Source organism: Martes martes (assembly GCF_963455335.1).
Source record: "Martes martes genome assembly, chromosome: 9".
Lineage (NCBI taxonomy): Eukaryota > Metazoa > Chordata > Mammalia > Carnivora > Mustelidae > Martes > Martes martes.
The window spans coordinates 78,800,499-78,872,587 of NC_137896.1; the positions used below are offsets into that span (position 1 = coordinate 78,800,499).

Genomic DNA, 72,089 nt, shown 5'->3' on the forward strand with positions numbered 1-72,089 from the left:
AAAAATAAAATTCTACCTAATAGTGGAGACACAATATCCCAAACTAATTGTTTCTACAAGCAATTATTTTTTTTAAAGCCATCAATTCATTTTGTGCTGATTTTATGAAATGGAGATAAAATTGGAACTAACTCATATAAAAATAATATCCTTTAATATTAGCCATAACAACAGCTTGATATTAATGAGAAAGTTGTGCAACATGAGGAGGGAGAGGAGAAGAGATAAAAACAACAGAAAGTCTATTCCTACATAAACCTCCAATTTTAATAATCATTGGTATCCACTCCTTCTGTAAATCTTCTCAGAAAGCAGCAGACAAGAATTACAGGTAGTCCCAGCATGAAGCTAATGAGCTCAACACAAACAATACCACTAGATGTGATAAGGGATTCTGCCTTGGGGTATTATTGTCAGACTTTCATACTGAAGACCAAACTTGGGGCCATACCTTAACCTAAAGGGACTGGGCCTGAAGAAGATGCTTTCGTTTGCTCAACATTAAGCCCCTTTCCCCACCTCTTCAGAGTGTCTCCAGGTTGTTCTTTGAAAGAAAAGACCAGGAAAGCTGAGAAAGAAAAAACAGTTCATACATTCATCTCTCCTCACAGAGAAGCAATAATTTTTATAGCACTGTACAGTAGTTTCTAAATGGTCCCCTTTTCCATGTTAATGTGAGTCTTTAGTTTAAATAGGCAGATTCATAAAATGATAATAGTCATAAAATCATGAAATATGCCTATAGTAGCAGAAATAGAAGAAACTAGTGCTTAGAATATGTCTAAATAAAATCCTAGTCACTATTCAGGGTTTGAGGGACCACAGGTCACAGAATCACTAAATTTTTAAAAATTCTTAACAAGTATAACATACATACAGCGAAAACATAAATTCTAAGTGTACAGATTGATGAATAATAAATAAATTCTAAGTGTATAGATTGATGAATAATAAAAAGTGACCACACCTATGTAATCAACAATCAGTTTAAGGTAGTAGTAATACATGAAAAACTAGTTCTTGGTACAGATAGTTCAGAATAGTGGTTAATGGTGGAAGTTGTTATCTGAGTGAAGGATATGCCTGCTGGAGTATTGAAAGCATTCTATATCTCGAGCTAGGTGATAGTTATCACCATGTAAAATTTATGTTGTATGTTTACGATTCATGCATTTTCTCTAAGTTATAATTCAATAAAAAGTAAAAAATGTTAAGGATTGGTTTTGCCTATTTTTGAACAGTATGTAAATAAAAACTATACTGTGTGTGTTCTTTTGTATCTTGCTCAAAATTATGTTTGTGTGGAAATTCATCCAGGTGGTTGAATACGGTTACCATTCATTCATTTTTGTCAATAGTGTTCAATTGTACAAATATGCCACAGTTCATCCATTCTACTTTTCAGATGTATCCAGTTAGTGGCTAAGATGAATACTATTTCTGTACATGTCTTTTGGTTTGTTTTTGAACACATTCCTGCAGGGCATATATTTAGGAATAACATTGCTGGATCTCAGGCATGTATATTCAATTGGATCTGCTGTGGAAGAGTTTTCTGGCATAGTCATCCAACTTACATCCCCACCCCCTCAATGTATGAGAGTTCCCACTAGCCCCACACCCTTGCCAGTAGTTGATATTGTCAGTGTCTGTAATGTTAGTCATTCTGGTAGAAATGTACAGTGCATTTTATTGTTTTCATTTGAATTTTATTGATTGCTAGTGAGTTTCATGTATTAGTAGTCATTTTGTGAAACCTGTTCAAACATTTATCCCTTTTTAAAGTAGCTGATCTGTATTTTGTCTTACTGATCTGAACGATTTTCTTTAACTTTTTTAGGTGAAGTCTACACCCAGCTTGGGGCTCAAACTCATGGCCTGAGATCAAGAGTCATATGTTCTATTGACCAAGCCAGCCAGGTGTCTCTGAAACAGTTCTCTATATATTCTGGATATAAATCCTTTGGCTTGCCTTTTCATCTTCCTAATGGTATCTTTAGTGAACAGATGTTATTAGTATGAATTTGGTCCATCTTATCAATCTTTTCTTTCATGGTTAGTGCACTTTTTGTGTCCTATTTAAGAAATCTTTTTCAGGAGAGAGTCCGAGATGGTGGAGGAGTAGAAGTCCTCAGTTTTGTCTGGTCCCAGGAATTCAGCTAGATAGCTATCAAATTATGCTGAACACCTGTGTGCTCAACAGAGATCTAAGAGAAGAGTTGTTGCAATTCTACAAATAGAAATGTGACCACTTTCTGCAAGGCAGGAGATGTGGAGAAGTGAATCCAAGGCAATATATGGGAAGATAAACCATGGGGGAGGGGAGAGAACCTCTGTAAGCCAGCTACTGGAAAGTGATACAGCAGCAGAGTGCAAAATCAGAACTTTTAGAAGTCTGCTCTGGGGGCGCTTGGGTGGCTCAGTGGGTTAAAGCCTCTGCCTTCGGCTCAGGTCAAGATCCCAGGGTCCTGGGATCGAGCCCCACATCCATCATCCATCGGGCTCTCTGCTCAGCAGGGAGCCTGCTTCCTCCTCTCTCTCTGCCTGCCTCTCAGCCTACTTGTGATCTCTGTCCGTCAAATGAATTAAAAAAAAGAAGAGGAAGAAGAAGAAGAAGAAGAAGAAGAAGAAGAAGAAGAAGAAGAAGAAGAAGTCTGCTCCAGTGAAGGATGTCCCTGTCTGAAAGGCACTCAGGGTGAAGCAGGATGGAACCCTCACTGGGACAGTGTGGTCTCAGGATCCTCAGAGTCACAGAAAGAATGGGGCAGGGGTGGGGTGCCTGGGTGTGGCAGAGTTCCGAGGCATGGGAAACCAGCTGCAAATAGCTCGGGAGAGGGCTCTCATCTCGGTGTTCTCATAAACTGCAAACCAAAGCACAGTCAGGCAACCTATCTTTGAGCAAGTGCCCAACAAGCGGCAGAACTGCCTCCAGACCCCCCTTTCCTCCCCACAAGGAACAGCACAAATGCACACTACAGAAGTCTGCAAGGTTTGGAGACCAAAGCAGTGTCGAGTGCTTGAGATAGAAACACTCAGTAACAGGCCAGGTGAGCACGGAGCGAAGCCAGAGACAGGAGAGAGGAGTGATGGACTGCTTTTCCCTGAGGGGGCATTGAGGAGTGGAGTCCCAAGTTCTCAGCTCCTCCAGGGCAAGAGACTGGGAGGCCGCCATTTTCATTCTAGTCCTCTAAAGCTGTGCAGAAGCACCTTCAGGGAACAAAAGCAACAGAAAGCAAACTCAGCAGATTACTTAGCCTGGCCCCTGGCAAGGGCAGTGCAATTCCACCTGGGGCAAATACACTTGAGAATCAATGCAACAAGCACCTCCCCCAGAAGATCAGTTAGAACATCCAGCCAAGACCAAGTTTACTGATCAATGAGAAATGCAAAACTCCAGCGTTAGGAGAAAAGAGTATATAGAATTCACAGGGTTTTTTCCCAATGATTCTTTAGGCTTTCATTTTAATCTTTTTCTCTTTCCTTTTCAACAAATTTCTTATTTTATCAACTCTTTTTTAAAATATTTTTTAATTTTCGTTTTTACAGGTACATTCTGTCCTTTCAATGTATCTAATTTTATTTTTGTATTTATATGTTTTTCTTTCTTTACAATTCTGAAGTGTAGTTTCTTCTAATAAACAGACCAAAATACACCCAGGCTCCAGTGTATTGCTCTGTTCTGTTCACCTGTCTGATTATATTCTTTTTATTTTATTTTATTTATTTGGTTTCAGGTCTCTTCTGATTTGTCTGAGGTATATTTCTCTGTGGTCATTGTTGCCATTTTAGTATTTTGTTTTCTCGTTCATCTGTTCTTCTCTGGACAGAATGACAAGATGGAAAAATGCACCTCAAAAAAGAGAACAAAAGATAGTACTAACTGCCAGGGACCTAGTCAGTATGGATATAAGTAAGACGTCAGAACTAGAGTTCAGAATAATGATTATAAAGATAATAGCTGGGCTTGGAAAAAGCAGAAAAGACACTAGATAATCCCTTTCTGGAGAAATAAAAGAACTAAAATCTAATCAGGTTGAAATGCAAAAGGGTATTACTGAAGTTGCAATCAATACTGGAGGCTTAACTGCTAGGATAAATGAGGCAGAAGAGAGAATCAGTGATATAGACTCTATATCTCCACATAAAATTATGGAGAATAAAGACACTGAAGAAAAGAGAGATAAACAACTACTGGATCACAAGGGGAGGATTCGAAAGATCACAAATACCATAAAGTGAAACAATATTAGAATAACTGGATTCCCAGATAAAGAGAAAAGAGGGAGATGGTGTATTTGTACAGATTATAACTGGGAACTTCCCTAATCTGGGGAAGGAAACAGACATTCGAGTCCAGGAGGCACAGAGAATCCCTCTCAAAAATCAATAAAAATAAGTCAACAACTAGATATATAATGGCAAAGCTTTCAAATTTCAGCGTCAACAAGAAAATCCTGAAAACAACTCAGGATAAGAAGTCCTTAACCTACAGAGGTGGAAATATAAGGCTGGCAGCAGACCTATTCACAGAGGCCTGGCAGAGCAGAAAGGACTGGCATGATATATTCAGGGTGTTAAACAAGAAAAATATGCAGCCAAGAATACCAGAATAGGAGAGATTAAGAATTTACAGAACAAACAGAAACTAAAAGAATCTGTGATCACTAAACCAGCCTTGCAAGAAATATTAAAGGGGATCCTTTAAGTGAAGAGAGGGCCCAAAAGTAACATAAACCATAAAGGAACAGAGACAACATACAAAAGCAGTGACTTTACAGGTAATATAATGGTACTAAATTCATATCTTTCAATAGTTACCCTGAATGTAAATGGGCTAATTCCTCCAATCAAAAGACACAGGGTATCAGATTGGATTAAAAAAAAAAAAAGGCAAGACTCATTGAATTGCTGTCTACAAGAGATTCATTTTAGACCTAAAGACACCTCCAGATTCAAAGTGAAGGAGTGGAGAACCATTTATCATGCTAATGGACACCAGAAGAAAGCTGGGATAGCCATCCTTACATCAGAAAAATTCAATTTTAAACCAAAGACTGTTATAAGAGATGAATAGGGATACTACATTGTACTTAAAGTGTCTATCCAAAAAGAAGACCTAACAATTGTAAATATTTATGCCCCTAACATGGAAGCAGCTAATTATATAAACCAATTAATAACAAAATTAAAGAAACACATTGATAATAATACAATAATATAGGGGACTTTAACACCCCAGTCATAGCAATGGACAGATTATCAAAGCAGAAGATCAACAAGGAAACAAGGGCTTTGAATGACACACTGGACCAGATGGACTTTACAGATACATTCAGAGCATTCTGTTCTAAAGCAGCAGGATACACATTTATCTTGAGTGCATATGGAATATTCTCCAGAATAGATCTCATACTGGGTCACAAATCAGCTCTCGACTAATACCAAAAGACTGGAATTATTCCCTGCATATCTTCATACAACAATGCTTTAAAACTTGAACTGAGTCACAAGAGAAAATTTGGCAAGAATACAAATGCATGGAGGTTAAAAAAAAATCCTACTAAAGAATAAATGGGTCAACCAGGAAATGAAAGGAGATTTTTAAAAAATCATGGAAACAAATGAAAATGAAAACACAACAGTTCAAAACCTTCAGGATGCAGCAAAAGCAGTCCTAAAAGGGAAGTATATAGCAAGCAATACAAGCCTTTCTCAAAAAACAAGAAAGTTCTCAAATACTCAACCTAACCCTACACCTAAAGGAGCTAGAGAAAGAACACAAATAAAGCCTAAACCAAGGAGGAGAAGAGAATTAATAAAGATTAAAGCAGAAATCAATGATATAGAAATCAAAAAAACAATGAGGGGAACAGATCAAGGAAACTAGGAACTGACTCTTTGAAAGAATAAGACTGATAAGCCCCTGAACAGATTTATCAAAAAGAAAAGAGAAAGGACCCAAATTAATAAAATCATGAATGATAGAGGAGAGATCACAACCAACACCAAAGAAATACAAACAATTATAAGAACATATTATGAGCAACTATATGCCAACAAATAAGGCAATCTGGAAGATGGATGCATTCCTAGAAATGTCTAAACTACCAAAACTGAAATAGGAAGCAATAGAAAACCTGAACAGACCCATACCCAGCAAGGAAATTGGAGCAGTAATCAAAAATCTCCCAACAAACAAGAGTCTAGGGCCAGACAGCTTCCCAGGGGAATTCTGCCAAACATTTAAAGAAGAATTAATATCTATTCTTCTGAAGCTGTTTCAAAAAATAGAAATGGGAGGAAAACTTCCAAACTCATTCTGTGAGGCCAGCATTACCTTGATCCCAAAACCTGGCAAAGATTTCACCAAAAAGGAGAATTACAGAACAATATTCCTAAGGAACATGGATGAAAATATTCTCACCAAGATACTAGTCAATAGGATCCAGCTGTACATTAAAAGGGTTTCACCACGACCAGGTGGGTTTATTCCTGGGCTGCAAGGGTGGTTCAACATCTGCAAATGAATCAATGTGATACCCCACATTAATGAAAGAGATGATAAGACCCATATGATCTTCTCAATAAATACAGGAAAGCATGTGACAAAATACACTACCCTTTCTTGGTTAAAATTCTCCACAGTGTAAGGATAGAGGGAGCATACTTCAATATTATAAAAGCCATATATGAAAAGCCCACAGCAAATATCATCCTCAATGGGAAAGTCTGAGAGCTCTTTCCCTAAGCTCAGGAACATGACAAGGATGTCCACTCTCGCCACTGTTGTTCAACATAGTACTAGAAGTCCTAGCCTCAACAGTCAGACAACAAAAAGAAATAAAAGGCACCCGAATAGGCAAAGAAGTCAAACTCTCATTCTTTGCAGAAGGCATGATACTCTGTGTGGAAAATCCAAAAGACTCTACCCCAAAATTGCTAGAATTCATACAGGAATTCAGCAAAGTGGTAGGATATAAATCAATGCATAGAAATCAGTTGCATTTCTATACACTAACAATGAGACAGAAGAAAGAAATTAAGGAATCGATCCTATTTATAATTGCACCAAAACCCAGAAGATGCTGAGGAATAAACCTAACCAAAGAGATAAACGATGTATACTCAGAAAACTATAAAACACTCATGAAAGAAATTGAAGGGTGCCTGGGTGGCTCAGTGGGTTAAAGCCTCTGCCTTTGGCTCAGGTCATGATTCCAAGGTCCTGGGATCAAGTTCCACATCAGGCTCTCTGCTCGGTGGGGAGCATGCTTCCTCTTCTCGCTCTCTCTGCCTGCTTCTCTGCCTACTTAAGATCTCTGTCTGTCAAATAAATAAAATCTTTTTTAAAAAAAGAAATTGAAGAAGACATAAAGAAATGGCAAAACTTTCCATGTTCATGGATTGAAAGAACAAATATTGTTAAAACGTCTATTCTGCCTAGAGCAATCTATACATTCAAAGCAATTGCTATCAAGATACCATCAACTTTTTTTCACAGAGCTGGAACAAATAATACTAAAATTTGTATGGAACCAGAGAAGACCTCAGATAGCCAGAGGAATGTTGAAAAAAGAAAACCAAAGGTGGAGGCATAATAATTTCAGATTCCAAATTCTGTTATAAAGCTGTAATCATCAAGACAGTATGGTACTGGCACAAAAACAGACACATAGGTCAGTGGAACAGAAAAGAGAACCCAGGAATGGACCCTCAACTTTATGGTCAACTAATCTTTGACAAACCAGGAAAGAATATAATATCCAATGGAAAAAAGACAGTCTCTTCAACAAATGGTGTTGGGGAAATTGGACAGCCACATGCAGAAGAACGAAACCAGACCATTTCTTCACACCACACACAAAAATAGACTCAAAATGGATGAAAGACCTCAGTGTGAGACAGGAATCCATCAAAATCCTAGAGGAGAACATAGGCTACAACTTCTTGCTAGACACATCTCTAAAGGCAAGGGAAACAAAGGCAAAAATGAACTTTGGAGACTTCAAGATAAAAAGCTTTTGCACAGCAATGGAAATAGTCATCAAAACTAAAAGACAGCTGACAGAATGGGAGAAGATATTTGCAAATGTCTTATCTGATAAAGGGCTAGTATCCAAAATCTATAAAGAACTTATCGAACTCAACACCCAAAGAACAAATAATCAAATCAAGAAATGGGTAGAAGCCATGAACAGACATTTCTCCAAAGAAGCCATGCAAATGGCAAAGAGATACATGAGAAAATGCTCAACATCACTCAGTATCAGGGAAATAAACTCAGAACCACAATGAGATACCACCTCACCCAGTCAAAATGGCTAAAATTAACAAATCAGGAAATGACAGATGTTGGCAAGGATGCATCTCTTACACTGTTGGTGGAATGCAAGCTGGTGCAATCACTCTGGAAAACAGTATGGAGGTTCCTCAAAAAGTTGAAAATAGAGCTACCCTATGACTCAGCAATTGCACACTGGATGTTTACCCCCAAAATACAAATGTAGTGATTCAACTTATAGCAGCAATATCCACAATAGCCAAACTACAGAAAGAGCCCGGATGTCTATCGACAGATGAATGGATAAAGAAGATGTGGCAATGGAATACTATTCAGCTATTGAAAAATTGAAATCTTGCCATTTGCAACAATGTGGATGGAACTAGAGGGTATTTGCTAAGCAAAATAAGTCAACTAGAAAAAAACAATCATCATACACTTTCACTCATGTGTGGAAATTAAGAAACAAAACAGAGGATCACCGGGAAAGGGAGGGAAAAATAAAACGTGATGAGATCAGAGAGGGAGACAAACCATCTCCCTTAATCATAGGAAACAAGCTGAGGGTTGCTGGAGGGGAGGAGAGCGGCGCCTGGGGTAAATGGGTGATGGACATTAAGGAGGTCATGGGATATGATGAGCAGTGGGTGTTATATAAGACTGACAGACCACTGAACTCTACCTCTGAAACTAATAATACACTATACATTAATTAATTTAAATAAAAATAAAATAAAATCTTAAAAAAATAAAGGCAAGCAAGAAATATCATCACTACGCTAAAGCAAAGCTATCATGTCCCTTACTGCCAGGAATGAGGCATACTCAGTAACGCTATGTATACGAAACTGCATTGCAATGTATTAGATCTGAGGGGGATTTCTTTGATATGAAGCATCTTTGAGAGAGAATCATCAAGGTCCAGCATGTTTGTGTACATGCCAGAAGCACACATTGAAGAAAAGCTGCAGTGGAATGGAGTCTGTGTTCCTCAGTTCAGAAGACAGAATTAGGAGCTCAGAGTAGCAACTATCTCGTCTAAAGAATTTACTCCAAAATCTGAATTAATTTTCACCATCCCATCAGATAAAGGCTAATTTGATTCCGTAGCTACGAAGAATGAGCATAGCAGCATCCTTTGTAATAAATAAATAAATAAATAAATAAATAAAATACTTTGGAAGCATCCCTAATTTATTTAAAATGGGAGGGATGCATTCAGCAACAAAATGCTATGACAAATCATGACAAAGAACCTAAAGAATTGTCACCAGAGACTTTCGTGGAATCCAGAGCAGCAGCAATTCCTGGTAGGACTGTCTTTTCCTGCATTGTACCTGACTGTATACCTGATCGATTCAGGAAATCAAAGTAATAAAACTGCCAGCAACAATGCAGCCAAGTGATTAAAAGAAGGCTGGTTGAAAATTTAAACACCCTTTTTACTCATTAATCTCCAACTGCTAAAGACAAACAAAAAGCAAAATTAACATGATTGTAAACTAAGCACTTGTGTCCTGTGGCTACCGTATTAGCCTGCTGAGAGGGAATGGGCTGATCAAAGCCGGGGAGTCGGCAGAGAACTGTGGATAAGAGCTGCTTCGGGGAGCGCACAGCCAGGATCCATTACCGGCCTGGTTCAGGAACAGGTGAGGACCGTAATTAATCCTGCCTTCAATTTGGAGGGAAGCAGGAAACCTACCTGCTCTGTCCACTGAGTTTATATGTTAATCCCCCGAGCTCTGGGTAGAAGTTTTTAAATTGGCATAAAGACTTTTCCTGCCTTTCCGAACATGTAGGGGAGAAACAGCTGGGAGGGGTTGCTGAGGTCCCTAACTTCAGGCAGTTAAGCCGCATCCCAGGAAAGCCGTTGATTGCTACCTTGCTTGGTTTGCCGCTCCTAAACCCATAGAGTTTAGGCTCTTCCAATGAAGCTAACAGGTTTTATAATGCAAGAAAAAACCTGGAGACACAGGGGGCCTCACCCCACAAACATAAACCATGAAAATCCAGATACTTGGAATTGGAATTGCTCTCCAGAGCAAACTCATCTAATCAATGGACTATTGAATTGCTTAAAGCATATCCAGGACTTTACATATTATTCTAGATACAGAGAAACGAATATGCACCTGCCTTGTCTTTTCTTTGGATCAAATTCATATTTAAAAAAATAAATTGTACAAACAAGAGGTGCCGGGGTGGCACAGTTGGTTAAGCGTCTGCCTTCTGCCCAGGTCATGATCCTGGGGTCCTGGGATTGAGCCCCACATCTGGCTCCCTGCTCTGTGGGGATCCTGCTTCTCCCTCACCCTCTGCCTGTTGCTGTTCCTGTTTGTGGTCTCTCTCCCTCTGTCAAATAAATGAATAAAATCTCCTTTAAAAATTGTACAAACAAAATATCTGCACTGGCAATAGATATTTCACATTAAAAACACTGAGGACTTACTCTAGTAGCAAAATAAAGTGGAACCACAGAAAGCAATCTTTCTTCTACAAGCAAGCAACAAATTATGGTTGTAAGGAGAAGATGCTAGAAGATGCCCTCTGACACCCCTAACATGCAGTAGTAGAGGTCACTCTGTGACAGAAGGCTGAAGTCAAAGTAGTTTGAGAGGTCTGTTAGAAAGGGCAATGCTTGGGTGCCCGTCCCTCTGAGACACCCTCAGTGATGGGCTGAGGCCCCAACAGGGCATCAATTAGCTATCCAAGCACAAGACCTTAAAGAGTAGGTCCTTTTCCCAAAGAACCTGCACACAGTGGTAGAGATAAAGCTTCACTAGGACTACCTCCCCTATTCTTCTCTGCCCGCCCCCCCCCAAATTCTATAACAAAATGTTTCTACATTTCTGAAATATCATTACTGCCAGCTTCTTTCCTCTTTATCAGGATCTGATGTCCTACTATTAAAAATTTGGTTGGGATCTGTCTTAATCAGTTTGGTCTGCAGTAATAAGACCATACACCGGGAGGCTTAAAACACAGATATTTGTATCTCACAATTCTGGAAGCTGGGAAGTACAAGATTAAGGTAGTGGCAGATTCAGTATCTGATAAGAGCCCTTTTCCTGGTTTTACAGATGGCTGTCTTCTCACTGTAACCTTGTATTGCAGAGACCAAAGACAGAAGCAAGCACTCTCCTGTCCAGTTTTAACCGTGCTAATATCATCATGAAGGCTCTACTCTTGTGATCTAATTACCTCCTGAAGGCTCCATCTCTGGAATTGGAGGGCAGGGTGGGGAGTGGAATCAAAAAGGCACTTTGTAACATGACCCATGTCAATTTGTGACAACTTCCAAATCCTATTTGTTCAAAATCAACTGAACAGGACTGGACATGAATTCATTGACAGCAAATTCAACCACCTACTTTATTTTTGTTGTTCAACATGGGTAGGAGTCTCTGCGTGGTCACTACCTACCACACGACAGGGCTTAGGGTGAATTCCACATGGTCATTCAGCTTAAGTTAAGGAACAGGCCTTAATGGGGGAAATGACAAGCCAAGAGTCAGAAAGAGAAGGTAGCATAGTCTAGGGTTTTCCAAACATCCCAGAGAGAGGGATGATATGGCTAGGCGCTATGTGTGTTCCAATGGAAGAGCATGTCCCCCAAGATGGTATCTTCTTAGAGTAAACTTGTGAGAAAGCAGCCTAGTCCGAATTCAGAGCTAGAGTAACTGAGCTTAGGGACTAGCTGCCCAACACCTGGGGATCTCAGGAGCCCTTAAGAAGTTGTAGCCCCTTTTGCAAGGGGTAAAAGCCCTCCTGGGAAGCTGAGTGTGGGCACAGCCGCTCCTGCTGGTAGAAGGGTAAACCCTAGTTCTTTCTGGCACAATATGTGGGCATCCCCAGCCTCAGTCTCCAAGGTCATTTTTGGATGATCCTACCTTAAGTACCATACTCTTTAAGTCATATTTTAATAGGTATTAGTCATAACCTGCTGATGACCAGTGTGAACAGTATTCTGCTACAACCATCTGCCAGGTAAAGGAAATGCTTTGAGTTAATAAAGGTGGTTCAGAGATGAAAGCATTCCAATGGAATACTTACATAACATTCAGACACGTCAGAATATTAACTTAGAGGCAGAAGGCAAAGTGGAGATTGTCTACCAGTTGGGACAAAAAGATGAAGAGATGATGAGATGAATAAAGACATAAGGGAAAATAATACTGGAAATCAATTCCCTCAACAAATCTTTATTAAACACTTAAGTTCTGAGGATGAGCTGGTGAGGAAGACAGATATGCCCTACTTGTTCTACAGGCAGCCCAATAGATGTTTAAAAAGCTAAAATAATAATTTTTAAAGATTTTTTTCCCCTGAATTACTTGCATGAACATGTTAACATTCTCCCAAGTTGCAATTCTGTTTACCTGAACAAACAAACAAAAGAGCTGACTGATGGATGGAACAGAAGCAATTCTTAAAGTAAAAAAAAAAAAAAAAAGGACTTAATCTGCTCTTTTAAAAAGTACTCAGAAAAAAAATTTGATGTTTATAATGTTCGAGACACATTTTAGGGAAAAGACGATCATACAAAGGCCTATTTGAACAGAATTTTTAAACTTCAAAAATAAGAATTTTACAAGTGTTTAAGACTCACCAGGTAACAATAAAGCACCATCTACCAAGCTTTGAAGGACATGTTTTCAAATATGCCAGAAGTAGGAAAATGCACCTCCTTTCTGAATAAGCTATTTTAAGCTCATTCTAGAGCAAGAGATGATCAGAAGGAAAAACTCAAGCAAAGGGAGATTGCAGCTGAAAGAGACCAGCAATAAGTCACGAGAATATTTTATTTGTAGGGGTGAGTCTGGATTATTGGTGTAAAGACAGTTATGCTAAAAGGGAAATGGACAAAACATTTGAATTCCCTGAGTAAGAAATATAAATGGCTAGTGATATACCACTGATCAGGGATATGTGAAACCACAAAGAAATACCACTTTCCAACCTATCATACTGATTAAAAACATTTTTTTTAAATACTAGCCAAGGAACCAGCTTGACAGAGGAACCCAAAGAGCAAAGTTGGGACAATTTTAGCATTAAAAGAACCATGACTGTAATTGATTGAAACATGCCAACATATTAGAAAAAGGAATGAAATAAGCTAGCAAACAAATAAGAAGTTCTTTGAAGGTGGCCATTAACAACAACAAAAAAGGAATAAAATAAGCAAGCAAACAAATAAGAACTTCTTTGGAGGTGGCCATTATACCAAGTTCTTAACTCTGGAAGGGAAAGGACTATTTTTCCTTTGCAGTAGGAATCATATTGCAGAATAACCTAATAGTCCTAGTCAATGAGGAAAAGCTCTTCTTTCCAGAAAAATGCCCCCTTTAAATGTAGACAGAATTGGAAACTCACAATTTGCAATCCCTAAGGAAATAATTAAGGCAATATTATCAACAGGTGATGAAACCATTAGGCGAATGGAGGATGGACATCTGGATATTCACCTAGTGTCAAAGTTATCACCCCACGGATTACTATTTAGTTCCAAAATGACTATCGGCACACAAACCCTGTGGTCAATCTTATTATCACCAATGATGAGATTACCAGAGGTTCATAAGGTGACTCTTGGTGTGATGCAGTGTTTAGCCTGAGTCTAATCAAGTCTTCAGATTCAGCTTCCAATCGGTGGCCCTCTTTAAGCTTCCCCAAGTCTCTTGGCCCCATCTGTATTTCAATAATCTCTGTGTATGTTGTCCTCCTCCACTAGACTGTGAACTGTGAAGGGCAGGAATTAAGTATCTCTAGTGCCTGACACACAGTAGGTATTTTTAGTTCTACAACAGAAGAATATCATTTATATTTGATTGTTTCCTCACTAAATTCCGAACTTCATAAGGTTAAAGATTACATCTGGTTTTAGGCACCATTAAACCACTGGTGCCTAATAACGCTTGGTTTTCAATAAATATTTTTGAATGAATGAATGAATAATTTTATAAGTAATCGCCTCTATGGCTCTGAGTCACATTCCGAGAAAAAGCAGCTTCTTGACATCCTTTTCTTTGTAATGATTTGGTATATTAAATTATTTCTTGGATTAATCCTCCTATCGCAAACTGCTAGCGATTGTCCTTTCAACCCCCACCTCAACTGCCAGAATGTCATAGATCAGGGGGAGGTAGAGATGAAGTGACCAGATTAGCCTCCCATTTACAAGCTTGGTTTTCCCTGGGATAATTGTAAAGTCACACGTTCCTTGGTGTGACCCTATCACGACAAAATCTCCATGAGTGGATTGATTACGTATGATTATGACTAATTAAAGGTGAAAGATAACAGAAGAGTTTAAACTAGTATTTGCTAGGCAAGGTTGTGATCTTTTTAAAAACATAGTCTTTCATTAGTGAAACAAGGAAAATATGTTCCTAATCACATTCCAAGCGGTTTGCTTGGATTGACAGTCCCACGGACAAAGGAGGGGACGAAACGCTCCTTTCCACCGGCGTTTGCAGCCAGAGCTCGCGCCCCCTGTGGGCGGGGCCACCGAAGCCTCCCGGGACCCAAAGGAGGAGGGGGCGGGGTCGAGGGCGGGTCCAGGCCGCCAGGGGCGGGGCCGCAGCGGGCGAGGGGCAGGCTGGGAAGCGGCGCCATATTGGCGTCGGCCGCGCTGTATTGTCATAAATAGAGCCGGTTTTGTGGTGTTTTCACTACTCGGTTGGATGCCTCGGCCGTAGTAAGTGAAAAAGTGAGCGAGCAAGCGAGCTACAAGCGACCGGGGGAAAGTCGACAAGAGGAGAAGGAAAAGCAAGAACTTGACTCCAGAGAGAAAGATACTCGCCGGTGAGGGAGACGCAGGAAGCGATGAAAGAGATGTCTGCGTAAGTGGTGGGGGACGGCGGTTGGGGGCGAAACGGAGAGGGGTGGGTTGGGGTGGTCGGCCTGGGACCCGGTGTCCGTTCCCTCCCCTCGCGCTCTGCCCGGAGCTCGCCCGAGTGGTCTCCTTCCCCGCTTCTGGCCGGTTGGCAAGGGCACCTCCCCTACACCCGGCGGCTCACCTGGCCACCCTTGCACAGACTTAGGGACTCCTGGAGTCCCCATCTGCCTTCTCCTGTCCCGCCTCAGATGACGCCCCCAGACAGGGGAGCGGCGGGAGAGACGCGGGTGTCCGTGGGGAGAAATTGTCGGTCACTCTCCTGCCCCCAGCACTGTCTGAGCCTGTCTCTGCTCCTGTCTGCATTGGCGCAAATACCATCCCCCTACCTCCCCCTCCTCCCTCCCGACCGGCTGTCTCCTGGTCTTCAGGAGTGAATGACCTATCCCAGCCCATGCGTTTCTTTTTAATAAAAAACTGGGATCTTTTCGCCCTCCCAAGCTTCCCCCACCGACCCACCGTGTATCTACCGGTCTATACCTCCTGCTCACACTTTGATAAGTCAGAAACGGTTTCCGTGTTTGGCAGGATTTTGTTGTAGCTCCTAGTATTTTGGTTTATTAGGAAATAATTTAATTTAAACAGAAAAGTGCAGAGAATAACATAAGCATCATTTGTGTAGCTACCATCCATCTCTCCCAAAGCATGGAATTCTTTATGTGTGTGGGGGGTGTGTGTACATACATATCTTTATTTAAAAGAAATCAAGCATTACAGATACGTCTTAAGGATTCTCTTACCTCCTCCTATTCCATTCACCTCTCTTCCCAGAGTTCCACATAGTCTTGAACTTGATGGTTATTACTGCTTTTTAAAAAATGCTATTACAACATATGTAAGTGTCCATAATAACGGCATTGTTTTACTTGTTTTTAAGCTTTTTATAGCTGGTATCATACTTGTCATTTTGCAACTTCTATAGTGCAACATAGTGTCTTTGAACTTTGTCCGTGTTAATATTTTCAACTTTCATTAATTCATCTTAACGACTGTATTGTGTTCCATTGTAGGGGATACACCTTAGCTTAGTCCCTTTTCTGTTAGTGACTATTTGAAGTTGTTTCTGAATGTTTACTGTTAGTGTGGCAGTGAACAATCTTGTACATGTTTCCTTGTACACTTGTACTAGAATTTCTCTAGGGTGTTTACTTATAAGTGAAATTGATGAGTTGAAGGGAATGTGGGATTCTTTTGGTTGGTTTTCCCTTCTATCCCCCTCCAGATGTGGGAGGTTCAGAACCATAGATTTGGAATTTATGTGCTATCTAGTACTGGTAGGGTAGGAAGCTTGATAGCCAATTTTTTCATCATATAGATAAGAAAGGGGGACCCAAGATCATAGTAGCAGAACAGACGTATTTGTTGAAGGGAGAATGGAGTGGTGGAAAGATCTTGTGTTTTGGAGTTCAGATTCTGGCTCTTCCTATCTCTTGGATCTTGGGTGCTTACCTGTAAAATGGCACTTATAATCAGTCTGTCCCAAGCATTTACCATACATATTTAAATACACACAGACAATACTAAAATAGCTCTCTTAAAGGCAAAAAGCTAAATCTTTAAAAAGAAGTTACTTGAAATAGCTAATTGAAATTTTGTTTGTTCCACAGGAATATTAATACCAGAAAGAAATTGAAGTCGCTAGTATTGGTGTTTCCCTTTTGTTTCTTTGAATCCTTTCAGAGGATATATAGGTTATTTTATCTTCCATTTGATTCTCCCTCCTTACCTAATGAAATCTTTAGCTAAAGAGCATGCCTAAGAACTTTGTAGCAATAAGATTTTTGACCAGTTAAAAATTAAAAAACAATCACTACTGTATTTTTGTTTGTTATTGTTTACAGAGCTGATTTATTCATCTAAAAGACTTCTTTTATATTTTGAGATTACATTCTTACCGTTGTTAATGGTCCTCAACATCGAATGGTGAAGATAGATGGTAGGGTTAGTTGGTTATTGTGTATGTTTATTTTTACTTTATTTTCTTAGCAAAATAAAAAGTTTTACCAACCCATGTTGGTCCCAAAATTTATTTTGAAATTATTGAAATCGAGCGTAGTTTATTCGAGACTATAATTTCCTGATAGCTAGAATCTTTTGAAGGTTGGCTTGTATTGTGCCGATAAAAGTGTAAAGAATTTCGTAGTTATTTAGTGTGACAATGGTCTGAGTACCAGTCTAAATAAAGAGGACAATTAACTAGAGTCACAAAATGTTAGGACTATAAATTCTGATTTGAGCAAAGGATGTTAATATAAGTTTCTCAAGGACAAATAGAGTCGTGATTTCTTTTTAAAAGCCAGGATATTTCACAAGGACCTTCTAATGGGATGTTTTTGTTTCTTTCCTGAGGGGGAAAGTACATTGTTCTTACTCAGAGCTTTCTTTCAAGTGGCTGACTGCTTTTCAAAGATTGAATATAGATGGTACTTGACTTAAGTCCACAGGGTGTAGTGGAGGTGGCCCTGGCCCAGCTCCCATTCAGGCTTTTTGCATTTGAGCTAAGTGATGCTGGCACAGTTGTCCTGATGCCAACACATGCTGCTTTTGGCTTGAAAAGACATCCTAACCATGAAAGCTGGAGGCAGTATGAATAGCCCTTCATCAAAATAAACACAAAATACCCTTTTTTCCCCTAAAAAAAAAAGCGCCTGCTGCAACTGTGAATACCAAGTAAACTTTTAAGGTAGCTAAATTAATGAGTGTATTGAGAGATTAACTATATCAGTATGATATGATACTTTAAATTTTTTTTCTGCTGTTTCATTTTTCTTGAACAGAAACACCATGCTGGACAGCCAGCGTCAACAAAAGCATTATGGAATCACTTCTCCAATTAGTTTGGCATGTCCTAAAGAAATTGATCATATTTACACACAGAAATTAATTGATGCTATGAAACCATTTGGAGTGTTTGAAGATGAGGAAGAATTGAACCACAGGTATGTCATTTAAAAATGCGAAATATTTTATAGTACGTTATTTAATCATTAATTCTGCAAATGTAAAGTACCTCCATGCCCCTGCCTAGGGATGCAAAAAATGACAAAATGAAGAGAAATTTTGGCCCACTTAGGGCTTATATTTTAGGTGGAGGTTAGGGGAAGAGACTGACAATAAGCCAGATAAATAAAATAAACAGAATGTTACGGATGATATATGCTGCTGAGAAAAATGAAGTTGGAAGTGGAGGTTATCTGGGAGGCCTTATTGACTTTTTTTTTTAAAGATTTTATTTATTTATTTGACAGAGATCACAAGTAGGCAGAGAGGCAGGCAGAGAGAGAGGGGGAAGCAGGCTCCCCGTTGAGCAGAGAACCCGATGTGGGGCTCGATCCCAGGACCCTGGGATCATGACCTGAGCCGAAGGCAGAGACTTTAACCCACTGAGCCAACCAGGCGCCCAGCCTTATTGACATTTAAGGGAAAATTTCAAAGTGAGAGAGGGAACTATATATATAACTGAGGGAAGAGCACTCTAGCAGAAAATTAGAGGCGGGAGTGTATCTGCTATATGTAAGGAATTACATAGTAAGGTAAGCTGGGTATCCAGAGCAAAGTAAGTAAACAGGTGAATGTGGGCTCAAAGAACTTGAGGTGGGAAGTTGCTTGGAGGGAGAGCTAGGTCACTTAGGACCTTGTAAGTCACTGTAAAAGTTTTGGCTTTTAGTCCGAGTGAAATCAGAAGCCATTAGGGTTTTGAGCAGAAGGTTGACATGATTTACTCAAGTTTTAACGCAGTCACTCTGTCTGCGTTAAAGGCTATTGAGAATAGCCTGAAGAGGGATCAAGGGCACAAGTCAGGAGACTGGTTAGGAGGCTATGATAAGAACTCAGGGAGAAAAGGATGGAGGGTTAAACTAAGGGGGATATTAGTGGAGGTGGTAAGAAGTAGAATTCTGGATATATTTTAAAGGTAAGGTTGTTTGATGACTGGAACAGAGGAACAGAGGTTAACAATGATGCCAAGGTTTTGGGTCTTAGCACCTCAAAGGATAGAGTTCCATTACTGGGAGAAGGCTGAGAGAGAAGCAAGTTTGGACATCTCAGGAATTCCGTTTTTCATATGTTATCCTTGAGATGTCTAAACTCTTCTTTTCTTCTCTCTTCTTTTTTTTAATGTGGATTTAGATATGCTGTTGGTTGAAAGTTTGGTTTAATATCAAACTGCTGTTTTTAAGTAATATTTTTTCTTTTTCTTTTTCTTTTTTTTTTAAGATTTTATTTATTCATTTGACAGAGAGATCACAAGTAGGCAGAGAGGCAAGCAGAGAGAGAGGGGGGAAGCAGGCTCCCTGCTGAGCAGAGAGGCCCAATGCAAGGCTCGATCCCAGGACCCTGACATCATGATCTGAGCCGAAGGCAGAGGCTTAACCCACTGAGCCACCCAGGCACCCAAGTAATATTATTTCTTAAAAATTAGTCAATATTTGAAGCCTGGGTGGCTCAGTCCGTTAAGCGTCTGCCTTCGGCTCAGGTCATGATCCCAGGGTCCTGGGATCCAATCCTACATCAAGGCTCCCTGCTCAGCAGGGAGTCTGCTTCTCCCTCTCCTTCTACCCCTCCCTCTATCGATGCTCTTTCTCTCTCTTAAATAAACAAATAAAATATTTTTTAAAAAATTAGCCAATATTTAATTTACCTGTTTCAATTATCCAAAGATCTATGACTGTAGATGGGAGAATGCTAACCTTTATCACCACATTGAGTTGAGTTTATTCCATAGTAAGGGCAAGAAAGTTGACAATTCACTTGGCCTCTGCAGAGTTATTGAAGGCAATTTTGATTTTTTATTAGACTTCTTGAATTTTCAGGGTAGCTCAAAGACCCACATACTATCACAATCGTCATTTCTTTGGAACTCTTGGGGACCTAACAGCATCAAAGAGATGTGCCATGTATTGACAGATGTGACAGCATTAGCCTGTTTATAATATGCTTTTACTCTGGCGCCAACATAAAGATTCTGCCTATAGTTTAACTACTTTTTTAAATACTGTTTTTGGGTTTTCTTGGTTTTGATCTAAAGCATGTTATTTTTTATTGTAGGCTTGTTGTTCTTGGTAAATTGAACAATTTAGTAAAAGAATGGATTTCTGATGTCAGTGAGAGTAAGGTAAGACTCTAAACTCCTTGGATTCAGTTTCATTATGTCCTGATCATTAGTCCTAGTAATAAGATGCAGGAGTTGAGAATAATCTGAAATAGACTTTTTGGTATACTTGGTAATGAATTGGTCTAGACAGTTGAGTCTCTAAATAATGATAATGAGATAAATAAATGAGAATTTACCCCAGTGTCTAGCTACAATCCTACATAGATTTCCTGCTTGAATTACATGTGGTATACCAAAAATTAAATATCAAGGGATTTTACTTTAAAAGCCAGATTTCAGACATCTTGTGAAATACCAGATCTGGCAACATTGGGCCTGCCTTGTGCAAGGCAGGAATAGGCTTGAATGGATTTGGGCTCCTGCCCTCCAGTCCCTTGTGGCTCCACCAATCCTGCTGTCTCTGACATAGCACCTGTCATGTATCAGTCAGTTTCTGGGTTTCTTATGTGTACCCTCCATTTGCATACCTGCCTGACCTCTGAAATACAGGAGTTTGCAAATCCTGATTTATAATTATGCGACCTTTTTTCCCTCCAGTAGCTTATTTTTCTTCTAAAACAAGTTATGTATTTCTTGCTTTCTTAGAGTATTTTGGATGTAATTGAATGTTCATATGTTTGGAAATCATCACTGAATATTATTTTAGTGGCTGTACTTAATCAGAGTAGGGTGTATCCAATTGGGTGATACCATTTGCCCCTTCACTGAGTGACCCAAACTGTTGTATTTTAAGTTTTGTTTGCTTTTTATAATTTTTATAGTTTTCCCATCTTTTTCCCTTAACAGTTAGCTGAAAGTTAATATATCACAGCAGTCAATGTGTCTCTCTGTAAACTCTCTGCTCCTTAATCTGCCTGGATTTAGAAATTAGATAAACACCTGTTAGAATTCTTTCTTTTGCAAATTTTAGTATTTCTTTCTGTGCCTATGGCACATGTTTAAAATTGGTTCTTTTCAACAAAATAAGGTCATGAGGGACTCTGCTAAGTCTGCAGTCATCAGGTTTAAATAAATGGTCTTTATGTTGTTTACTTTTGCTGCCAAACAGCTCTCTGACTCATTTCTGAACTCTCAGCAGGGTTATCAGTAGTTGAGATTTTCAGATAAGTTGAATTCTGAGCTAGTCATGAGAAACAAAAAAAATTCATGTTTGTTTTTCTGCTACTAGGTAATCAGCTCCATAAGAAAAAAACCTGTCTTGGTCACCTACATAATCTCAGGACAGAGCTCAGGCATTAAATAAATGTTAAAGAAATCTGTTGTCCCTCTCTGATCAGCCCATAAATACTATGGGTGTGCAAACCAAATACTCAAATTACTAGAATTATTTTAAAATCATAAGCTTTATGACTTTGTGTGGTCTTTATGTCAGCTGTTGTGGTTGTAGCAAGGTCTTTGCTTCCATCCCTATTCTAGAATACATTTGAAATAAATGAAGTATTATTATTCACAAAAGAGACTATATTAATTTGTTGAGAGATGTACCTGATTTTATTCAGGGTTTCTTCACATTTAACAGAAAAATCTGGTAATATTCTGTTTCAAGGTCAAAAGGTGGTTTTTTTGTTTGTTTTTTGTTTTTATTCAATTGCTTTTTCTCCCATTTTACTCACATTAATACTTTAATCTGCAGAAAGCAATCGCTGGCTTACAGTTTCTAGGCATAAAAATTTAAGACTTCGCCATAATTTGGATTTTCTTTTTAAGCAAAGTGAATAAAATATCTCATTAAAATTTTTTTAATTGTTTTTTTCATCTTCCACTGTGGATAAAGTAATTTTTTTTCATTTTCTGTATCAACTATTCCTTTGATTTGTGCATATTTTAGTTCAGAAAATATCAGAAGGGTTTGAGTTAGAGCAAAGATCATTTGACTGTTCCACGTACAATTGGGATATTTAAGCTATAAGCCATCTAGAACTCAAACAGATCATTTTAGTTAAATACTGTGGTTTGTGGTGAAAATATTTTACTTTGATTGGTGTACCACTTTCTAATTATGCAAGAATCTTGCTTTTCAAAGTAGGAAAGTAAACTAAGATAGAAAGTAGGAAAGTAAACCAAAAGGTCCTATCTTCTCTATCCTTTTGATTCATATTAATAAATTTACTGACTTCTTTCTAGTTCTAAAATCATGTGTGGTAGTCTTAAACATTAATACCCATTCAACAGAGGAAATAACAAATATAATAACCTGTTACATAGATAGTTTTATTAAGTTAATTAAGGAATATTATTCTTTGAAGCTTGCACTGGGCATTATAAAAAAATAAGAGAGATAGTAGATACAGTTCTCATTTTCAAGGAGTTTAAATATAGTTGAGGGGATGGAACATGTATTCAGGGGAAAAAGGTCAGTAATAAATGTAGTATAAAAAAAGTTAAAGATAATAGCGAAGGAGCACGGAAGGAAAAGAGCTTCTTATGGAAGGGGTGGATCATCAGAGAAGGCTTCAGGAAAAAGGTGGAACTTGAACTTTGAAAAAACAGATGGTATTGAGATACCCAGAGAAGATGGGCAAGCATTTGAGGTGGGGAGAGTGGCAAGTGCGGTGGAAAGGATACTGGATTATGTAACATGTTGGCAGTTGGAGATTCAAAAGGGAGTATCAGGAGACAAGGCAACAAAGATCCCATAAGAGTACATTGTGGAGATTCTCAGGATCCAAGGATCCTTACCTCAGTAGTCAGAGAAGAATGCATTAGCAATGTTTGAGCAGAAGAGTTATATAATAGAGTAAGAACATCAAGTGAATTTTCTAAAAAATGGAATAGGAGAAAATAAATGAGGTCAAGAAGGTAGCTTAAGATTCTGTTAAAGCCTAGAATTAAGGGCACAGTAGTTGAATGAAAAGGAGGTGACATGTGAGGGATATAAGCTAAGAATTGGTAAGCCAGGAAGAATAATGACTGTAGGTACAGGTATAAGGAAAATGAGGAACAGAAAGAGAGAAATCAGAAGGGATGCCTGGTTTATCATAGGAAGAATATTTTGTTTTAAGCAGGATATTGAAATGGATCAGGATGTATGAGTAGAAAATACCTGATGGGAAGTTAGAATTGGCTCCAGAGAAAGGTGAAGAGTAGCCTTATAGTTCTGGTATAGTCCAAAAAATTTCATTAAAGATGTTAAATTACCTCGTATAAGGAGGTCTTGTCAAGATGACCACTTTCTTGCAGAAAGGTTGCATAAATTCAATCAAGAAATTAAGCGTATTTTTCCCAGAAACTAATGGGGAAGTGGAATGAGTTAAGTGTATGATACGATAGAGAACTGAAAGTGCATTAGTTTGGTAGTTAAGAGTTCCTTGGTGACTTCAGAATGATGGAGTCAAAGACAGGCAATTGGAAGGGGACAAGTAGGGTCAAGTGATAAAAAATGGTTTTCTTAAGAGAGATGTGTGCATGTATAGTAGGTATGAATTTGTTTTGTCTTCCCTCTAGGAATACTCTCATTACGTCAAGCTGCAGCCCAAAGAGCTCTGAAGTACTTTCAGAAATCTCAGTTTCCCAAAGTTGACAAATATATTATATATCGATAGTATTTAGGCAATTTTTATGCTAAATAATTTCAACAATCAAATGCCATTTGTTTAATTTAATTTAATTTAATTTTAGAATCTCCCACCTTCTGTTGTGGCTACTGTTGGTGGTAAAATTTTCACGTTTGGCTCCTATAGGCTTGGAGTACACACCAAAGGTAACTGCTTTTCTGTGTTCTGATAAAAACTTTCAGTAACAAGCTCTTACTTGTTATTTGTAATTAGAAGTACAGAAGAAAAACCCATTATCTCACTACTCAGAGCTAATCATTGTTAACATTTTCCTGTATTCATCTTACATATTTTTTTCTGAACATAATGTTTTTATATGTTTTAACAAAAATATAACGCATACTTAATATAGTCTTAATTAGAAATACTTTGATTTGCAGGAGCTGACATTGATGCACTTTGTGTAGCTCCAAGACATGTGGAGAGATCTGATTTTTTTCAGTCTTTTTTTGAAAAACTGAAACATCAAGAGGGCATTAGAAACTTAAGAGTAAGTATCCTCTGGTATTTAATATTTTGAACTCGTTAACAAAAACTTGGGCTTATGATTGTTGAAATACTTCTTAAGAAATTGCTATATCTTTTTAAAATAACAGATGGCTAAGAACATGGACTTTATAGTTAATACAGACCTGGGTTTGAATCTAGAATCTACCACATATTAGCTCTTCCATTTTAAGTTACCTGTGTCCTTTGAGCCTAGTTTCCTCAAAGCTGTAAGATGGAGATGTAGTGATAACTTTTTAAAAGGTTTTTCTGAGGATCAGTGAGATAATTGACATTAACATTGACTAATATTTGGTAAGTGGTTGATGCATATCAAATGATAGGTGTTAGTATGTGTAAGATTCAGTTAGTTACTCTCTGTGTGCATATCTAGCCATTCATTTAGTAAATGAAATTTCAACACCAGTGATTTGTCAGATACTGTCCTTAGTCCCACAAATACAGTAGTGAACAAGACATAGTTTATGGGAGGGAGGGATTAGGGGAACTAAACAAACATAGCTTTAAGGCAGTCTAAAGTGCTAGGGTAAGTTGAAAGGATCTGCATTTTTTGGGCATTTGGGAATGGAGAAGGAGGTTAAGAATTTGTTAGGTTGGGGGATTAAGAAAGCTCAGAAAGAGGATATTTCTACTAAATCTAAATTACATTGTATTTTTTAATAGATTAATCATGAGCTCTGATTATATTTTAATTTCCAACACTAGTGTTTTTTGAAAATGATCGGTTTTCAATTTAATCTCAACAAATAGTGAGTACCCAGATGATAGCAGTTCTGTCTGCCAGTTTCTGATGAGTATCTTTAGGAGGATAAATAAATTAGATAATTACTGTCATGACATTTTCTGTATCTGAAATAACACAGTCACAGAGTAAAAGCACTTACTTATTTGGAATGTGATACCAAGAACATTTTCACTTTTTAGCAAAGGTATTCACAGTTAGGGAGGATAGAGAAAGGATTACACCTTTAGAGGATTATTTATGTGTTCTAATTGTTGTCCTCTTTTGTAGGCTGTAGAAGATGCCTTTGTACCTGTTATAAAATTTGAATTTGATGGAATTGAAGTAAGTGTTCAATATTTTTTCTGACTTTGCCACTGTACATAAGGCTTTTTTCAGTTTTGTTTTATTTTTTTAAATCAGACCAACAAAGACACATATTTTAAAGAATCAAATTGTTTTTAAATAGTTCCTCACCTTTCTTTCTCCTGTATCTATTGACTTCTCACTATGGAAAATGAACCAGCTTCCATCCTTACCCCATGATTTTTATAGACACCCTTCTCGTTCCTATAATCTAAAATAATTGTGTTATAATTTTGATTGGATCAATATTCAGTGTTTACATTATTATCTCATAAATAATGTTTGAAACTGAGCACAAAGTGTACTAGATTATCATTCTTTGTGGCATTTTGTTTCTTGGGAGTTAGTAATTGTTTTGCCTTTTGTTTGCTTGGTTTTTATACTTAACACTAATTAAAAGTCAGTCTCTGCTAGCTGTCTCAATCTCCTCTAAATAGATTTAGATTTCTCAGGTGTTCCATTATTATCATCTTAAAAAAATATGTGAGTCTTCTCACATGTTGGATTCCATACCAGTTATTCTCCATGAAGGAGAAACAGCTGGCATCCTGGATCTTTCTTTACTATCATCCTGGGATTTCTTTTTGCTTTTGTCTAGAGTTCTCTTCTTTTTTGACTTACTGTCATTTTAGTGTCACTCATCCACTAGCTTCCTGTGAAAGAGCACATATTTTTGAGATCCTGTGTGTTTAAATAAAATGTCTTCATTTTGTTCTTACACCAAAATAATAGTTTGGCTGAGTATAGAGTTTTAGGTATCTCAGAATTTTGAAAACCTTGCTTCATTGTCTTCTACCTTTCATGCTGTGTGGAAAAGTGTGATGCCATATTGATTTCTCATCCTTTGTGACCCGTTTTGTCTCTTTGGACACTTAATATGATCTTTTTATTCCTGGGCTTCATAGTTGTAAAATTCGTGGTAATGTACTTTGGTATGTGTCTTTTCAACCAAATATGCTAGGCACTCAGTAGTCCTCTTCCACTTTGGAAATTCCTGTCCTTTCAGTCATGGAAATTGTATTGAATTCTATTGGATTTCCTGCCTTTGTTTTCTCTCTTTTTTCTGTATATTGGACAGCCACATCTCTATATTTCTGCTTTGGGGGGTTTTCTCATCTTCCAAGCTTCCTATTGTTTTCCATTTCTGCTGTCATATTTTTAATTTCTAAGAATAACTTTTTTATTTTTCTAAATGTTCCTTTCTATTTATGTATGTATTCATAGCTACCTATCCTGTCCTGGATACAATATTTTTTTATCTCTGCTTTCTTAAATCTGCTAAGTCTGTTACCACTTATCCATCTTCTTCCATAGTTTTTGCTGTTGTCTCCTTTTATTCCCTTCATCCTAGTGGGTTATGCCTTTAAAAAACAAAATTAAATTAAAAAAAAAATTTACTGGTGTTTTAGTGGGGTTTCAAGAGGGAGTGAGTGTAAATGTGTGTTGGATCTGCCATCTTTATCTAGAAATTCATTCATGAGATTTTGATGTTCTTTTTAATGCTTGGCATATATGCTAAAATTAAAATGCTTTCCCTTAATTTGTGAATTTAATTACCCTCACACAACTTTGCAGTGATTTTCCCATGTGAGATTGCCTACATAAGCTTTTTGAAGTTTTGGTAGAACTTCCCAAACTAATAATTAGAACTTTATACTTTTGAGGTTGGGGTGGGTGGGGGGAGAATGGACTAGAAGGAGAAAAAGTAATATTTTTCTCTTTTTTTGCATCTTTCCAAAGATTGATCTAGTCTTTGCAAGACTGGCAATTCAAACCATATCAGATAATTTAGATCTAAGAGACGACTCTCGACTGAGAAGCCTTGATATAAGGTGTATTCGCAGCCTAAATGGTAAGCTTCTAAAAAGAAATCTCAGATATCTGCTTGAAAACAATTAGATCTTTTTTGCAGAACTATTAATGGACTTTTTAAGGGATTGGATTAACTCAGTTAAAAATGATGTGATTTTCTTTATATAGATAATCTGAGCACATTTAGGCATTTTAAAAGACATACATTTATTTGAAATGTTGTTTATGTTTATAGTGATGGTGCGCAGACTAAGTGGTCTCAGGACGCCTTTGCGCTCTAAAAAGTTTATTGAGAAACCCCAAAGATCTTCCATTTATGTGGGTTATATCTGTCAATATATACTATATTGGAAATAAAAACAAAATTTTAAAGCGTTTATTTCAAAATAACCCATTCTAAGTGAATATAAGTACGTTTTTGTGTGAGACTGGCTTTTTTTTTTTTTTTTGCATATTTACAAAACTCTTTGACTTAATGGAAGATAGCTAGATTATCGTATCTGTCTTTTCAGTCAGTTAATTTCTTGTAATGTTTTGATTGAAGCACAGGTAGAATCTGACCTCTTAAAGATACATAATTGGAAAAGGGAGGAGAATTTTAATAGCCTTTTCAGAAAATTGTGGATATTCTTTGATAATATAGCCAAACTTAACCAGTGACAGTATTCTTTTTCTTTTCAACAGCTTTATTGAAGTATAATTACATGTCATAAAATTTGTTCTTTTTAGTACAATTCTGTAGTCTTTACCATATTCCCAGAGTTGTACACTACAATGCAGTTTTAGAACATTTTCGTTATCTTCAAAAGATCCCTCTTACACATTTACAGTCATTCTCCTTTCCAACCCCAAGTCCTAGGCAACCACTGTTCTACTTTGTGTCTATAGATTTGCCTTTTCTGGACATTTCATGTAAATGGGATCATGCAATATGTGGTATTTTGTGTCTGGCTTCTTTCACTTAACATAGTGTTTGTGAGGTCTGTCCATGTTTGTAGCGTATATTAGAAATTTGTTCCTTTTTATTGGTGAGTAAAAGTGTTTTTTTAAAGGTTAATTTGAATATCGACTCTAAAACCACATCAATTAACTTTTTATACTCTTACATTAAAATCTATTGTTCTGTCTTGTTCTTTGAATAGATCTTTTACCCATACATGATTTTGTACTGTCATGCCTTGGTCATTAAGAAATTACTGGTTCACAAGGTTATTTGGATCTTCAAAACGTTAACACACATTTCATTATAAAATATCCAGGAAAATCACATTCATTAATATCACCACCAGTCTCATCAGAAGAGTCTTTAAATATTGGAAAGCTGTCAGTCTCACAGTAGCAGATACTAGTTGTCCAAAATTCTAATTTTTACTTGAAAGCTCAAATTTTATTATTGGTAACAAGTTTTGTCATTTGTTTTCCTTGAAGTGAGGGACTCACTTTGTTCATTTTTTAGGATTCTTCTAAGTAAAACTGGTGTTCCTTGAAAAAAAACAGGTAGTTCAGCTTTCTTTAACTTGCTCAAACATTGGATGGGTTCCTTTCCTGTTTTCTAACTTAAAATGTGTGGTGGTGAAAATAATTATTTACTAGTACAGTTTGTTGCTAAAGCTTTGGTACCAGCAAGTTTTAGCTACCACTGCTTTTGCACCACTAGTGCAAATGTTAACACAGTAAAGAGGCAAAGCTTTATTGTTATTATAAGAATAGGTTTGACAAACTTAAAAAAAAAAAAAAAAGGTTAACCTAGCATTCCCAAGGGTCCAAGACTTCTCTCTGAGAACAAAAAACTGGCTTATAGCATCTTTTATCACTGCATTTTTATTGTACTTTCAGAGTACAACAGTAAATCACAGTGTTTGTGAAATAAGGTGTATGTTAAAGCAGTTGTTACTGCTTTATTGTTTTGTTTTATAAGTTGGGGATATTTGATTAGCAGTAAAGACAAATGGTGAAAAAAGCTAAACTTACTCAGATCCATCTCTTATTTTAATATTGAATTACATTAGCCATGTACTTTTTAATTCTTTAAAAGCAAAGTAATTTCTCATATATGTGCTAAATTTCAAATACATAGAGAAAATAAGCCCACATTTTATTATCTTTGGTAGTTTTAGCATTTGAGAATCTGGAAATTAGAAATGTGTCTGAATTAACTGGATTTTGTTGCATAATGATAAATGAATGCTTTATCTTTTTTAGGATGTAGAGTTACTGATGAAATTTTGCATTTAGTGCCAAATAAAGAAACTTTTAGACTCACCCTAAGAGCAGTCAAATTATGGGCAAAACGTAAGTATCCCACATCTTTTTTAAGTTCGCATTATAAAATTACAGTTTTCAGTTGCTAATGATAGAAGCACATATGGAAACTCCTGAGTCTTTTTATACTGTTGGGAATTGAGGTCCAGTAGATTTTGGAGAATCCTGTTTTTCACGTACAGTGGTTATGGTGCTCTGAGGTGTGACTCTACCCTCCTGTTGGTTGAAAACTAAAACCTTCTGACTTTTCATCTCCAGTTTCAGCCAGGCAGTCAGAAGGAGTTAGAAGTGGAAGAGTGAAACCCTCACTATTCTTCAAGTCCTCTGTGGGCAGGACCATCTTATTCATTTTTGTCTTCCCATTACCAGCAGCACGTAGTTTGTAGTAGGTATGCAGTAAATTTATTAAATGAAGAACCTACAGTGATAGTTTAAACTTTATGTTATGACATTTTTCTAATAAAGCCTGGAACTAATTTATATATACACATAGGATATGGTTCATAAAAGTCCCAATCCTGAGCTGGCATAGCACATTTTCTGTTATTCGTAACTACATTTAAGTAGTGCTATACTTCTGGCACCAGGTTTTACCTAGTCTAAAACCACACTCTCTAATAAAACTTTTTGTGATGATGGAAATACTTCATATCCGTGCTATCCAAAAGTAATGTTGAAATGTGCAACAAAGGAACTGAATTTTAAAATTAAATTATAATTTAAAATTAAACAGTGTCTTAGAGAAGTAAAAGCATATGTCCACACAAAAATTTGTGCACACATAGGGCTTATGGGTGGCTTAGTTGGTTAAGTGTCTGACTCTTGATTTTGGCGCAGGTCATGATCTCTAGGTCTTGGAATCAAGCCCTACTTTGGGCTCCATGCTCAGGGGGAGTCTGCTTCTCTCCCTCTGCCTATGCCCCACCCCCACTCACATACACACACACACACACACACACACTCTCTCTCTCTCTCTCTCTCAAATCTTTAAAAAAAATTTATGCACAGATATTCTTAGCATTCTCATAATTCAAAAAGAGACAACCTTATGTTTATAAACTGATGAATAGATAAATAAAAGATGATATATCCATAATATGGAATGTTGGACTATTACTTGGCAATAAAAAGGACTGAGGTAAATTCCATTTATATGAAATGTCCAGAATAGGCAAATCTATAAAGATAGAAGAATAGTCCTTGCCTCAGTCTGGGAGGATTGAGAGCAAACAGGAGAGGAGTGACTGTTAACAGTTTCTCTTTGGGGTGAAGAAAGTGTTCCAGAATTGATTATGGTGGTGGGTACACAACTCTGTGAATATGCTAAAAGCCATTAGTTTTTAACATTTTACATTGATGAAACCTATGCTATATGAATGATATCTCCGTAAAGCTGTTAACCAAAAAAATGCTACATGTGATTTGTGGCTACCATATTGGAAGTACATATCTAAAAAGACCTTTAAGCAAGTAGGATTTGTCCTTGGGCTCATTTAACCTTATATAGTCAGAATAAAGTAATTTGCAAGAAAGGGATATCACAATTTTTCTTCCCTTACAGATTAAATACCATGTCTTGTCAATTCTTAGATGCATATTTTACATACTTTAACATATCTGAAATTGACATTTTGTATCTTTCTTTCTTGATTAGTAGGACATAAAATAATGCTGTATTATGTAATTGAGGACCTAATAGGTTTGATGAAATATGGTAATACTTTTTTATAGATTGCTCTAAGAAACAATTTAAGAGAAATAACTAATATCAATGGTATCTTGTACTTTATGGAGATAGATTGAAATTCTGCAAAATACTGAAGTTAGTCCACCTTTACCCTTGATTTTAAAATGCCCATGAATATGATTACTAATGAAATATTTATTCTTTGTACTTGTAAACCCTCCAGATATCTTTCCTCCTTCCTTTCATTTCTTTCTCAACCATAGCTATTGAAAAGGGGGAAATTCCAGTGTTATATCAATAGAGCCTGATTCGGCAGTCAGATCTGAGGCAGGGAACTGAGGTGTCTGTTTTGGAGAAGTAGGGGGACAAGATGCAGCTTATAGTTTACTAATAAAAGGTCTGCTTATTGATTGTATAATGTTATTTCCAGAGGGGAAAGGATAACTAAGAACAGTCGTAGGAATAAGTTATCCTTATTCCTTATAGTTGAATGTCACGGATAGATCCTAACAATAATTAACAAATATATTAATTTTCTAGGACGTGGTATTTATTCCAACATGCTGGGATTCCTTGGTGGTGTCTCCTGGGCAATGCTAGTTGCAAGAACTTGTCAATTATACCCAAATGCAGCAGCTTCTACTTTAGTTCATAAGTTCTTTTTAGTTTTTTCCAAGTGGTAAGTATTCATATGCATACTTTATTTACTAGTTTCTGCCTTTACATAAATTTGTTCAGCAATTTAAGACAGATGCATAGACTTTTTCTCTTGTCTTCCATTCCTTTTAAGTTAAAAGTTTAAAGACATCAAATTTGAGGCAATGATGAGACACCACATGGCGCTTTCTCCTGGGGTTGGGAGAGGTTTGTAAATGTAGGCTTTTAGCTTGAGAGTGGTCATAATTATTTGCCTCTGATGACTAGCTACATATAGCTTAATGTCTTATATGTAAAACAGAGGTGATAATCATAGCTACTATGTGGATTTATTAGTATTTTCAGTAAAATTAGCCCTTGTTGCTATTAAGTTATCAGAGTTAAATCCATGTAAGCAAATAGAAGGAAGAGGAAAACTCAAATTTTTTTTTAAAATTTATCTATTTATTTTAGAGTGGGGAGTGGTCAGAGGGAGAGAAAGAATCTTAAGCAGTGTCCATGCCCAGCACAGAGCCTGATGTGGGGCTCAGTTTCATAACCCTGAGATCATGACCTGACCTGAGCCAAAATCAAGAGTCCGACACTTAACTGACTAAGGCACTGAGGTGCCCCTGGAAAATTCAGATTTAAATTAATTATAGCTTAATGAGCTAAACAGTATTTGCCCTTTCAGAAGACACATTTAAAATATAACCACTTTGTATACTTGCTTCCCTTGCCCATTTGTTTTTTTCAATACCAAATACCCATCCACAATGTTTGCTCTATGAAAGTTAAGAGAGATTCTGATGATTTTAACATTTCATATAGTTCCTGAAGTGAGATCCTGTGCGAATTAATTTGTCTTATTTATGTTAGGGAATGGCCAAATCCTGTGCTGCTGAAGCAACCAGAAGAAAGCAATTTGAATTTGCCTGTTTGGGATCCTCGGGTATGTGACTTATTACCGAAACTGAACCTTCTAGGCAAAGGATGATTCTCTAAACTGCAATCTAAAAATAATTCTTCTTATTCCTGCTCATCTTCCTTCTGTATAGCTATAGTTCTTTCTGTCTGCTGTGTTTTTTGGTGCAGGTGATTTGTATCTCAAATTCTGATCCAAATGTTATGTCATTAAAAATCACCCGTATAAAAGTAGATGAGTGGGTGTATCAACCAAAATGTCATAATCCATTGTTAAAAACTGTCTTATTAAGTAATTAGTTATAACTAATAAAGTGCTGAAGTATATAAAAGATTTACTTTGCCCTGCAATTTAAAGCAGACTCGTGGTTCTAAGCTAGCATAACTCTCACCTTGCATTTTCATTTGCTTTTAGAGTGAGTGCTCATTCCTCTGAGTTACCTATAGGGAGTTGCCCATTGAGTGGGTGCAGAAAGAAGATTAAGAATCATTGGATTAATAATGCTTTTTGCAACTATGATACTGTATTTTCTTGGTTCTAAAAGACCATTGTTTATAAGATGCACCATCAGTTCAACAGCTTTTCAGAGGAAAAATACACTTTTACAGAGGTGCCTTTGAATATCAGACATACCTGACTTCAGAAATAAATGTAGTTGGGGAGGGAAAATGTACTTAAAATTGGGGAAATGTAGTATTAAATTTATATTTCATATTCTTCAGACTTTTGGGGAAATGAAGTGAGGACAACTGAAATAGGAGAATAGATCAATTATTCTGCTTCTAATTTCACAGGTAAATCCATCAGATAGGTATCATCTCATGCCCATAATCACCCCTGCCTACCCACAGCAGAATTCTACGTATAATGTGTCCACCTCAACTCGAACAGTAATGGTAGAAGAATTTAAACAAGGTAAACCTGTTGGCCCTTTCCCACAAGTTTTTGATTTACAACAGTTTTATTCTAAAGTGCAGTTATGCCTGTTATTTCTAAAAATTCTTTCAAATATGTATTTATTCTTTCAGTAATGGTTTTCCAAAATATAATAAGTCCAAAATGGAGCCAGCCCAATCTGTTTGAAATTGATTTTTGTGTTCTGAAAAGTACATATTTTTTTTTTTTCCCCCTTAAGAATTTGGGAGAGTTCGAGGTTTGGGGATAGAGTGATCCAGAAGCTGGTAATAAAATAGCCCATTTTCAAAATTAGTCTCTCTTTTGTTTTTAATTTAGGTCTTGCAGTCACAGATGAAATCCTTCAAGGGAAATCAGACTGGTCCAAACTACTTGAGCCACCAAATTTTTTTCAAAAGTATAGGTATTTGAAATTTTGTATTTTGTGTGTGTGTGTTTAAAGAAGAATGTTAAACTTAGAAAGTTAATATGTGATGGGTGACTTGGTCACATATATTTCAAGTGAGGTAGAGAATAGGTTAGCAGAAATCCTAAATGTTGAGTTTGTGTATTCTAGTAGTATCTAACCCAGTATTAGTGGTGTTTGTTTTAGTGAATCGTTTTTAATTGTAGGGTCTAGAATTAATTTTGTGAAAATCAGAGCATGTTCTAATTTTCATAAGCTGTGTGCCTGCATTAGTTCTTTTGTTCAGTGGGAGGAAGAAAGAAAAAGTAATGATGGAAGAGCAGACCCTAACTATGTTTCTGGCTTTTTTTTCCCTCCAATTGTGGCTAAAAATTCTTCATAGACATTATATAGTATTGACTGCCAGTGCATCAACAGAAGAAAACCATCTAGAGTGGTAAGACTGATATTCAAGTTGTGTACTTACTTTGTAGTGATAACATTTTTATGATGTTTTACCATTTACAAAACATTTATCCTTAAAATTATTAAATCATACTTGTTTACATGACTGTGCAGCATCAGTGTTTAAGAAATGCTGTCAAATCAATGTTTCAGACTTAGAAGTAACATAAAATAACGGTATGTGTATAGTCTTTGCCTTTTGCCACTTCTCAGATTTAAGCAAAATTGTGAGGCACCTCGAATGATTCTGTTACCTCTTACTGACTTTTCCATCCTTGCCATCACGTTTCCCCATCGAAACTAGAAGGAAAATACATTTTTTATATTCTTTTAATTTAGGAGATTAGTGGCATGAAAGCTTCTGTCAGCAGATAAGGGAAGCATTTTTGGTCAAGCAGCAATGCATTATTTCTAGTAAATCCAAATTCATTCTCTCTGCCTCCAGTGTACTGACATCCCTAACTCTTACCAGGCAGAAGCTTTTAGGCCACCAGAAATGGTTTTGCTTTCCTCAGGTGTGACCTCTGGGAAGGGAAACATGATACTGTTTTATTTTTGATTCCCAAGTTTAGTGCTTATTTTATTGGTAATTAAAGAGACACTGAAAAGAATCCTGTCACCAAAACAGAATATTTCATTGATAGGGGTGCCTGGGTGGCTTAGTTGGTTAAGCTTCTGATTCTTGGTTTTGGCTCTGGTCATGATCTCAGAGTCATGGGATGGGCTCCATGCTCAGTGTGGAGTCTGCTTATCCCTCTCCCTCTACTTCTCCCCCACTTGAATATAGCACTCTCACTCTCTCACTCTCAATAAATAAATAAAATCTTAAAAAAAAAAGAATTTTCATTTGTCTAGATCGGAAATTGGGAAACTATGGTCTGGGCCAAATCTAGTTTGCCACATGTTTTTAAAAATAAAGTTTTATTGAGGGGGCACCTGAGGGGGCTTAGTCGAATGAGCATGTGACTCTTGATTTTGGGGTTGTGAGTTTGAGCCCCATGTTAGGTATAGAGATCACTAAATATTTTAAATAAAGTTTTCTTGAAATAGAGCCATGCTCACTCATTTATATATTGTCTGGCCTCTTTCCTGCTATATGGCAGAGTTGAATAGTTGCAACAGAAACTGGCCCACAAAGCCTAAAATACTTACTATCTGCCCCTTATTAGAAAGTTTGCCAACCTCTTATTTAGATAACACTGAGCAGTAACCCAGCGTCCCATATATGTGCTGTTGAAGCACACACAGTTACAATGAATAGGCTTTTTCAAGTGTTTGAATAATGTAAAAATGTCCTTGTCGTTATTCTTTCTAGTTAATGAAATCATTGTAAGTTAATATAACCGACAGTAGTCCACTTAGAAAACAAAGTTGCAGAAACTTGATGAAACTTTCCATGTTTTAGTAGTATCTGATCTGATTTTACTGAAACTTTTATAAGTGTAATATCTAGTACCAATTTTATGAAAATATGAGCACATTTATCATGAATTAGGTGCTAGTTATTAGAGCTTTTTTCCCCCATGTTATTTAAACATATCTTAGTTTTAGCGTATAGACATAAGATTTGAAAGTGAAAAAGTATTTAGAACCAGATTAACCAACGGTTTTTGTTCATGCTCCAATCATGACTGTTTTATGGTCTTAACAGGCCAGGATAGTTTAGATCAGGAATTCACTGAATAGACAGTTCTTTTAAAAAGGGAAGGGGGAAACACAGAAATTGACCAAGTTACTTGTAATTTACTTAAATGGTATTTTAAACAGTCCGTAATATATTGAACTAAATTTTTTTAATGAACATGTAAAGCAGCATAGCTAATATGCTTTTTGGGTTACTTAGATGTAGTTTCCAAATTTAAAAGGAAAAATTTTGTTCACTGTTCTATTTCAGGGTTGGATTAGTGGAATCTAAAATTCGTGTGCTTGTTGGAAACTTGGAACGAAATGAATTTATTACTCTTGCCCATGTAAATCCCCAGTCATTCCCAGGAAATAAGGAACATCATAAAGAGTAAGCTAATTATTAATTATTGTTTAGTACTGTATTTCTTAGATAATGTTATTTAACAAAATATGCATTGTTTAAGATCAGTTGTAAGATTGTCATTTAACAAGCGTTGATGGGGGAGAATGATACATTATTTGAGCATGAGCGGTCATGCATTAAAACTAGTAGATGCTGTATTGGTAGCCCACAGACCCCAGCAGAAACTCTATCGTAAAATTTGGAGCATCTTTAAGTAGAATTTTAGTATGTAGTTTACAAAGCCATTTAATCCTCTTTATAACAACACAGGATAACTGATTGGTACTGTTGTGGTCAGTTTTAAGAATTTAGCCAAACCATTACAATTTGTATTTATGGTGCCAAGTTTGAATTACCAAATGACATCTGTGAAATTATAAAAAAAAATTAATGCAAATTTAAAATTTTTATTTTATAGCAACAATTACGTATCAATGTGGTTCCTTGGAATAATTTTTCGGAGAGTAGAAAATGCAGAAAGTGTTAACATAGACTTGACCTATGATATACAGTCATTTACTGATACAGGTAAGACTTTGTCATCGTGGAGCTGTAGTTCTCAACCTCGGCTGTATCTGCCTTGTATCTGCCAACGTCTAGGTATCTGCCATGGACCTGGCTAGCTCTGTTTTTCAGTTGGTTAAATGAATATGGTACATCCCTATTATGAAAACCTGTGCTGCTGTTTAAAAAAGAAACTATCTCTAAGATATTAAGTGGGGGGAATGTTGCCAAACAGTGTGTATGGTGCACTACCATTTCTATAAATAAGTAAAAAAAAAAAAAAAAAAATGTGTGAGCATGTTTGCTTATAAATAGATAGAATATCTCTGGAAGGATATATAGTTTTTAAAAAAGAAGCTGGCAGAACTGGTTGCTTTAGGTCAAGGGGCCAGGTATGTCTAAGGGTAGGGCGAGGAGACTTCACTCAGTGCCCTGAACTGTTTGAGTTTTGTACCAAATGATGGTATTATCTATTTAAAAACGAACAAAAAAAACCCAAACCCATACAGGTGATTTTTATTTTCATTCTGCACAGATAGAAGCACAATCATAAAGATGATTTTTGTATTAACATGTACTAACAGTTGTACAGCTTGCTGATTATGTTTCAGAATCAGTGAAAGAGTGTCTTTCACGTGTAGCTCCCTAATGACACCTCTCTGGAATATCTTATCTGTTATAAATTTGGAGTTGTCTTAATAGTGTACATTCATACTATTAATATTTTTGGCTTGGCTCATCTGAGTTGTCTAAATTCTTCTAAACTAGCTTTCATATTTATCATGAAAATGCAGATTCCTGCACATCACATCAGCTCTACTGTGTCCCCCACTCTGGGAGTGGAGCCAGAGAATCTTCAAGTTGAACAAGCACTCCTGGTGATGCTTTTATACGCAATCTGGAATGCAAACATAAATTTTTCCATTCTAATTTGGACTCACTTTTCCAAAAGCAGGAGGTTGGGAAGCTCTGTTTATTATAGATTTATAGAATGTTCTTCTTTAGAAAACTAAAGATAACTGAGACCCCCAAGAGATTAGATAATTTACCACATGTCACAGTAGTTACTGTGCAAAAGAAGCCTCTTATCTGAGTCTTCAGTAAGCTTATAATCTAATTTGATAATGGTTGAACATACATTGAATAATGTGTGTTAGTAAAACTGACTTTCTTGCAAGATCTGAAAAGCACTAGAAATGGTACTCTAGGTCAGTGTGTGTTTTAGTCTCAGTAAGTTGTTCAGGGCTGTTGAGCCTCATTTCCCTACTTGTATAATAAGGATGTATTTCTAGGTCGTTCCTAACAGTCTGACATCCTGATTAGTGTAGTAAAAGAAGCTTCATGGAGGAGAAGAGCTCAAATTGCATCTTGGATATTTAGTGTAAGGATTAGTTTAGACTTGGGCAAGTAATTATGAGAAAGAGATTGCCTTTTGGGAAAAAAACAGAAAACAGGATTTGGAAGAAATTCGTGGGTTTATTTTGTTAATGAGATTGAATTACTGGAAAATTTTAGAAGTTGGACATGGGAAAACTAGTTGGTACTTATTTTTTTCTAAGACTTTATTTCTTTAGAGAGAGAGAGAGAGAGAGAGAGCGCTCACATGCACATGTGCACTAGCAGGGAGCAGGGAGGGAGAGAATCTTAAGCAGGCTCTATACCCAACACAAGAGTCAATCTTATGACCCTCAGATCATGACCCAAGCTGTAAGAGTTGGATGCTTAACCAACTGAGCCACCCAGGTGCCCCTAACTGGTACTTAAATAGGATTGGGATATGGTGAAAATATTTGAGAAATAGTTGTTCTATAAGCAGGGTGGGTATGTGTGTTTGTGAGATAATGGGGAGATACCAAATGCATTTTAGAGAAAGAAAACAAACCTCTTGGTTCAGGAAGAACTTGCCCATTTAACATATTAACATTGTTACAGTGTACAGACAGGCAAATAATATAAACATGCTAAAGGAAGGAATGAAAATTGAAGCAACTCATGTTAAAAAAAAGCAGCTTCATCACTACCTTCCCGCAGAGATTCTTCAAAAGAAGAAAAAGGTGAGTTTGTAATCTTAACTTTGCAGTGTATGGTTCCACTCAGACGCGTGATCCCAGGACCAGATTTGCATTTATAATAGCCTCCCAAACCTACTGAGAAAAAAGGAAAGAAAGGTACAATTCAATCAATCAAGAACTAAAATCCCTCCTTCATTAATCGCAAGAGATAATTCATTTTATGTACTTCTGAATTGAAACCTCTAATTATTTTCATTTGCTTTTTGAAATCCTAACTGCTTTCCCCTCTTCCAGCAAAGTCTTTCTGATGTTAGTCGAAGTTCAAGTGGACCACAATCCAAAAGATCATCTCTAGATAGCAATTGTTTGGATAGCTCCAGGGACACTGATAATGGAACACCTTTTAATTCCCCAGTGTCTACAAACAAACCTTCCAAGCCGGACGTTCCTCCTTCAGGAGAAACAGAAAGGTCTGTCTTTCAGAATTTTCAGTCTTCAGTTTGGGGATGATGTAAACTTTTCTGTACCTTTTAGCTAAATATCTTGTTAATATATTTTATTTTACCAATTGCTAGTCATTTTCTAGCTAGAAATACTTGGCAATTTGTTGTAATCCTTGGGACATGGGGTAGGCTTATGAAGATGTAGGATTAGATCAGTACACACAGAAATGCACAGGTTTTTCTCTTTTCTCACTTTTTACTTGGTCCTCTGCCTTTCATCCCCTTTTCTCATCCTCCAATGAAATGTTAAAGTGGAAGTACTTGAAGAAATAATCCTGAATGTTAAGAGTGTTTTCAATAAGTAACACAGATTATTCAATGATAATTCAAAACTTTTAATAGGAGTAATGCTGAGCCTGCTGCTGTCATTGTGGAAAAGCCACTGAGTGTCCCCCCAGCACAAGGACTATCTATCCCAGTCATTGGTGCAAGTAGGTATCCATACTTGTCTTAGTAATTATTTTACTACTACATATACATTTAATGACTAGAATTTTTCTTTCCTTTTCAGAAGTTGATTCTGCAGTAAAAACTGTATCACCCCCAGCTGTGTGCACCATTCCTACTGTAGTAGGACGAAATGTCATTCCTAGAATCCCAACACCCCACAACCCTGCCCAGGGACAACCACATCTTAATGGAATGTCAGCTAAGAATGTTACACACAAGAGATCCCATTCCCCATCCGTAGATGGGTCTTCTAAGAGGTTGAAAGACATAGAAAAGGTAAAGCTACAACCTTACTGATAATTCTGTAGTTCTTTTATTGTTTGTTTAAGTTAAACTAGCACTAGAGAAATTCACAATTCTCCATAGCTTAGTGCTCCCTTAGGACTGTTTAAAAAGAATATTTTCCCAAACCCTAAAGGAATAATACTGATTGTTCGTCCTAAATTGAAATTAGTAATAGATCTGAAAACTTGACTGATTGGTCTGAGTTTCTCCTTGACTTACCCAGAGGTCACTGTTGGTAACTAATCATATTTATTAGGTGTTAAAACGTTGAGGTCTTCTGCCTCCAGTAGGTGGTGGTAAGACTACTTTGTTACCATCTGCTTTGAGTTAACCAAAAAGATCACTCCAGAAGTTAATGGTAGCAGCTGAATTTAGTCTAATTTAAATTCTTTTCCCTCACCAACCCTTGTTTGCAGTATTTTTGATGAAAGCCTTATCACTAGTTTCTCAGCTTATATAGATTATATGGTTTTTGTAGGTAATAATAGCAATTCATCTTAATGTTTATATTCTAGTTTATTCGGCTTGAATCAACGTTTAAGGAATCACGTGCTCCTGAAGATAGAAAAAGAAAAGCAATGGTAAATGTATTAATAATGTGCCTCAAAATATTACTTTCAGAGAGCTATGTATCAGGAAAAGTACTGTATTTGAAAGTGGATCAGATAGGTCTGTGAAGTTTGGGTTGTGTTTTTTTGTGTGTAGAAATAAGCATACAAAGAAAAAGTTTTCATTTGAATATAATTCTGTTTTTAGGATGCCATTGGAGGAGAATGTATGCCTATTCCAACAATTGATACATCACGCAAAAAGGTAACAAAGTCTTATTCATAGGTAATCTACAGGTACAAAAAGCTTATGATCCTTGTACTGAGTGAAACAACAGGATAAGATTTTGTCCCTGTCCTCAAAGATCAGCAGTATAGTTGGGAGTTGGGGTGGAAGTAGCAAACAGTGTCTGGTCATTAAATATATGTACCTCAGAAGGGAGGAAAAGAGGAGGTAGTTTAAGACTTCATTATTTATTCGGATTATGTTTAGCCTTTGTTTTTAAAGAAGTTTAGTGCTCAGTATAGTAATTGCTTACCAACACTTGATAGTATATTTTTGTTGTACATCACTGCTAACTATTAAAATTTAGGTTTGGTACTTATTAATATTTTGGAAGAGCCAAATGTATCAGTATTCATGGTAAATATCTTTAAAACATGAGCTAAAGAGTCCCTAAATCTCAATTTAAAAATTTGTTTTTCAAAGAATTACCACTGAAACTAATGATATGCTATTATTAAGGATGGTAAGTTAATAAGCAGGTGCTCAAAAATCAGCTGTGTGTATGTGTGTGTGTGTGTTCAGAGATAGCCCTTCTCTGAGAGTTTACAGTGAAAAAAAATGGCTTGTTTTCACCCCGTTAAAGAGTAAAGTACTTGTCAACAGTCAACTTTCACCCTGCCAGGTACCTCACGATGTATTGGCCATTTTATTTTTTTTATTTTAAGATTTTATTTATTTGACAGACAGAGATTATAAGTAGACAGAGAGGCAGGCAGAGAGGAAGGGAAGCAGGCTCCCTGCTGAGCAGAGAGCCCGATGCAGAGCTCCCATCGTTATAGGCAGAGGCTGTAACCCACTGAGCCACCCAGGCACCCCATGTATTGGCCATTTTAAAACAAACAGAAAGTATCTTTTCTCTGAACCTCTGCTCTTGACCTCCAACTCTATTAAAAAAAAAAGTCCCCCAAACAATGAAGTGTCTGTGAATGTTGGAAGAAAATATCCAACACATACATGAGTGTTTAAGAGCCTAAGGGATATGGAAGAAAACTCAGTTTTGTGACTGATTTACTAGTTGGGACTTGATAATATATATTTGCTTTTTCTTCTTTGTTTCTATCCTTTTCTAATAGAGACTACCCAGTAAAGAACTACCAGATTCATCATCTCCGGTTCCAGCAAATAACATCCGAGTCATCAAAAATTCCATTCGACTGACCCTTAATCGGTAAAAGCAGTGCCTCCTTACTTAAGTGAATATGCAATCATTTAGTGGCATAGATGCAGCCACTCTTTAAAATAGATGTGGCTGTCATACATAAAATAAGGTGAAAGTTTCAGTCATCGGACTAACGACCTTGAAGTGGTTTTTGAACTCTCACACTTTGACCTGCAGATGCCGTAGCATTCTCTCATTGATTGCTACATGCACTTCTGTGAGGATCACCTGCTATCAAATTGTCATCTACAATATTACGGCTTTGCGTTGGAGGTTTTACTGCCTTAACTTTCGATGCTTGTTTCTCTGTTGTGGGAACCAGTTCTTGGCTCTTTGGACACGGATAAAACAAGTCCTGAACTTTTTCTTTTTCTTTTTTCTTTTTTTTTTTTTTTTTTGTAAGTCTTATGTTATAATCATTGTATAGAACTGAAAAAGTTGAAAACAAAACAAAAAAAATTGTCTTGTAATTTTCCAAATGTTAACACATTTACTTTAGCATTGAAGCCACTTTGTGAAACCTGAGATAAATGAATGTGAGGTATCTTTTCTGCTTTTCTCATTTGTGTAGATGTACTTATTGTCTATTCTGTTGATTTAAATTATTTTTTTTCCAGAATGGCACATGGAATATTTAAATTTCTTTTTTTTTTTTTTTGTGCCTTTCTGTCCAAGTGTTGCATAGTTACCAGGGAGGATTAGTCCAGTGATTACATAAGAGTTGGGCACCATAAATTCTCTATATTTTGCCTCCCATGGAGGCCTTTGAAATGCATCTTTATAAAGAATCAGAATATAACCAAGATACTGAAAGTCAGTATATGAATGGTAAAATTGTTACATATCCTAGCTCATGCCATTCTTGTTAGTTGACTGGTATTTTTTACTGAGGAGCAACTCATTCCAGCACCAACAATAAGATAACTTGAAGTATGGCAAACTTGTATTTTTAAGGTGTAAAAATAACTTGGCATGGAATTCTTGACCATTACTTACCCCACAACTTCAAACAGTTTCTTCATGGACTAGGCATGCAGAAATAAGCAGTGGATTTTACTGAAACCTAAAGGCATTTTTGAATGACATTGTTACCAACCATTAATTGGCTCAGGACCTTTGTAATTTTTATTTAACTATATGAGTTGTCTTTTTTTACACTGCTTTTTTCAGTGCATTTCTTAATATTTTTTAAGTTTCATGAACGCATGCTCAGTTTATTAAAATCCATAACCATGTAATTCTTGTAATATGTTGATTCAGTGTTTTGTAAATGAAGTCGTATGTATTTTCAGAGTATTTTTGTATGTACTGTAAGATACCATCTTTTCAAAGAGAAAACTTTAAAACCTTTACTGTCTCTCTTTAGTCTAATTTTTTAAATATGGATTATGCTTGAATTATTCTTAAATGTATAGATTGCACAGCCAGGAATGCTAGTATTTATTACCTTCTTCAGCTGTCACTCAGCAATTTAGTAGGTTCTGGTAGGAAAAACACAAAATGGTACATTTGAATAGTGCAGGGAAAATACTCGGTTATATATTTTATAGGACTTGTGGGACTCACTTAGCCCAAGGAGTAATAACCTGTAATCTCTTGCAGGCCCCTTACCACAGAGTTGAAATGCTTGGAACTCTGATAGAGAGAGCAGTATCCTTCTCCCTTACCTGTTCCCTGATCCCTAGGTTGCTGAATTGGAAATTCTAGCTTTTAACTCTTAAAAGGAAAACTTAGAAGAGCAAGGAAGAAGTAATGATTATTCCATTATTCACTTTTTACATAGCAAAAGACAAGAATGAAATCCTGTAAGTCAAGGTGTAGCTCGCTCGGAAAGCTCTTTTAGCTTACTCTTTTCCTCTATTCAGATATTCTAAGATTTATTCCATAAATACTCCTTGAGCAAAAGTAAATGGTTATGAAAGTTCTAATAACTGCCACCTGACTTCAGACTTTGAAAAATTCTTAAGATTGGAGTAAATTTTATATTCGTGATATGTTTGCATTTCTGTGTTTAATATTTACCTATTTTCCCCTTTGATTATCAGTCTTCAGGGTCTCTAAGAAATTCTCATGTTTACCCTCCTTTTTTTTTTTTTAACAGATTCTTTAGAGTGTTTAATAAGAAAGCTACAGGCCTAACCCAGTACCCCAGTATCGCCATTTTCTCTTGTTTTAAAGGTCCATTCAGCATGGGGTTGAGACCTGGCCAAATGGTTCTATGTTAGACACCTCAAAGATCTCATTTTTCAACCTGTTTGGTAACTGGGGAGTTGATGAGATGCTTTTGAGATGGTGGGTTTGGTCAGAAATGAAGTGTTTCCTATCCTAAACAGGAGGTAGGACTTTCAGTACATTTGTGACCGTAGTAGGAGAAGCTCCACTGTATTGGTTCCAAGTAAATAAAGGGGCTCTGGGATTGTATGTGATGTTCAGAGGCACTAAATAAATGTGACTTTGAGTTTGAAACTATACCTAGAAATATATTTTATAAAGTCAAAATAATTTCCAATTGTAGACATGTTCATTTTCATGAGGGTATTAAATTTTAATCTTAGAGTTCAGGACTGGCTCTGAAGAATAGTGTATATCAGAGGAAAATAATTGTCTGCTAGCTTAAATCTGAGGGACTTAACTCATTTTAGGGGGTACCTGGCTTAAAACCTTGTAAAACTGGGACAGCCGAATGAATTTTAAAAGACTATTGGTGCTTACAATGAGTGTCTTACGGCAACAATCTAGTAACATTATTAAAAATGCTTACTTGACTACAGTAGCAATAAAATGAAGATGGACAGTGGCCACTTGGGCTAACCTTATTCTGTGTTCCTCAGCTTTGAAGTAGGAATTCCTAACTTGGGGATCATGGGCCTTTGGGAGGAATCCTTTTTAAATGTATGTAAGAAATTTTAGTTTATATGCATTTTTGTGGGGAGGGAGATTCATAAATTTCATCAGCTTTTCAAAGTGGTTCATGACCCTTTAAAAAAGGGGGCAGGGGTGATGGGGCATTGTTAGATTCCATAGCTTTGCAAGATTGAATAATCCCAGACTCTGAGGTTTTTTCCATAAGATTTTTCTGTGGTACATTTCTAAAAATATACTATGGCTCTAACTAGTAAAGTGGGCTGTTGGAGGATTCTGGAACACCAAATTTCTTGAGTTTCTTTATATATTACAGATGAACCTTAATCAGTATTTTAAAAAATACTATTGAATTTATAAATGTCCTCATGTTTACTTATTAGATTAACAGGGTCAAACTTTAACAAATTTCAGCTATGATTGATCAGACTAGAATAGTTTAGAATGATAATTAGAATCATTAAGGATCTTAATCCTTTTATTTCAGTAGCATGAAAGTTCTCTCCTGTTCCTTCATGTTTATGGTTTAGAGCAGAACAGATTGAACAGACCAATAAATAGAACTTTAGTTTTAAAAAATGCTGTGTGTGTGTGTGTGTGTGTGTGTGTGTGTGTGTGTGTAAATAACTATTAAATCTCCCAGAGCTTAGAATTTAGGTCATGATGATAGTGGTTAGTGCAGATGATGAAAGAAAACAGGTCTTAATAAATTCCTTTGAATTTTTTTAAAAGAATTATACAAGATCAGATCCTTCCCAAATTCCCAGGTTTTTCTGGATTTTTCTGATAAGATTTTATATTTGAGGTTAGTTGAGCAGAATGTTATCGTCAGACTTACTACAGTTTTTAAGCTACTGCTGCATTTTAGCAGACTTATGAAATTACCTTATAAAGTACTGAGGAGATCTTTGAGGTACATGGTGCTACATCACTCCACAGTATTATGTAAAATGAATGCTGCAGCCACTGTTCCTTTCTAGATAGATCTTTGTGTAGTTCATATTAATATTTCCTGCCTTTTATTTGGATTGTCTTAGTTGTACACACAAGCCTCGCTTATCTGGAATAAGTAATCAAATAAACTTGCTTTGCTAAATAGGTGTTGATTGCTATTATTGGGGAGTAACTCAAACTGATAGCCAGTTTGGTCATTTACCACCCAGACTCTTTTTAGCAGATAATGGTATCCAGTATCTGCTTAATATGAAAGCAAAGCTCATACTCAATTTGTATCACAAACATTAAATATTAGCAAGCAATATCACATGGTATCATCTTCCTTGAGTACTGGGGGCAAAATCTGTCACTTGCCCACAAAAGGCAACCAGAATTCTCTACTAATGGCTGGACAGAGGTGCATTTAGCAAGCAGGCCTTGGGTACTGTCCACAGAAGTACAAGTTACAGAGTATTAAATTCCTGTTAATTTAACAGTGATTTGTTTTTAGCCAATCCACGTATCTTGACTACTAGTACTAAATTCACAAATAACCTGTGTCTACATCATTTAGATTATTAGCTAGCCATTCATGGCTTCAATAGAAACACATTTGACAGTAAGCTAATTAATTAGCAAAACCTCCTGTATATCTTGAGCTATGGATAACAGAAGGGCTTCTAGAACTTTAACAGAATTATCACACTATGCTGAAATATTTTTGTGTTTTTTTTTTGTTTCATGCTGAAATGTTTTAAAGTAAATTAGCAGGTGCTTTATGGATCCCAGTGCGCAAAGTTATTAAGGCAAAATAAAATTTACTGCTTTTAAAGCACATGTTCTAAAAATTATCTTTCCAACTATATGGTCCTCAAAATAGCATACTTCTAAACCCTTACTTGCCAGTCTCGCCACTGCTGACTTTTGGGGCCTGATGGCTGCACAAAGCCTTCTGATAACCTGGCCAGAGTAAATCACCCTACCATCCTAACATGTTACTTTTACCTTTCAATATTTCAGTTATTCTAACTTTCATTGTGTTCAGTTGTTTCCCCTGAAGAGGTTGTAAGTTTGAGAGTAGTAACATTTACCCAAGAATCTTTAGTGGGTGCTCAGAAGATGCACAAGAAGAGAACAAGGTCCTGTTTGGTTGGTTTTGTTTTGTTTTTTAATTTGAATAAGATTATCTAGGAGACCTGATCTAAGTTGCAGAGGCAAACAAAATTCAGTGAAAATCATTAACACACATTTTACAAACCATTTCAACTGTAACACTTAGTAAGAAATAACATTTTATATTGCAAGCCAGCACATGTATACATACATACATCATTGTGTATATATATGTATATATAATTTTGATATGTGTGTATGCACATTTATAATTAAATTTCACACACAAAAATGCTTTCCTTACCAAGTGTAGCATAATTATTTTGAAGTGCTAATGGTGATTTCACTAAAGATTCATGACCTCTCCTGAGTCAAGATATACAGTTTGAAATATATTGCACTAGGTGTTCTCTCTCCAAACAGTCATTTTTTTTTTTTAAGATTTTATTTATTTATTTGACAGAGAGAGATAGCAAGAGAGGGAACAAAAGCGGGGGGTGGGGGGAGAGGGAGAAGCAAAGAGCCTAACACGGGGCTTGATCCCAGGACCCTGGGATCATGACCTGAGCTGAAGGCAGACGCTTAACAACTGAGCCACCCAGGTGCCCCCAAAAGTTTATTTCAAACTTGTATCATCTTTCTTTATCCAGTCTATCTGTACTAGGATGCAAACTGTTCTAGCAAAATAGTACTGAAAGGACAGCATAAGTCATATGGGAGAAGTAGGTAAAGTACGGATACTCATTTCTCCCAAGGAAAAAATCTTACCCTCCCCCCCAAATTTTTATATCAATTGATAATAAAGAAAAAAATGTAGAAGCCAAAACTCAGAGTAAGAATTGAGACATTTGGTTGGTATTTACTTTAGTATTGGTCAGTTGACCTCACCTGGCCAAGGACTGCCCTCAGTCCCTGGAGGGTGGACTGGGGTAAAATGAAGGACAAACATACCTTATAAACCAAGAGTCACTCAAGTAACGTGTATAAGTTACTAGTTTAAAAAATTCTGTTATGGGACGCCTGGGTGGCTCAGTTGGTTGAGCGGCTGCCTTCAGCTCAGGTCATGGTCCCGGCGTGCTGGGATCGAGTCCCACGTCGGGCTCCTTGCTCCGCAGGGAGCCTGCTTCTCTCTCTGTCTCTGCCAGCCACTCTGTCTGCCTGTGCTCGCGCGCGCGCTCTCTCTCTCTGGCAAATAAACAAATAAAAAATCTTTAAAAAAAAAAAAATTCTGTTATATGTTGCTGGGAAAACTGGACAGCTACATGCAAAAAAATTGAATCTGAACCACTTTCTTACACCATACACAAAAATAAACTCAAAATGGATTAAAAGTCTAAATGTGAGGGGCGCCTGGGTGGCTCAGTGGGTTAGAACCTTTGCCTTCCGCTCGGGTCGTGATCCCGAGTTCTGGGATCAAGCCCCGCATCAGGCTCTCTGCTCAGCAGGGAGTCTGCTTCCCTCTCTCTCTGCCTACTTGTGATCTCTCTCTCTGTCAAATAAATAAAATCTTTTAAAAAAAAGTCTAAATATGAGACCTGAAGCCATAAATCTAGAAGAAAACATAGGCAATCAGCAGTCAAATCTCTTGGACGTCAGCCTTAGCAACATTTTTCAGATATGTCTCCCCGGGCAAGAAAAACAAAAAAAGCAAAAATAAACTAAGGGGACCACACCAAAGTAAAGTCTTTACACAGGAAACCATCAACAAAACAAAAAGGCAACCTATGAAATGTGAGAAGTTATTTGCAAATGATACATCCGATAAGGGGTTAATATCCAAAATATATAAAGAACTTACACAACACCAAAAGGGGGAAAAAAACTAATTCAGGGCTCCTGGGTGGCTCAGTCATTAGGCGTCTGCCTTGGTCTCAGATCATGGGCCCAGGGTCCAAGGATCAAGCCCCGTGTGGGCTCCCTTGCTCAGTGGGGAGCCTGCTTCTCCCTCTTCCTCTGTCTGCTTCTCCCTCTGTTTGTGCTCTCTCTCTCTCTCTCTGTCAAATAAAGTATTAAAAAAAAAAAAAAACTAATTCAATTAAAAAAGGGCAGAGGACCCAAAGAGACATTTTCCAAAGAAGACATACAGACTTCACAGATACATGAAAAGATGCTCAACATCACTTATCATCAGAGAATTGCAAATCAAAACTACCATGAGATGTCACCTCACACCTATCAGAATGGCTAAACCAAAAAAAAAAAAAACCACAAGAAACAAGTGTTGACAAGGATGTGGGCAGGGAAAGGAACACTTGTGTACTCTTGGTGGGAATGCAAACTGGTGCAGCCACTGAAGAGAACAGTTGGAGATTCCTCAAAAACATAAAGTGGAACTACCATATATATGGTACCATATATACCATATATAACATATACCAATAGCACTACCTAGTAATTGCACTACTGGACATTTACCCAAAGAAAATGAAAACACTAGTTCAGTATATGCACCCCTATGTTTACTTAGCATTATTTACAATAAACCACTCTGGAAAAAACCCAAGTGTGCACTGATAGATGGAAGAAGAAGATGTGAAATTACACACACACACACAGATATAGATAATGGAATATTACTCAGCCATAAAAATTAATGAAATCTTGCCATTCATAACAACATGGACAGAATCTAGAGGGTATTATGTTAAACAAAATAACTCAGGCAGAGAGAGGCAAATACCACATGATTTCACTGATAACGTGGAATCTTTAAAAAAAAAAAAAAAGCAGAAACAAACCATACCTACAGAGAACTGGTAGTTGTGAGAGGGGAAGGGGTGGGAGTGGGCAAAAGTGGGTGAAGGGGAGTGGGAGGTCCAGGCTTCCGGTTATGAAATGAATAAGTCACAGAGATCAAAAGTATAACATAAGGAGTATAGTTAATGTAAGGTAGTAATGAGTGGTGACAGATGGTAGCTATACGTGTTGTGTAGTGTAACGTACAGACTTGTCCGATTACTATCTTGTACACCCGAAACTAATGTAACATCATGTGTCAAACTATACTTCAGTAAAAATAAATACCCCTTTGGCAGAAAAAAAAACGTTCTATTGTACACAGCTGTCATATAATATCCCAACACGGACCAGGAAATCAAGGATATAAGAGACTGGGGATTAAATAGTAAAAGCACTACTATCTCCTAAGAAATTCCAAACCATTATTATGAAAGTGTTGTACATTTCATAAGCATTTAGGATACGCCTTTTAAAATATTAATGGAGTTTAATCTTTACAGTGATCCTATGAGGTAGCACTGTTCGTTATTTTACAAATGAGGAAATTGAGGCTTCAAGAGATTATGCAGCCAGCTCCAAATTGCATAACTATTAATTGGCAGACTCAGGAAGCATGACTCAGAGTCTAGTGTCCAACTTTATCTCCTGCTTATGGAAGAAGTTAGGTGGAGGTATAGATCAACTCTCCGCCTCCTTGCGGAGTAGAGAGTCTGAGTTGGGGCTCGATCGTCCCCAGACCCTGAGATCACGACCTGAGCCGAAACCAAGAATCGGACGCTTACCCAACTGAGTCCCCCAGGAACCCCAAATCTGGAACTTTTGAGGTGTGCCTGGCCAGCAGCAACAGTGGTCGCCTGTGCCAGGCTGCAGGGAGCCCACGGCCAAGGCAGGAAAGCCCAGTTCTAGCCCCGCTCAGCCACTTCCATCTGTATAAGTGACACTCAACCCTGCTTTGCTTTGTATTCTCCCATCTGAGACACTTGCCCTTCAAACTTCACAGGGAAGCTGCAACATGAAAGTATTCCAGCAGACTGGCAAAGCTCTACAATGGGAGAGATGGACAGGTTTTCCCAGAATAACATCCGGGTAGCCTTCCTAAGCCATCAGTCTAGGTTGGAGCAGAAAGAAAAGGGATCCAGGAGAACTATCAGTAAGAAAAGAAAAAAATGAAAATGAAGGTTTATCTGATAGGCTCAAACATAGAGGAGGCGAACATTGCTCTCAGAGGTGGAGAACAATCAAGTAAACTTTTTTAAATGACACATTAGTTTCAGGGAAATGAAAAAGCTAAATGAAAATGAAATGTGACTAGACTATATCACATGGCTCTGTTGTGAATATTCATAGTCATAATAGTATCAACAGAGAACACTGAACTAGCCCCCAGTTGTATCTACACCGAGAAGCGGGGTAAGGGAGGGAGGAGGGGGTGGAAGATGGTGAGAGCCTTGTCTTTGGTGGTAGTAAGTAGGTAATTCCTAAAACTGAAAAGTCTAGAATACCGTAGGCATAGGATTTAGAAATAACAGGAGAAAAGTCTTAAAAAGCTGAAAACAGCTCCCTCCGGGGAGCAGAAATCAGGAATGGGGAAGAAGGAGAAGGAGGACTTTTTTCTTTTTTTAAAAGGAAGACGGACAGAACTTGGTGACCTTCTAACCCGCATGCAGTAAGAGAACGTTGTGGGCTTTGGAACAGACTTCAGCTCTGCCTCCGACTGCGTGTGGGACCTTGGGCAAGTTGCTGAAACTCTTTGGGTTACAGGTTACTCATGGGTGAGGTGGGAATATCAGTACCTACTTCACAGGAGATGACGTAGAGTGAAGCAGTTAGGAGACTCTCTGGTCAGATGGCTCGGCTCAGATTCCAGCTCTCACTGACTGAAGTGTGAGAAGCTGTAAAAGTCACTTCATTTTTCTGGGCCTATTCTCTCTTTTGAAAAAAACGGGGATTATAATAGAACCTACTTCAAAGAGTTCCTAAGTGGGTTGAGAGAGACAAACAAGATGCTTCTGGCACATAGAGGAGTTCAGTAACACAAACAAAAACCTGTGAGGCATGAGGAGGGTTACACAGAATAACACAATGAGCCACTATGCATGGCGCCTGGCCACCCAGTGGGCACCCCGTTCTCCTAAAAACACATCAGAAGAATCCAGGAAGAAAGCCACTGCTGGTCTCCCCAGCCAATGAAGGTACTAGATCTCTACCTCCCATGCAATGATGTGGGGTAAGTGGTCCCTGCTGGGCCACCAAGCCCATCTCCAAAAATACTTCTCACAACAGCTGTTTTATTCGGAGAAAGTGTGTAAGATGCATTGAATTCTGATGGAGTTTTACGCGCGTGATCCTCAGTCTGCTTCTGGGTGGGCACAGGTCAGGCTGAGAGGAGAGCCCTTTAAGGCCATCCCTGCCAGCCCAGGGCCCAGAGCGCCCAGCAGAGTGGGGGCACCGGCCCTGTGTCCGGCCCTGTTGAGGAAGGCCTCAACAGCCTTCCTCTGACTTCAGATCAGACTGCAGCTGTAAAGCGGGCCACAGCAGGGCTCTAAAGTCCCACACAACCCCAGATGCCCCTAACCCTCATTACTACTCCCACCTCCCTCGGGGAGAGAGTGAAGCCAGCCCGTCTAAGCCGGATCCCAAGTCACTTCCTGCCGGGGCTTCTCAGCAATTCAAAGAACTTCTAAGTGCAGGTTCTTTCCAGATAGATTGGTTTCTTGAAACTCACAAGAAGTCAAACACCAGAAAAGAGGGGATTTCTGAAAGCCACCCACTAGGATGGCAACTGGTACTTGGTAGTTTCAAACATGAAGACAAGAAGAAACAATCGACGTTGATTAGGCCATATCTAATCTCCCTGAGCACAGGAAGTGAAGGCGAGTGAGTCTGATTTGCAGGAGGCCCTGAGGTTGCACAAAGCTGCGGCTCCTCCAGCGAGGCCCACTCACTGCCTGCAGAGACGAGACACCCGCTGGGCCTGCCTCCCGCTGAGCACACCAGAGGGAAAGCACCACTAAATTCCCTGTGAGCTCTGAGCCCATTAGCTGCAACAGGTCACCAGGTGAAGGGGATGGGGAAGGGGGGGAAGGAGGGAAGAAAGGAGGACATTGGTTTGACGAGGCTCAACTGATGGGGCCAGTGGGAGACAGTAGCCAGGGGGCCGTTCATTTCTCAATATTTACAGAGACCCTGATATTCACTAGGCATCGAACTAGGCATCCAGGACACACACAAGAATTAAACTTGTCCCTATGCAGAAGGACCCTGCAGACTAGCAGGGAAGCTGGCTGAGGTCTTGGTTGCACTGTGCTGTGGGAGCACAGGTAGGGTCAGGAAGAAGGACCTTGGGGATGAATGTTGCAGGGCAGTTAGGAGTTGTCCAGGCAGGCAGCAAGCTGGGGGCGGTGGGAGGGCAGCAGGAGAAAACCTCAAGTGCAAAGGGCTAAGGTTCTGGAGATCAGCTCTTGCTGTAGGGGCGCGTGAAGGGAGTATTGGGTGCATTTTCAGGAAAAGGTAGAAGGCGCTGGAGATGGGGGCAGAACACCCCTCCCAACCTGGGGATGGGAGAGGCAGAGGCAGGGAGATGGGTCCTGGGAGGGTACAGTGGACCAGTAGAGTGGACGGTGAGAAACACTGGCCTGGAGCCCAGGAGGGAGGCCTTGTCTGGATGTCCAGATTTCACGGCGTGGCAGGGTTGTGTTCAGAAATATTTGTTAAGGGGCAGCTGGCCTCGTGAGAGGGGTTCTCCAACTACAGAAACAAGGAGGGGGCGGCTCATGTGCTCAGTCAGCACGGGGAAGGAACAGAGCACCGCCTGGCCCCCGGGGGCTCAAGCCCTCTTGATCAGTCTGGCTGGTCTGGCCGCGCTCACTGAGGGGCTCCCCTGGGCCTGCAGCGGCTTGGTCTGGAGAGAGAGCCCCTTGGAGCAAACCCAAACCCACGGCCTCTGATCACCTTTATTTGGAATAAAGTGAGTGTTTTGATCTCCATCCATCTCCTACAGACTCACGGGGGAGAGTGTGTTACTTGTTGAAACCACTTCCAAGCTCTCAGCGATATTAATGTAGGTTTGGTTTGCTGCCCTTTTCCATAGCCTGCATTCCAAGCAGGTAGTCAGGCCTCTAGGGCTCCCTTTCCTGACACATTTTTGCAGGCTGGTTGTCTGTGCTTGGTGTCCGAGCGGGGAGGCTATGCCAACTTCCTGAGAAGGGAGCAGAGAATGGACCTTGGGGCTGGGGCTGAGAAGAGGGGAAATATCAGGTCCCCGAGGGCTGGGGTCTGGACGCTGCTCTGTGTCAAGTCTCCAGAGAGGGCGATCGATCAGTACTGTTGGGAAGGCTGGACCCCGGGTCCAGGAGCACCTCCTTGGCCAAAGATCCCTCTGTTCCAAGCTGCAAGGGCACTGGACCTGAAGGGACCATGTGGCAGGACCAGGGAACACCTCAGCCCTCATCTGCCAGAACCAAAGAGCAAGGTTCTGCCTAGCGGGACCTCCTAGGAGGCCAGGGGTGGGAGGGCGGGCATTCTACAACTACTGAGTTTACTTTCTTGCCAGCTCAGTAGAAGGGGGGCTCCGTGCAGGCTGAAGCTGAGTCACACAAAGCCCAGAAGTGCGCTTCCTTCACCTCAGGGTTGGACGACCAGTATTCACGGCTCCAACAGTCGGCTTCAGAATACAGAGGTGCTGGGAGGGCTCAGCGTGGGAATTCCGGAGCCAAGTCAAGGGGTGTGGGTAAAGCCCGGAAAATCTCAGACTTGGCGGTCAGTGAAGAAAGAGGGGGGCTGAGAATGAGCAGTTGGCAAGGCCAGAGCCTCTGAAGAGGAGAGTGACCAGCATGAAATACTGTGGAGGTCAGTGAAGAAAAGGATGAAAACATAGGCCTGTGATGTGGCATTTAGGATGACCTTAGCAGAGACGGCTGTGGAGGTGGAAGTCAATGCAGGGAAGAAAGGTCACGTTCTCAAGAAGAGCAGCAGAAGGAGGAGAGATTCGGGGTCATAGATGAAGGTGGAGGAAAGGCTTATTTTTAACTCGGAGCTTTCTGAACCTGCCCTCTGGTTGAAGGGAAGGAGCCGACGGAACCACGGCAGAGCCAGATGGAGAGGACGGGAGCGTTTGCACACACACAGAACTAGCTCAGACAGGAGGGAGGAACGTGGGAAGGAGTGGGAAAGTCGTGGTAGGCAGTTTTAGAGGCTGTTTCTTGGTGACCTCGGCCTCCTGGTACGCGTGCCCTCGTGTCACCCCCTCTCCTTTAATAGGGGCTGGACTGGTTGACTCACTTCTAACACACGGAATGCCATGGAGGGGGTGGATTGCCACTTGTGATATCAGGTTACAAAAAGACTGTGGCCTGGCCTCTGTCTTGTGCCCTCTCGTCTCGCTCTCCCTTGGATCATGTCACCTCCCAGCCCAGGGGGCGATCAGCTGCCATCTTGTCAGGCAGTCCTCTGGAGACGCCCACAGCGGTGACCTCAGAAGATGCTCCTTCCGCCCGGGCAAGCCTCAAGGCGACTGCAGCCCCAACCAATCACTTGATTGCAGTCTTACGAGAAACCCTGAAGGAGAGGCAGCCAACTAAACCACAGCCAGAGTCCACAAACCGTAAGATAATAAATGTTACTTTGAGCCACCGTGTTTTGAGTGCAGCGGTAGATGGCGAAGAAGAAGATCAGCTGGTGTGTAAGGAAGACAAACGTCTGAGGGAGCACAAACCCGAAAACCTTTCCGTGTTCTGTGCTGAGAACAAGCTGACAGAGGAACAAAGGTTTGGTGTGGCCGCGGTGGAAGATGGGAAAACTCAGCTGGCTAAGCACCAGTGCGAGAATGGACCACTACTCTTAAAAACCCATCTGGGACTGGGGACCGCAGAGTTGAAGCTACTGCGATAGGCAGTTAAGGAACTGCTGTCTGGCTACCTCCGCGCTCTGAAAGAGCAGAGAAAGAGGTTGTCAAAGAGGCCAGGATGGGGAGTTTATAAGAAGATGGAGCAGAAAGCCAAAGAGGCGAATGAGTTGCAGGTGCTGGCGAGAGCTGGACGGCAGTGAGGGAACCACAGGAGCTGGGGGTGGGCGGGAGAGGGGAGTTGGTTGGAAGGTCGTGGTCAGACAGGCAGAAGATGGTGGTCTCAAGGAAGCTGATGAGCTGATTGACAGAGTAAAGAGTGAGAAAACCAAAAGGCCCCAGGCTTGGGTTCAGAGGGGAGCGGTTCTAGGTAACTGGATGACTCAGGACGTGCCCAGGGGTGCAGGGAATGCCCCCTGCCAGCTACTCCCACCCGATTCAAGCCAACCTAAGCTCCTGCCACCCCGTCCCCCGAACGCCATGCTTGCCCCACTAAGCACACCAAGGGTTCTGCTCTTCCATGCCTGCCTGGATCACCCTCCATTCCTCCCCTGTTTATATCCCAGCATAGCCCTTTTATTTTTCCCCAGTGCATTGCTTTTCAGCTCTCAAGCTCCAGCTCACGTTCTGCTTCCTTAGTGAGGTCCTCACAAATATCTCCAGTCTGAATCAACCCCTCCCTACCCCCAGCCCAGCGCTGCACCCAGTACAGCCCTACGGCTCAGCAGATGTTATCCTTCAGTTAATGGGGTTTTCAGTTTTCTCCACTGGAAAGTACAGCCTTGGAGGGTAGAAAGCATGAGCCAGGATCTTGAAGTCACTGATATTCTTAGCAGAGCTGCTGATTCACAGTCCGCACTCAGCTCTGAACTGCTTAAAGCAGTTAAATTATAAGGCTGAAGACCCTGAGCAGACAGTGAGTCTGCCGGAGGAACTGTGAGGTCAAAGAGGCGGTGGGAGGCTGCCACTCTCCACTCAGCACGGTAGCCACCGTGCATCTTCACCAACACCCCAACCACGGCGCAGGGTAGACCTACTGCAGTTTGGGAAACTAAGGCTCAAAGGTTCAGACACTTGGGGCGCCTGGGTGGCTCAGTGGGTTAAAGCCTCTGCCTTCATCTCGGGTCATGATCCCGGGGTCCTGGGATAGAGCCCCACATCGGGCTCTCTGCTCAGCGGGGAGCCTGCTTCCCCCTCTCTCTCTGCCTGCCTCTCTGCCTACTTGTGATCTCTGTCAAATAAATAAATAAAATCTTTAAAAAAAAAAAAAAAAAGTTCAGACACTTGTCCGTGACTTGTGTCTTCACTCCTCCCTAGGCTCTCAACCAGTCTCAAGTCTAGGTTCCATGGTTGTGCTGATGACCCTGAGATTTCCTCTCCAGCCCAGACCATGCCTACGCTGAGCTCTAGAAACAATTCCCAGACTGCCTAGGCAGCATCTCTACTGGACTTCTTAATCGTCAACATGGTCACAAACTCCTGATTCCTCCCAAAAATGTGTTGCCCCCCCAGTTGTCTTCATCCTGGTGAACAGTGACTTCCCTCTGTCAGTGAGGACTGAAAAATGGACTCCTCTTTCACACACACCCACACTCCAGCCCGTCAGCGCCTGTGGGCCCCACCACCACAGGGTGTCTAACTGCGACCACCCCCTCCCTCCAGCAGCCCCAGCAGGTGGCCCCCAGCCCCACCCACCTGGATTATTAAAGCTCCTGCCTGTCTCCCTGCTTCCACACCTGTGCCCTTCAGCCTCTTCTCAACACAGCTGCAGGGGGATCCTTCCAAATGTAAATCCAACCCCTTCACCCTTCTGCTTAAAACCTTCTGGTAGTGCTCCCCATCTGAGGGAAAGCAGCCATCTGCCCGAGGGCCCACGGGCCCTGCACGATCTCACCTCCTGTCAGTTGCTCTTCTGATCATTATAATGGCTTTTTCAGATTTAATAACACATATATACGGTTTACGTAATAGGTACAATTGCGCGGCTTGCAGCCTGTCCACAGAGCTGTGCAGCCATCCTCTCAGTGAATTCTGAAGCACTCTCGTCCGTTCAAAGAGAACTCTTGCTTCCAGCAGCCGTACTCCTCAGTCTCTCCTCTCCCTGGTCTTGGCACCCTGTTTTCTGTCATAAATGCACCTATTGTGATATTTCCTATAAACCTGTCTGATTTTTATCTCCTACTCCTGCCCCCCTTCCCCAGACATCTCCTCCCTACTTCTCCCCGACACTGCCCCACCTGAACACTCCCAGCAACCTCTTTTCTCAGGGCCTTTGCACAGTAGCTCCTGTGCCTAAAAGCCACGCTCCCCTGATCTCTGCGCAGCCACATCTTCCCCTCTAAAGGTCTCTGATAGAGAGCCACCTACCTCCTCAAGGACGCCTTCCCCTGACCTCCACACAAAGCAGCCCTCCAACCATTCCCATAGCTCCCACACTCATTTTTTTTCCACGTCACTAATAATTACATATAATATATATCACAGTATACATCACTATAAATATCACATATTTGATACACATACTTCTAAATTATGTCTCCCTGACACCCATGGAATAGAAATTCCAGAAGCAGGGATGTTATCACTTTTGTACCCTTAGTGCCTTGAGCAGCATGGGAAATACACTCTAAAAATATTGTCCAATGAATGGCAGAAATAGGATTTGAACAGGAGTCGGCCAGTCTTCAAAATCTATGGCCTTAAATAATATACTCTGCAGATCTTGGAGAATGGCAAGGATCTGAGCAGGTGGACAAGGCAGAAGTTCTACGGCACACGTCAGTGCGGTGGATGCTGAGGTAGGTCGCCCGGCTTTCCTGTCAGGATGCGGCGTGCCTCACCACAGCTGCTGGGAATGCTGGCAGCCAGCAGCCCACAGCTGCACCCTTAGGGCTTGCTGTGACCTAAAGAGACCGCCTCACCCAAGACCACTTCCCCTTTCTAGCTCAGCCTGTACCCAGTGGTCAGTGTAGGGGTTACAGGCTGCCCTGAGCGCCATTTTTAAAGGGCCATCCCAGGGGCACCTGAGTGGCTCAGTGGGTTAAGCCTCTGTCTTCAGCTCAGGTCATGATCTCAGGGTCCTGGGATCAAGCCCCACATCGGGCTCTCTGCTTGGCAGGGAGCCTGCCTCTCTGCCTACTTGTGATCTCTCTCTGTCAAATAAATTTTTTTTTTTTTTTTTAAAAGGGCCATCCCATATGATCCAGTAATTCCACTACTGGGTATTTATCCAAAGTCAACTAAAACTAAGAAGAAATATATACACCTGTATGTTTATTGCAGCATGATTTATAACAGCCAAGTTATGGGGAGCCACCCAAGTGCCCGTTGGTAGATGAATAAAGATGTGATATGTGTGTGTGTGTGTGTGTGTATAATGGAATAGAACAGAATAAAATATTATTCAGACATTTAAAAAAAGGTGAATCTTGCCATTTGGGACAACATGGGTGGACCTAGAGAGTATTATGCTAAGTGAAATAAGTCAAAAACAAATACCATATGATTTCACTCATATGTGGAATCTAAGAAACAAAAGGAAAAAGGAGACAAAAACCAGAGACGTGGTGGTGGGGTTGGGGGTTGGGGGAATGGGTGAAATAAGCGGATTTAAGAGTACACTTATCAGGTGCCTAGGTGGCTCAGTTGGTTAAGCCTCTCACTCTTGATTTTGGCTCAGGTCTGATCTCAGGGTTGTGAGATCAAGCCCCTCACAGGGCTCGGCGCTGGGTGTGGAGACTGCTTAAGATTCTCTCTCTCTGCCCCTACTGCCCTCCACCAAAAAAAGAGTATACTTATCATGATGAGCACTGAGCATTGTCCAGAATTGCTGAACCATTATATTGTACATCTGAAATTAATACTGTATGTTAAAAACTTTTTAAAATGTGGGCTCTTCATACACAATGGAATGTTATTCAACCTTAAAAAGGAACGGAAGTTTGATACACACAACATGGATGAACCTTGAAAACCTTTTGTTAAGTGAAATAAACCAGACGCAAAAGGAAAAATAATAATAACAAAAAAGAAAGGCCATCCCAGCTTCAGAGCTCTTGCAGTATTAGCTGAAGCCGTTGTGACAGCATCAAAGTTCAACTTTCCCTGTGTCCATGCTGCTTCCTTCCCTCCCCGCGGGTGTTGATCTTGACCGCACTCCCCAGTAAGATTTGGGCACATCAGTCTCACAGAGCCTGCTTCCTGGGGAGCTCAACCTGTGATCCTCAGAACAAATCATCCAATGGCTTGTTTGCAAGGCAGAAGGATCTTTGGGAAATTGGGCGCAGAACAAATAAGCTGGGCCTCTGAAAGCCACAGCACAACCAGATGAACCAATCCTACCCGTATCCACCAGAACCCAGCTGTCATATCCCTTTTACGACAATAACATGGGAAGGAAGAGAATGTAGTACACACAGCCCAGGTTTCCCTCCACAGGCCTGGAGCATCCCTCACGTGAAAAACAGCCCCATCTTGGTCAAGCAGACCTGAGCTTCGGCTGTGTGTGCTGTGACCTCACCCTGCTGAGCCAAGCGTACAATGACTCATAAGTCATCAGGCTCAATCAAAATTTCCTCTGGGCTACATACCCCGCCCCCACCCCGAGGCCAGTGGTTATCTCCACCTTCCCCTTCTGAAGAGCGGCTGCTGAGTGGGGGAGAAGTGGGAAGGGGGAAATAAGTCAATCAAGAAGTGACAACCCCAAGGGGGCAGCAATATCCCTGCCTGAAGTCTAGAGAACTATTAAAATCATACTTGCCTGTCAGCAGGGAGCCTGCTTCCTCCTCTCTCTGCCTGCCTCTCTGCCTACTTGTGATCTCTCTCTCTCTGTCAAATAAATAAATAAAATCTTTAAAAAAAGAAAAAGAAAAAAGAAAGAAAGGAAGGAAGGAAGGTGGAAGGAAGGAATAAATTAGGGGAATGCTTGGCTGGCTCAGTTGATAGAGCATGCAGCTCTTGATCTCAGGGTTGTGAGTTTGAGCCCCACACTGGGTGTAAAGATCACTTAAAAATTTTTTTTAAATAAAAATCTAAAAGAAAAAAAAAAGAAATTAGGGGTGTCTGTCTGGCTGTCCATAGAGCCTGCAACTCTTGATCTCGGGGTTGTGAGCTTGAGTCCCACCTGGGTGTAGAGATAATTTAAAAATAAAATGAATGAAATTTTTAAAAATAAATATATATAAAAAAAGAAACATACTGCAATGTGATATAGGAGTTCTATGTGTATTGATTCTTCAAATAAATAATTTCAGCTTGTAAAAAAAATAAAATGAAATGAATGAATGGAAGAAAGGGAAGGAAGAGAAGAGAAGAAAAAGGAAAGAAAAGGAAAGAGGGTGAGACCCTCCCTAGTATGAGAACAACTTGAGGACAGGTATCAGTTGTCCTAAGTAACAGTGAAGGTCAGAGCTCATGTCGGAGAGACGGAGGGCCAACCTCTGGCTCGGAGCACTTCATGCATACTCACTAGCATCCCCGCATAACCCGCACTATGAGGTAGGTCCATAACCACCCCCATTCTGCACCAGAGGAGACCCAGGCACAGAAAGCTTGAGAAAGGGTAGGAAGCTGGCTAGGGCCACACAGCTCAGTGGGTGGAGCCCACACACGGCCTGGGGGTGTGAGTGACTCAGGGCTGCAGGCCGCCCCAGGGGCTTGGTGGGTTGCACTTGAGTCCCGCTGACCACACACCCCTCAGGAGCCAGCGAGCGACCCTGGCGACAGAGACCACAAGTTAAGAAGAAGGGCAGAGGCTTCTCTGCAAGCCCCCCTCCTTCCCAATTGGTGTCTAGGGGCCCCTGGCATCTCCCCCTGGCTCAATTCATGGTGTCTGCTTTCTCTTCGATGCATTCATTCTTTCCAGATTTTTTACTTTCCATTTGCTCACAAGGGAAGGCCTGCTGGGGCGGAAACATCACGCATGAGTTCCAGGAGCACAATGGGTGCTGGGCTGAGGAAGCCGTGAGCTTGGTGGCTGTATTGTGGTTCCTTAGCTTCCTCCAAGCAAGATCTGATCTTACATTACGCCCAGCAGGGCTGATGGAGACATTCATCACTTCCGCCCTCAACAAAAGGTGCTAATAAAAGAAACTTTTCCTCTCATGCATGGGCCAGTTGGCCCCTGTATTGATCACAGCAAGAGCTCTATGGACTCTGGTTACTGACTAGTCCTTTCAAGTCTAATTGTGTCCATACATCCAAGCCCCAGCCCCTCCCAACACACACACAGACCCTCGGCTGTTTTCCCCTGGGCGTTGCTTATTCCTGACTTACCCTCCTTGACCAAAAACCAAGGAGACCCTCTGAGGTTCCAGATTTTGGAGACAGGAGACCATCTAGGTTTAGACTAATGTCGCCCAAGCTGTTTTCATTATCACTCCCTAAGGAGCCTTGTCAGATGTTTTTTTTCCCTAATCACCTTTCTCCCCCTGGCGTTATTATATATCGGTATAGCTCAACTATTACAACACTGTATCATCCAGTGAGAGCTTATGTGCCAGGCAACGAGTCAGATACTGTGAGAAACTTGAGAATGACTAAGACAGTCCATGCTCTCAGGAGGCTCATCCTCTGAATCAAGCCCTCCCCAAACCACTCAGGTGGTACAAAGCATTGGATGAGAATTACACGTAATTTCTATTTGTCCTATGTTACTAACCAACAGCTAGTCCTGAGAAGGTAGTGAAGACGTCCTGGGTGCCTTTACGATTTGCTCTAGGGTTCTGGGGACAGTCTCTGATGATGGAGGGAGTCAGCCAGCAGGGCTCACCAGCCACTTCCAACCTCCATCACCCTCAGATTACAGAATTTAGGAGCTCCTGCTCTTCTGAAAGCCAACTTCCAGGAAACATTCATGAACAATCAAAATCGCACCCCATCTCAGGTGGGTTAGCGGCATCTTTTTCCAGCTATCTCAGGATCCAAAGGCCACCATATCACTTGGTCATAAACCCAACCTTTTCAAGAAAACTTGGAGGGCTCTTTGAAATTAGGTAACTTCTTGAGGGCTGTGAGAGGTCATTCATGCTCTGTGGCATGCTGGTAAATGTTCAAAATCAACTCTCCAGGAGAAAAAAATAAAGCCTTGATGTGTTTCCCAATTTTTCTAGAGTAAATAGTTTCACTGTGACCAATTCCAAAGTACCAATATGAGGCCACTGAATACAGAGCTGGGGGAGGCATGTATCATCAGCTGGCCAACCAGAGAGCAGCTGGCCCTGGCACACCACTGCATCAGACTCTACCTTGACCCTGAGACAATTTACCAGAATATCTGCAAATGTTACCCCAGTGGTGAACAACAGCATATTTTTTTAACAAGCTCTACCTGAAATGTGGGGCTCAAACTCACAACCCCGACTGAACCAGCCAGGCAACCCAGTAACAACATAATCTTACAAGCTCAAAAGCATTGTTTGAAACACCTATGGGCACTACAGTGACCTGCACTCAGGGTTGGGCCCAGGTCCTCAGGTCCCATCCTTTCTCTGCCAGGTCAGCTCCTACTCAGCTTTCCATTGTTGGCTTGAGTCACTTCAAGGAAGTCTTTCCAACACCCCACCCGAACCTAGGTCAGATCCTCCTACCCTGAGCTCTCAAAGCCCCACCCCCCTCTCCTTCCTGGATTCATCACAGTTTGATGGTAAATCTTCTTGATGTGACTTTTTGATTTGTATCTCCTTCCCTCTAGACTAACTAACTAACTTCCCTCTAACAGATAGAGGCTGGTCACCACTAAGCCCTCCCTAGCACGTGACAGAAACTCAACAACATACCCTTGTGAGACAATAAAGATGTGATGTGAAGAAGTGGCTAATCCAAAGAGCACAGGCACTGGGCAGAGTCAGAACTACCTTTCAGGGTTGTACCGTGGCATTCACTCTCCTTCACTTTCAGTCAGTTTGAAGGTTCGGGGCTCTGGGGGTCAATTCAGCCACAGGGTCATCATGTACTACAGATAATTTTCCATGGGCCATTGCTAGCCAGACTTACATGGCTGTGTTCAAAAAAAACCAAGATCTCCCCTCTAGCCAGATACAACCCCAAGGGCTCTTGGTTTGCTACAGAATGCTCTTTGGTGATGAAAAATGCACATCTTCTCAGACCACACAGCTTGGTGGGCAGGACTGGGACTGAATTTTGACCATAGTCTGGCATCTCAGGTAGAGTGCTTGGTGTTCATAGTAGCCCTGCTGGTTCAGCCTCCCTAGGAGCCAGCCTTGCCATGATCTAGGAGCAGAGAGTTCCAGACAGAATGGCAGTGCAAAGTCCCTGAAGCAGAACTGAGCTCAGGCTTTGAGAAAAAGGAGGCCAGAGTGGCTGGAACTCAATGAAGGCAGGAAGGGCAGGAGGGGGTTGTTCAGAGAGGGAGAAAGGAGTCAGAGAGGGCAGCAGGGCCCAGGAGGAGGAGAAGGACTTTAAGGGAGGAGCTTCTATTTTAAGTGTTTGTTGACTTGAATGGAAGTTGTAAGACTGGATAAAACAAAGTTTTTCATTCTTATTATCATTTTCTATTGAAAGCAAGTGGAGAATAGGCCCTGAGGGAATGTGCCAAGGTCATCCCCTCACTACATACAAGAGTTTGGGACCAAACCCTCTCCCAGAACATGCAAGACCTGAGCCAAATTATATTGTGAAACTTCCTTCCTCCGCCTTCTCCTCCAGGTACAATTAGGCCACCGTAAGCATCAAGGATGGCCTCAAAGGGGTAAGCATTTATTGTTACATGTATCTATCTCCTCACCTTTCTTTGGGGATTTTTCCTTTCCCTACTCCAAGCATGTAATTTGAACAAAGGCTGCCTTGTTCCCCCAAACCCTGCTCTCAGCTATAGTCCCAAGATGGAAACTTGGCCCAAGCTGAGCCAGTCAGAATTCTTCTCTGGGATTTTAAAAATATGGCCAGGGGTATGGGGGCAGTTGCTGAGGAAATCCTTTCTGGTGCCTTCACTTAGTTGTTTTTCTTTGGGGGGCGGGGCAGGGGGGGTGAGCACTTATACAACCGTGCTTGGGTATTAGGGATACATTGGTAATAAAAGCAAAGGACACAGTCCCTGGCTCCCTAGAGCTTGTAGCCTGGTGGGAGGGACAGAGGAGAATCCATCCTGCTAGACTGTAAACTTACAGTGGGGACAGTTACTACAAAGGAGAGGCTGGCCTGGTGAAGCAGGTCAAGGGCAAATCCCTGGAGGAAGGAACGTTAAGGCATTGGAAATGGCAAGCTAGAAGTCTAAGTGGCAGGAGAGAGCATGACAAGCATACAGAGAGGGGACAGTGGGGAAAGGGAAGGGGGAGAAGGGTGAAATGGGGTCTGGTGCCCAACGAGTATGGAGACATAAGAAGGAATGCATTCTATCTGCTAGGAATGGTGTTTGGTTCTAGTTAGAGAGACCTGAAATAGGAGGGGCTTCAATAAGAGAAAAGTATCATTTCTCCCCAGAAAGTTGTCTATAGACAGTAGGCATCTTTATCCCAGGCCGCTTTCACCATTTTCTCTGCCATCTGTAGTGTTAGTTTCCATCTTCACGTTTTCCTCATACTCTCAAGATGACCACTGTAGCGCCAGCAATCCTATCCTCATTCCAGGCAGCAGGAGGAAGAAGGCTTAAGGGCAAAACTTCCAGCAGAGTCAGCCTTTTCTAAAGGACTTTCCCAAGAAGTTCAACTTCATGATTTCTGCATACATCTCATTGTCCATCCTACGCTGCCGGGGAAGCTGGAAAATATAGTCTTTTCAGCTGGGTACACTGCCACTTTCAACAACATGGAAATTCTGTTACCAAGAAAGAAGGGGAAAGTTTCAGATGCCTTTAGGTTACCCAAGGGTAGATGCCGGGTGGGTATTTGGGTACACTGGAGAGCTTGGAGAAAGGTGTGTGATGGAAAATAAAGTAACGAATCCTCGAAGTAGACATGGTGGTCGAAGCTGTGGGCATGAATGAGATCTCTGAGTGAGGGAGCAAGAGCACCGTGGATACAACCTTGAACTCCACCACTGGCTGAGCCTGGCAGGGAGACAGAGAAAGAAGGTTGGAAGCTGTGAAGTGCGAGGCTATGGCACCACCATCATGGGGGAGGACCCCTGTCTGGGGAGAGAAAGAAGAAAGCCTCCTTTGCAAAGACTTGGCTGGAGAAGGAGGGTTGTAGGATGGGGAAGAGGGATAAGGGAGACATGGATTCCCTGGTTCCCTCATAATTGATGCCCTGCCCTTCCTGCAACCAAGCTGTTGAACTTCCTGTTATCTGACCCTTCTAATAGATCCCCTCTTTTGTCTAAGTCACTTGGAGTCTGTTCCTTTATAGTTCACTACCATAGGCAAGTTGGGCCTGAGGAGTATGGAAAATACCACCACCTGCTCTGTCATGTGAAAAGAGAAAGCAGCCGCTGACCGTAGATGAGCCTCAGGCCTTTTCAGCACCTTTGCTGGGCCCACTTTGGGAGGAGTCTGAAATGTGAATGCTCAAGGTCAGACCTTATATCTTCCTAATATATGGCTCATTAAAGTCTCTGTTCGTTTGAATGAATAATTGTTTATGGGATGAGAATCACCATGGCATGATCATTGTTCCAGTGTTCTTGAAACCATCGGCTGGGTCAGGGTTGGGCTCCTATAGTCATCTACTTCCCCTCTCCTCCACTCAATCACTCTTTCAATGACCCCAAGGCAGAAGCACCACATCATACTTCCAGCTACAGTGACAAGTAGACCCAATGGCAACAGAGAAACAAACAAGGGTAAAGGTTTGTTGCTAATGGTCGTGTTTCTGATTACAATATAAATCTAAAAGGCAGGGACAGCCTATGTCCCTATGGGGGAAAAAAGTGTTAATCATATAAATGACATTCCTGAATTTTTTTTTAAAGATCTTATTTATATTTTTGGAGAGAGAGAAAGAAAGAGAGAGAGAGAAGTAGAGGGAAAGGGACAAGCAGATTCTGCACTTAACCCAGCCAGCACTTGGGCTCGATCCCACAACCTTGAGATTATGACTTGAGCCAAAATCAAGAGCTGGATGCTTCACTGACTGAGCCACACAGGTGCCCCAAGATGGGCATTTTAACTCAAGCCAGTCTTAGCAACTAGAATATTACCTATCTCTGTCTACTCTCTTGAGAAGGAAATAGGCAACTGGGATGAAACTGGAAAAGTAGGCATTCGATTCAGGAAGTGTGGTATAGAGTTCTTTCCAAACTGAAATCTTTTTATTCTAGGAAGGATTAGTCATAAAAAAATGCTGGGTTTCTCATTGGCTCAAGATTTAATCTAACTAGTAGGTAATAGTCCATGAGAAGCTATCTGGTCTTAAGAAGTCTTACCATGATACACCATGCTTGGGTGAACTGTTCATACACTTCACCACTTTGAAGTATTTGCTTGGAAAGTTTATGGCATTAAACCCTTTTGGCTCCCCCCTTAGAGGGATATGAAGCTGTTGTTTGTTCTAGTTTAGTCACTGAATTAGACAAAACTCAGCTACCTCTGAATAAGCCAACTCACTTCTTGAGTCAATTTGAGAAATTTTCACTTATGTCATTAGTATTTGGGGGTGGGGTGGGGAGGGACATTCTAATGTGCAGCTTTCAAAAGCTTAAGTCATTCCCTAATAAAAAAAAATTAAGAGTTTAACGATCCATACCAACCCTGTACACCAAAAAGATGCCTCTGATATTATGAGTAGGCAGTCCCTTATATAGTTGTTCCCCTAGGGGGCACAGACTAGGATCCTACCCCAAAATGTTTGTCCCACCCTACCAGATAGGGTACTCAAAACTTGTTATCGGGGCTCCTGGGTGGCTCAGTGGGTTAAAGCCTCTGCCTTCGGCTCAGGTCATGATCCCGGGGTCCTGGGATCGAGCCCCACATCGGGCTCTCTGCTCAGTGGGGAGCCTGCTTCCACCTCTCTCTCTCTCTGCCTGCTTCTCTGCCTACTTGTGATCTCTGTCTGTCAAATAAATAAATAAATAATCTTAAAAAAAAAAAAAAAACTTGTTGTCTACCCTTCTACCCCTCCCTACCCCATTTAAATGAAAACTCTCCCCAGAAGAGCAGTACCTTTACCTTAATCTGATTTGCAGAGAGTAGAACATGAGGGAGGGCAGGCTTTCTTCGGTTAAGATTTCCACACAGACTTCCCACTAAATATCAGTGCCTCAACCTACTTTTTTCTTTTGGGACCTCCAAACCATTGCTGTGAAGGAGTTGGGAAAATTATCTCAAAGGCAGGATGAGAGGCAGTAATGTGTCAGTTAAGGACACACATACTGGGTTGCGTTGGGATCTGCTACACACTGGCTGATGACCTGAGCAAGTTAAACTTCCAGGGTTTCAGTTCCCACATCTGTAAAATGGGGATAACAATGGCACCCACTTTATGTACCTCAAGTATTAGCTATGACGATGATGAAGGTCTCTCTCCGTTCTCCTCTTCTGATCCAATAAGAATAAACTTCTTTCGGTTCCCTAAACCTCTCTCCTTTCTGCCTCTAGGTCTCTTTCTCTCTTGATATGAGTCTTCTAGAATGCTTTCTCTTTTATTGGGACAACCCCTCCCCTAACGTTACCCCTCCAGCTCCACCTAATGCCTTCAGGTTTTACCTTAGATATTACTTTCTCCTGGAAAGGTTCCCTGACCAGCCACCCCCAAGAATGGCGGGGGGGGGGGGGAGTGTCTCTGTAAATATTCCTACCACATTGAACATTTATCTTGTCCAGCACCCATCACACTGATGGGTAAGTGCCAGATTAGATTATACTTCCTAAGGTCAGACACTATCTATCCTGTCCAAGGACTAAGCAGAGTTTTGATAAGTATTTGTTGAATGAAGGAATGAACCAATACAGATGAAGGTTAGACAGAAGCTTACTAATACCAGCTTACAGAAGTTCCTATAGACATTTCAATGGAGAGGGCAGGAAAATGGAATTACAGAGAAGGGATCTTTGCCATCAAATACAGATTTCATGCCCAGATGTTATTTTCCTGCCTTTTGAAAACTGACGGGTATTTGATGCCAACAGCTCAAAAATTATTTATTGTTTCATTTAACTCATCTCCGTGTATGTAGTAGTAATATACTATCAGGATAACAATATCAAGAAGTTTCTCTTAGGTATTTCTTTTTTTATTTTAGCAGAGGACAAACAGGAAGAAAAAACAGGAATTGAATCCCCTAGCTTGTAGTCATGTGTTTCTGTTGATCAGAGCTTTGGTTACAGTGAAGATTCGAATGACATTTAGATATGAAGCTAGTGACTTCAGATCTCAGTCTCTGGTGAAGTAGGGTATTTCCATTTGGTAATCACTGCTCTAAAAATGGCAATAGTGTGTCGTCATTATGCTGAACAGAACTCCAGCCCAAAGGAATTTCCCTGGGAGCCCTACTTCAGCCATCTCTCTGGCCCCTGGGAGGGTTTGTCTCATTTTGGTCCAGTTCTCAGTGTGAGGTCATGACCATCACTATTTGTGTTTCAGGATCCTGTCCCCAGCACCAAGAAACTATAGGGTAAAAGGTGGACATGGTGCCCATCCAGGAAGGAAAGGGGACCCAAGGAAACACAGAGCCAGGGAAGGTAATGAGGCTTTGCCCAGAGAATAGGTGACTAGAGGGGTCAAACCGAGACACTCTTCCTTTTAACAAGTTGACAGTGAAGCAAAGGAAGCAGATGAGACAGGATTGTCTTGGGAAAGCAGGGCTATGGGAGATGGAGTAATGTGCAGTGGGAGACAGGAGAAATCCGGGATCAAGACTGGGAAGGAAACTTTGGGTTGAAAGAACTTTTCTTCTTCCAAGACCTAGGGATCAAGACAGAGACAGGACGCCTAAGTGGCTCAGTCGGTTAAGCCGCTGCCTTCGGCTCAGGTCATGGTCCCAGGGTCCTGGGATCAAGTGTCACATCGGGCTCCTCGCTCAGCGGGAAGCCTGCTTCTCCCTCTGCCTCTGCCTGCCACTCTGCCTGCTTGTGCCTTCTTTCTCTCTCTGACAAATAAATAAAATCTTTGAAAAAGAAAAAAACAGACAGAGACAGATTTGCAAAAGAGAGGAGTATAGGGAGTTCATACTGGAGATGGACAGGCCTGGGACCAAATGCTCATACTGTGACTTGGAAGAGTGAGAGGCCTCTACTCTGGTTTCATCATCTGCAAAGCAGGGTTAGCGACACTCCCCTTGCAGATGGAACACCTATTCTTCGCCAGCCTGGTGCTTGCAGCTGTGGAATAAATGGTAGCAGCTGTGATTATTGTGTTACTCATCTCAGGAAAGCAAGAGGCACGGCCATCTGCAGAAGGGAAATAGGGAGAGAATGGTTTGGGGCCTTGGAAGGGAGCCCTCATAGGAATAAGGCAGAGACACAATCAGGTGACCTGAAGGAAGGCCAAGAGGCAGTGGAGGACCAGCTGAGGTCAGAGGGCAGGAATTTGGAGCAGCCCATTGGGAATTCTGGGATTTGAACTAGTAGGGTTCAGCAGCCTGGAGGGGTATGGACATTTCCATCAACTTGCATTAACATTCACGGTGTTGAAGTAAATGGCTGATGCTTTTAGACTGCAAAGCCCCACTCCAGTGCCTGGGATTCTCCCATAACCCCGAGGCCATTTGCAGCCCAGTCCCTTGGTGAGAGGAGGGCCTCTCTCTCCCATATGGCTGCCAGAACCAGGTTTTCACCAGTGTGTTCATTAAAGCCACCATCCTCACAGCCTTTGCATATGTGTATGTGGGGGGCAGAGGGTGGGTAGGAGTGAAAGTCACTAAAGAAGAGCCAGATACCTGCCACACAGTAGCTGATGGGGAAGACGAAACTGCAAAACCTCTCTGAGAAGTTACCTTATACTGTTTGCTCATTGTTCGTTTTGACAACCTGAGTTGTCAGTGACCTGCAGGAAAAGGAACACCCTGGAACAGGATTTCTCAACACCGGAACTACGAGCTCTGGGGCCAGATCACTCTCTGTGGTCCTGCAGGGTGTTTAGCAACATCACTGGCCTCCACCCGCTAGATGCCAGTAGCATCTCCACAGCCCAACCCATCTGGAGACAACAAAACATGTCTCCAGATACTGCCAAATGGTGCCTGGGGGGGAATTACCTTCCACTGAGAATCACCACCCTAGAAGGACAGGACAGGAAACCCTTGAAGGAAGCCATCCTAGTCTCTACAATGCATCACTTTGAACCCCGCTGTGGTGGTCTCTCCCCTCCCAGCCATTCTCCAAGGCCCTCCTTCCCCACGAGCACATCCCCTCCTTGTTGCACCCCCTGTCTGGGGAGGCGGAACGAGAGGATTACAAACATTCTGAAAAGCCAAGAGCTACAGAGAGAGGCATTTCCTCAGGAGCAGACCTGGAGGGGCTGACACTTATACAATTTGAGAAGTCCATTTATGAACACGAACGCACCATCACAGACACAAAATTGCCAGGGGCCATCTTGGGGCTTTGGAAGAGTCTGGTATTTCAGGGTGGAGCTGTGAATCTCAGGCTTTGCTAGTTTCACCATGAACCGCTTCTACACATCATGCAAATCCAAGTCCTTCCTCAGTTTTCTTCTCCGGCCTGAACTTTTTCCAGAGCACTATGTCAGGTGACCCCCACATATGACATCCAGTGTGTTTTTTCTGTTGTCAACAGATACGTAAGACATTATCCCTTTTGCTTTTTCCCCCCACAAGTTATTTAAGATGAAACTGTACTGCTTTCTACAAAAGAGGTACACATTTGACCAGAGCTTGTGTAAAAGAAACCATCTAGATCTTAATTTCCTAGGCTGCATGGAAAATGAAATTGTTCTACTTATTAAAATAGCTTTTCTTCAAATTCTTATGACTTACTAAAAATGACCATTAACATTTTCAGTTGGTTCCATTTTGGTTTTGGTCAGAGTTTCTTCTGAATTGAGTTTCACTGACACTTTGGTGACATCTATCCTTCACTTCCTTTTTTTTTTTTCTGATGCCTTCTGGGACGGGGGCAAAGGGATGTTCTCCCCTTGTTGGCACAACATCTTCTCTCTCTCGCTAGGATTGACTGAGACCTAATGCTCCAACTGTGGCAATAAATCATATTTTTCTTTCCAAAGCTCTTATTTACTCTCCTTAATGTTATGTGTAAGAACCTCTTGTGAGGACAGCATAAACCAGGCTTCCTTGGACTCCATCAGTAGATAAAGCCCTCTCCTCACTTGAGATCTAACAGGAATGACATGTAAGTATATATAAACAACAACAACACTAATAGTAGTACAGTTGACCTCTGAATAATGTTGGGAGTAGGGGCACAATCAAAAACCTGCAGGTAACT

The 72,089-nt window shown here is 40.3% G+C and overlaps 1 protein-coding gene across 1 annotated transcript; it reads left to right on the forward strand.

The window, feature by feature from the left end:
* The first annotated feature begins 14,879 nt into the window (after positions 1–14,879).
* On the forward strand, positions 14,880–43,654 carry PAPOLG (poly(A) polymerase gamma). Its single transcript, XM_080813203.1, has 22 exons — positions 14,880–15,126; positions 17,957–18,118; positions 20,226–20,292; positions 23,911–23,992; positions 24,227–24,336; positions 25,366–25,419; positions 27,181–27,292; positions 29,455–29,544; positions 31,742–31,880; positions 32,717–32,789; positions 33,557–33,677; positions 33,996–34,080; positions 34,466–34,519; positions 36,422–36,541; positions 36,975–37,084; positions 38,993–39,114; positions 39,367–39,542; positions 39,918–40,006; positions 40,087–40,301; positions 40,826–40,891; positions 41,067–41,123; positions 42,218–43,654. The coding sequence occupies exons 1-22, from the start codon at positions 15,110–15,112 to the stop codon at positions 42,314–42,316; spliced, it is 2,220 nt and encodes a 739-aa protein (XP_080669329.1). The 5' UTR covers positions 14,880–15,109; the 3' UTR covers positions 42,317–43,654.
* Positions 43,655–72,089: the final 28,435 nt, after the last annotated feature.

What these genes read in the sequence shown, in the direction of transcription:
- PAPOLG (XM_080813203.1), top strand. An exon ending in AATTTTTTTCAAAAGTATAG is followed by an intron (nt 34,081 to 34,465) that starts GTATTTGAAATT and finishes AATTCTTCATAG; the next exon opens with ACATTATATAGTATTGACTG. An exon ending in TTCTTCAAAAGAAGAAAAAG is followed by an intron (nt 39,115 to 39,366) that starts GTGAGTTTGTAA and finishes CCCCTCTTCCAG; the next exon opens with CAAAGTCTTTCTGATGTTAG.